Source organism: Heterocephalus glaber, unplaced genomic scaffold, assembly GCF_053883595.1.
Source record: "Heterocephalus glaber isolate CG9 unplaced genomic scaffold, H.glaber_assembly_v1.0 deba00000331, whole genome shotgun sequence".
Taxonomy (NCBI): domain Eukaryota; kingdom Metazoa; phylum Chordata; class Mammalia; order Rodentia; family Bathyergidae; genus Heterocephalus; species Heterocephalus glaber.
In genome coordinates, this window is record NW_028258142.1 from 37,043,363 (window position 1) to 37,115,451 (window position 72,089).

The window sequence follows — 72,089 nt, forward strand, 5'->3', positions numbered from 1 at the left end:
GTATAGATATGATAATTTCAGAAGAGAGGTGTTGAACCAAACCCAGCCCATGGAACTTCCATGTGAGGGGTTGAAGTCCAACAGCACCCTCACAATGGGACAGCAATTACAACTTTATTCACTTATCTTAGGTGATACAGTAGATAATCACCTCAGAGGAAGAGACAGTTATTAATGATCAAAGTTCATGGGTGATCTGTCTGCCTACCACTGTCAACCCAACTGAAGCTCTGACAATAAGCCAGGAAAGATTTTATTTTTCCTTTTTTTCAGAGGGAATTGGAATGTGATCCGAATCCTGTAGTAGACTTCACAGGAAGTCACAGCTCTACCTTTTTCTCTTAAGATACAAAACACCATAAAAAGCCATTTAAGAATATATTACCTAATACACAGATGCCCATGGGAAAAGATTTGATGGGGACTGGAAAGCTCTTTCAGCTTAAGTATCTCCTGCTCCTCAAAATCTGCTGTGTTTTACTTTGGAGCATAAAGGCCTTGGGGGTTGCAAGTCTCTGCTGCCTCTGAAAGTACCTCAGGGAAGGAAAGCATATTAAATTCTCATCAGCTGGGGGATTTGTTTCTTCTATTTGAGGGTGAGGCCCTGGAGGAACAAGACATAGAAGGGAGATGGTGCTGCTGAGATGAAGAAAGAGCTCTGAAGTTGGGGGCAGTTTATAGGGAGCATCCTGGAGATCCTATTGATGTCAGCATTTCTGCAAAGTCTGGTTCTGCCTATATCACTGCACTGGGAACCCCCTCTGAGGCCTTCGCTTATTTCCCTCCTCCTCTTCCCTAACATGCAGCAGACTGTCCCCCTTAGCCATTATCTGAAGCACTTACGCATAGTCATCCAGCAGGAAGTACCCCTTTCTCTCTTTTGCCCTGTATGTCCTTTTGGCTTGCCTTCTTTCTGTTCCATTTAGAAATGTTGACAAGGCACTGTTCGCTGCTGACTAGTTTGGTTTTTAAGTTTAGTTATTAAGTGGCTCTTTTGGTTATTATTGTTTTCCACAACACTGGATCTTAATAGCTGCCGAACTGCAAATAATGAAAAAAGAAAACAACTAGAAAAAGAGAATGGTGAGAAGTAATATTTCCCGAATAATGACACCTGAGCTGGGAGAGCAGGGGGGCATTTTACTAACTTAGATTGCAGAGGAGATAACTGTTTAAAATCTTTGAAGCTGGAATTCCATTAGTTGGAATGGAGAATTAGGAAGTTTATGCATCTGCTATTTTTAGTGGAGAAAGCTGAGAGGCACTAATAGCATTGGCTGGCTACGTGTTTCTGGCATTCATTGGGCTTAGTAGAAGGAATTGTTTAAGTCATGAGTGGTCTAAAAAGAGGACAAAGTTTGTGATGTGTGCAGTGTCAAGGCGTTTGGGCTCAAAGCAGAAAAATGATACAACAATTTATAATGATGATAATGATCATGGTAATATGTCACATTTTACAGATTTACCTATTCGACTATGGTTAAAGACAGAAAGGTGAATTGAAGAGTAAAATAAGTCAACCTATTTAAGAATTATTTTTTTTCAACCTTCTCCTCCAGAACATTTTTAGGTTCATGAACAATAAAAATTTTGGGGATTTCAAAAGACATATACTTCATAGGATCTGTATATTTCATGTATTTCAGAAGAGGATTCATAATTCAGATTTCTGATCAGGTTGAGTACTTAAGCTAGCAGGAAGAAGCTACCTTTGTACACACACATTACTTTGCTCATTGTTCTGCCTCAGGTGCAGAGAGAGACTGGCTTTCTTCTGCCTGGCATAGAACAGATGCTATTTTGCCTAGCTGTACTGTGCAGTCTTGTTGGGTTTAGAATTGTTCAGTGTGGAACTATGTAAACTCAGCCATGATCTCCAGGTTAAAGACAATAATGTGGCATCTCTAAAGGATTTATGATTTTTGTAAGACAAGTTCATGGTCACCATGGTAACACCAGCTAAAGACAGATGTTATTTCCTGATTTAACTTTGCAAAAAGGAATCCCTGGAAACCCTTGGATTGACAGTGCTGCCTTCATGATTCTTTAAGTTGTCCATGGCATCTGGATTAAGACACTTACAAAACTACATTCATTCTCACATTTACGAAATTCAAGACTGCCATCTGATTTGTTGTGCAGGAACCTACAGTATTCCAACCTTGCTAATTAAACCCAATGTTACCTAAGAATATTTGACTGAAATGAAAAGCCCTGGAACAGAGACTAATGTAGATTCCAGGAAACAGATTCTGATGGGGCTTGCCAGTGAAGGGCAGAAATGTCAGCTTGTTTATTTAGGACACAGTTTATAATAGTCACACCAGGACTCAAGTTCATGCCTGTCTGACCTCTAAGGCCATACAGTTAGCAACAAAATTTAGTCTTTTTTTGTGGGGATGGAGTTCAAGGTTATCACCAAGTTACAATCCCAAGCCATTTTTAATTTTAAGATAGCATCTTACCACATTGCTGGGCCCAACCTTATGATCCTCTTGCTTCAGTCTCCCAGAGTATAGGGATTACAGGCATGTGACACCATGCCCAGCTAAAGTTCAGTCTTTCAGCAGACAAAAGAATAACCTTAACATTGATTTAAGTTTTTACCTCAGATGAACCAATATGGGAAATATTTTATATTAAAAACTTGCATGCTAACTTGTGTGTCTTGAATATGTACTGTATATAATTTTAGCTAGTTATGTTTTGATTAATCTCTTGTACTCTTTCCTGGAAGAAAAAAGGAGGGGTGGTTGGTGAAGGAATCTTTTATTTAACATTAATTTGTATAAAAAATTCAATTTTAAATGTCAGAAAATTGAATTAAATTGAGAAAGGTTGTAGGAGTCTATCTGTTGAGGTCATCAAGATTGCAGTAAAGAAAGTAGTCAGGAGGCTGATTTTATATTAGCTGGCAAGCCAGCCAGGTCACTCTATTAAAATTCCAAGAAAGCCTGCTTTGCAGTGCTGCTGAATGTGACAATTAAATGTAATATGTAATTTCTTCCACTACCCATTACACTGATGGGCCAAGGTAGCCACTCAAAATAAAAGCTACAGGAATGATTGATGCAGCATAGTGAAGCACGCGTATGGTGGGGCCATGTGGTTTGTTTCATTACAACATATTAGTCCCTGCTATTTTCCTCTCCTCGGTGGCCAACTCTTAACTTTCAGCTGCAGACTCAGTCCTAATACATTTATCTGATGTTGTTTATCATTGATGCATAATTAGCAATTCAGCCAGATTCTCCTATTTCCTAACACTGATGTGCCATTGAATCTTTCAGCTCTCAGGAGTGTCATATGTAGAATTATTTGCTTGGCTGTTTGGAGTTATATATATGTTTATTTTTAATCTCAAGTAAGTACCTGGGCACGCTCACTGAAAATCATCTTTGCGAGTAGTCCACTGGTGTGACTTGGAGTCAAGAGACCATGTGGCTATTTTCAGCTTTGCTGCTTGTGAGCTGTAGCAGGTGGAAGCAGTCACATCTCCTGCACCCCTGGCTTTTGTTTGCTGTTACTAAGAAGGGAAGATTCCCTGATTAATCTCAAAAGGCTTTCCAAGTAAGCAACCAAGGGTCTTTGAGTCCAGCAGGTAAAAATATAATATAACAGCCCTTCATTTCCAAGAAATAATGATTGTATACTGAAAACAAAACATTTTTTTTCATGATGACACTGCAAAAGTTCAAACTTTTGTATTTTGTTTATTTCACAGTTGGTTTTGGTGCTAGGGATTGAACCCAAGGCGTTAGCAAGAATTTAAACTTCTAAATTGGACACTGCAATAGGAGATATGTGACTATTTCTGAAGAAAACATGATTGTATTGATGAACATACCTTTGTTGCTAACAATAAGCAACACATTTTATATATAATAGGTTATTATCCAAGGTACACAAAAAGCTATTACAATTGATAGGAAAAGCATTATTACCTCAACTCAGAAAGAGGCAGAAATATAGCTATTAGTTATTTTAAAAGGCAAAAATCAATAATACATATCTTACCAAATGTTTTGGGTTTAGCAACAATTTCAAATGCAAAATATATCATACTTTTCAAAGAGTATATACTATTATTAAACAGACACACTTATCTGGAGAGAGAAAGAAATGTATTTGAACTATAGGGCAAACTGCTCTTCTCCAAAATTATAGAAACAGAAAGCCTGCATAAAGATAATAATATCTTACCAGAGCAGAAACTCATGAGGAGAAACCTCCAGAGGAAACAGAGCAAGGAAAGGAAAACCTAGTCTATAACTGATGAATTGCCAGGGGCTCCATGTGGACAAGTCTGAGAGATAACTATGGGGCACCCAGCTATGGGGAGAGGTCCCCACACTTTTGAGATTTTTTCATTTCTAGAAGCTCTTGCAGATTTTCACTGTGAAGATTGGAGAAAAATCTTTTCAGGCAAGGGTATGAAAAGGAAACCATTTAAAAATATGCCAGAACATCCTGTTATTCATTTATATATATATATATATATATATATATATATATATATATATATATATATTTATTTATTTATTGGTACATTTTAGATATAAAATACATTTACATTTATCATTTGGTGTTTATACCAGAACATGATGTATCTTAGTTCTTATTTTTTTCTCCCATTACCTATGCACCCTTCACCCCCTCCACCTGTCCCTATTTATACAGAGTTTGATTCCATTTTTTTTCCTTTCTTATAATTTTTCCTTTCCCTTCTTCCCTTTCCCCTTCCCCTTCCACCATCCCCTAACCCTTGGACCTTTTCTCATTTCAAATTATCAATTATTCATTTTAATCATTTTCATCCTTATTTACACTTTCAATTTCTCACACTAGAGAAACTATTCAGTATTTACACATGTGTGTCCTATTTATCTCACTTAACAGAGCTAAGAGACAACCTACAATGTGGGAAGAAATATTTAGCAGCTGTACCTCAGACAAAGGTCTACTATTGAGAATGTACAAAGAACTGAAAAACATCAGACCCCCCAAATTCAAAGACTCAATTCAAAAATGGGCATCCGAAATGAACAGATATTTCTCAGACAAAGAAGTAAAAACAGCAATTAAATATATGAAAAAAATGTTCAACATCATTGGTCATTCGAGAGATGCAGATGAAAACAACAGAGATTCCACCTCACCCCGCAAAGGTTGGCTGTTATCAAGAAATCAACAAATAACAAATGCTGGCAGGGGTTGCGGAGAGAAAGGAACCCTTCTCCATTGTTGGTGGGAATGTACACTGGTGCAACCGCTGTGGAAATCAGTATGGAGATACATCCTGTTATTCTTAACAAGGGCTATCCTCAAGACAAAATATTTTACCAGATCCTAAAGTATGTTTTTTCCCTCCTGTATCTAGCCAAACATGGGAAAGTAAAGTGGTTAATTCCATCCAGGCTCAGCCAAGGGAAGAGGAAAAAACCTGAGAGACACTTGTGAAGTTCATAGTCCTACGGCTTATCTCATTGAAAAATTGAGATATAATCATAGCACTATAGAACATGTCTCTCCCTCTTCACCCTAATGACTATATTACTGTTGGCCTCAGTTCTTTTTATGCAGAATGTCATATCAGCTATCAAGAAAATAAATTAGAAATTAAAAGAAAAAAATACAGTTTGAAGAGACAGAATTTTGGAATCAAACTCAGATGTAGCAGGAATGTTGGAAATGTCAGAGCAACAATTTAAAACAACTATGGCTAATATGTTAATGATTCCATTGGATGAAGTAGATATGCAAGATTACATAGAACATGTAAACACAAATTCTAGGAATCAAAAAAATTACTAAAAAATACAAAGCAAGTATTATAACAAAAATTAAGAATATTTTGATGGACATTTTAGAATGAAAATAACTAAAGGAAAATAAAAGAATCTATGAGTTTGAGTATGTATTGATAGAAAGTTTCAAATTAGAAGAGCAAAGAACAAAAGATTGAAAAACAAAAACAAGACAGAATATCCAAGAATTGTGTGACAATTACAAAAGTATAAATGTATATAATGGTAATAACAGAAGGAGAATAAAAGAGAAAAAAAAGAAATAGTTGAAGCAATAATGGCTGAGAGTTTACCCAAAATAATGTCAGACTCTCTATAAACTGAATGTTTCTCTCTCCTTATTCATATGTTGAAATCTAATCTCCAATCCTATTTATGAGGGTGGAGCTCTCATTAATGGAATTAGTACCATGTTCATTGTTAATGTTCATTATTTAAGACATCTAGTGTATGGCATTCTGTTATAGCCACCCAAACTGAGTAATGCAGATACAAACCAGAAACTTAGAAAATGTCAAGTATGATGTAATGTCAACAAATCTACAAAGAAACATATCACATTCAAATTTTGGAACATCAAACATACAGACTAAACTTTGAAAGAAGTCAAGGAAGGTGGGCAAGTTACCTCTTGAGGAACAAAGATAAGAATTGTATCTGCCTTCACATCAGAAACGATGCCAGAAGGAAGAGCATGGAATGAAATATTTTCTGTATCATGTAAAATTATCTTTCAAAAGTAAAGGAGAAAGACATTCTCAGACAAACAAATATTGAGGGACTTTCCTACTAGTAGGACAGATTTGCAAGAGATATTAAAAGTATCTTAGAGGGAAAGAAAATTATATAGGTAAATGCTTAGATCTTCATAAAGAAAGGAGGATCATCAGAGAAGGAATAAGTGAAGGCAAAATAAAAATTTTTATATTTCTTATTCTTAATTGAACAAATAAATTCATTCAAAAGAAAAATATCAATGATGCATTTATATACACATATGTAAAATAAATAACAGAAATGATATAATGAATGGGGGGAAATCAGGGTTATTTTGTATAGGGTACTTGAACTATCTTTGAAGTAGTGTAGCATTATTTAAAAGTGGACTTAATTACTTTTACAGTAAATGTATATTGTGAATTCTAGGATATCCACTAACAAAGTACAAAGAGAAGTATAGTTGATATATTAAGAAAGAAGAGAAAATACAATCTTATGCTCAATTAATACCATACAAGGCAGAATAGACATGGAAGACAAAAACAAGAACAAAGGCAACAAATAGAAAATGGTAATAGATATGGTAGCTATTCAACTATAACAGTAATTATTTTAATGCCAATGGCTTAAATTTATTAATTAGAAAACACTTTCAAAGTGGATAAAAGAACTTCATTTAACTATGAGGCATCTACAAGAAACCTAAATTAAATATTAAGAGGCATATAGATTAAAAGCAAATGAGTAGAGAAACATACGCTGCACTAATACAGTCTCAACTTCACATGGAACCTTCAGTAAGATAAGCCTCATGCTTGGACATCAAACATATATCACAAATTTGAAAGAACAGAAATTATGGAGTGTCTTATTTCAGACCACAGTGAAATTAAACTTAAGATCAAAAGCAGAAAGATACCTGGAAAATCCCCAAGTAGTTGAAAATTATAAAACATGCTTCTAAATAACACATGGGCTGAAGAAGAAATCTTCAGAAAAATTAAAAATATAAACCAAATGAAAATGAAAACACAACCTATGAAATTGCAGTATGAACTAAAAGCAGTACCTCGAAGAAAATTTGTAGCACTGAATGCAAAAAAAAAAGGAAAACTCTAAATGAGTAATCTACACTTCTACTTTAGGAAAGTATGAAAAGAAGAGTAATTCTAAAGCAAGCAGAATAAAAGAAAAAATAAAAAAATTAGAGCAAAAATAAGTGAAAATGGAAACAGAGCAACCAACAGAAAAAAAAAATCAACAAAACTAAATCCTGCTCTTGTAATAAAATTAAATAAGAAGAAAAGAGAAACAATATGAATTATTATTATTATTATTATTTTTTGGTACTGGGGATCAAACTTGGAACCTTGAGCATGTGAGGCAGGTGGCAGAACCACTGAGCTAAATCCTTGGCCCAACAATATGAATTATTAATACCAGAAATGAAAGAGGGGTCATCACTATAGATTCTGTGGACATTAAGAAGTAATACATTAATATTATGGACAACTCTTAAATTTGCATATCTGATAATCTAGATGAAATAGATCCGTTCTTTGACAGACACTATTTGAGCCAGGGTGGTGCCATAATCCTGTAATCAAAGCACTCTGGGAGGCTGAGATAGGAGGGTCACAAATTCCAGACCAGCCCAACCAACTCAGCAACTAAACAAGACCTTGTCTCAAAATAAAAATTAAAAAGAATTGGGTACATCTCTCACTGTGGAAGTCCTGGGTTCAGTCCACAGAGTTGGAAAAAAAAGTCCATCTGCCAAACCTCTTACACAAAGTAATAATCTAAATAGACCAGTATCTATTAAAGAAATTGAATCAATACTTAGTAATCTACCCAACAGAAATTATCAGGCCTAGATGATTCCACTATTGAATTCTAGCAAACATTTAAGGAAGAAATTCTATCAACTATCTACAATCTCTCCCAGAAGATAGAAACAAAGAGAATGCTCCTTAATTTATGAAGACCCGTATTATCTGATATTAATATGAGACCATACATTACAAAAACAGGAAACTACACACTGGTATCTCTCATAAAGACAAATGCAAAACAATCCTCAATGAATTATTATTATTATTATCATTATTATTATTTTGTTTCTTGAGACAAGGTCTCACTATGTAGCCCAGGCTCATCTTGAACTCTTGACAATCCTCCTGCCTCAGCCTCCCGAGTGCTAGGATTGCAGGCATGTGCTACCAGGTCTGGTTCATGTGCCAATTAAAAATTTAAAATAAAAACCCCATTTGCATGTTTGATATGAGAAGCAAATAACTGAATGTTATTAAAATATAAATTCTTTTATTACATCTAAAAATAACTTACATCATTGACAAAATTAACTCAGAGACCTAAATGACAAATGAAAAGCTACTATAAAACTCCTAGAAAAAAAAAACAACAAGAGAAAACCAAGATGACCTTTGGTATAATGATGACTTATTAGACACACTAAAGGCACAATCTAAAAAATATATAATTTATAAGCTATATTTCATTAAAATTTAAAACTCTGCTCTATGAAAAGCACTATAAAGAGTGTAAGGCAATAAGTTTTTCAAAATATATGTTTGATAAAGAATTGTCATTGAAATCATACAATTCAACTAAAGCCACTTTGATTTTAAAATAGTCAAAAAGACTTGGGTGTATGCCTCACTAAAGATGCATAAAGATGACAGGGATATGAAAATATGATCAAATTCCATCATTAGGAAATAGTAAATTAAAACATTAATGAGGTAACATTATACACTTATTAGAGCAGCTAAAATCCAAAACACTGACATCAATAAAACTAGCAAGGATGTGGAACAACAGGGATTCTCATTTATGGCTAGTTGAAATAAAAAAGAGTACAGCCATTTTGGAAGATAGTTTGGCAGGTTTTTTTTTGTTTTGTTTTGTTTTTACAAAACTCATCATAATATTACACTATAATCCAGAAATAGTGCTCCTTAGCATCTACTCAAAGGAGTCCAAAATTAATGTTCACCAAAAAATGCATAGATGCTTATAGCACCTTTATTTATAATTGTCAAAATTAAAAACAACCAAAATATATTCAAATAGGTGACAGGATAAACTGTGGTAATCTAGATAATGGATTATTATTCATGTCTAAAAAGAAATGTGAGAAGATGGAAAAATGAATAGAAGGAGCACAAGAATTTATATAGGACAGTGAAACTACTCTGTATGAAAATATAATGGTGGATATTTGTCATTGCACGTTTTACCAAAACTCATATAATATATAATGCCACGAGTAAATTCTGATGCATACTATGGACTTTGAGTCAGTGCAGGCTCATCAACTGTGACAAACATACCACTCTGCTGAGGAATTTTTGGTCATAGAGGGGTTGTGCATGCCTTTGTCAGGGAGATATATATTTGGGGAATCTGAACTTTTGCTGAATTTTGCCATGGACCTAACATTTCCCCAGTAATGAAATTTGTTGGTAAAATATAGACACGGGCAAGAAACTTTTGAGGAAAAACTCAGAAATATTCTGTTATCATCTAGTATAACAGTATATATTTTCAATAATTAACCCTGGCATTAATGGAAAGATAAATAATATAGGAACAGAATACAAAGATGAGAAACAGCATAAATTGATTTACAAACATATCTCTTACAACACAGTAGTACTGGAAAGGAGGGTCATTCTTTCCAAGAATAGTGTTAGTTGAATGAGATGCTCATAAGAAATTGAAAAAAAAATACAGACACTTGAAATCTATCACATTCTAGCAAAGAATAATTCTCATCAGAGTATTGTAAATCCAAATGTGAAAAAACAAAGCAAAGAATCTTTTGTAATATATGGAAATAGCCTTGTTAACTTGGGGATTGGTAAATATTTCTCAAACAGGTCACAATAAACTAATTTTAAATGAAAGATTGCCAAAGTAAACTAAATTAGAATTGGCAAATTTTGATCTTTGAAAGATAACTTTAGAAATTGTAAAAGTTATAAGATCAGAAAGGTAATTTTTTACACATATATGCAAAAGACTTAAAGAAATTATTCCCTTTCAGTGGGGCAATCTGAACAACAAACGGGCAGGCACTACATGAGAGGGTAAATAAGTGGTCAATAAAAATATGACATAGTATTGCAACAAATTAATTGACAGAAAAATGCAAATTAAAACTACAATGAGATACAACTATACACATATCCAGAAGGATGGTGGAAGAGTAGACTGTTAAATTCACATTGAAAAAAATGTTGAAATTCTCTACTAAATCTGAACAACTTTTCTGTTGGATATATAACTGGGTAGACATTGAACAATACATTTTACACATGTATAGCAATTAAAACTTACAAGGCTATTCACAGTTGCACAATAGTTAACCTTCCCAAACTGAAAATCTTACCAATGTTTATCAAGAATGTAAAGGATAAATAAATCTGGTATATTTACAATTGACTTCCAAACAGGACTGAAAGTGAACAGACATTGCTACATGGGAAATAAAGATAAATATCAACTTATTAAAAATTTAATAAAGAGGAAAAGCTGATGTATGTTGTCATTAATCAAGAGCGTTTAACTCCATAAATCTGAAAAAGGGTGTGAATGAGACCCAGAAAGCGATCCCCGAATGTTATAATGTTTAATTTGTGGATCTGGGTGGTATTTTCACTTTGGATAATTTATTGAGTCACTCAAATATAAATTGTAAACTTGACTCTTTGTGTGTTGTACTGCCACTAAAAATTAAACAAATAGAGAAAATCAATTTTTAAAAGTTTGTTTTTCTGGCTCAGTTAGTATTGGCTAACAAATTAGTTGCCAAATACCCCACAATATTATCATCATTATCATCAGCATTATGAAAATATTGGTAATGTGGGAAGTATTTCATTGGAAAAATGGAGAACTACAAATCAGATTTTCTGTCCTTCAGTAAAACTCCTAACATGATTTTAAAAATTTCTACTCAGTTCTTACCACTTTCAATTTCCTATTGTTACACAAAAACCTACATGTTACAGCACAGGGCTACCTCTCTCATATGTTCTTATCTCTCTTTGCTTTGTTCGTTTGTCTCGAAGCACAGGCCTCCCTCTGTTCCTCAAATGTTTCTTGTTTTTTCATCTGTCTGGAATTCATTTCATTCAGGTATGGGAATGTCTGGGTCTTTCCTTTCATTTAGATTTCTGGTCCAATATCATCTTGGAGCATCCTGTTAGACTACCCTATCCAGAGTAGCTCTCTTTTTGTTTCTATGCTTTTAGCTCACTATATTTTTTCATTACAACACGACTATATGTTATTGCCTATTTATGTGCTATGGCCTAGAATCCCCCGCTAAGATGAACTCCCTGGGGTGAGGGACTTCATTCTTTGTTCTATGTATTGCTGTTATCTTTAGACTCAGAGTACTTTTTGGTACATAGTCAGTGGTTGATAATTATAGAAGTATGAATGAATGAATGAATGAATGATTCATGTTGCTTTTCAGTGAAACAACACAAAGACAAATAATTTTTTGATTGTTAATAATTTATTTGATTTAACACCCCCAACCTCTGGACAATTTGGTGATTAATTTACCTTTGGTTTAGTTGAGCTATATTACACTCCCAAACCTGGAGATGACTATTTTCATCTTTTATCCTACTATGCGTATGATACCAAATTGCACAGTCCATGGCAGGAATGCATTAAGCAAACAGAACCTAGGGTTGCTATGCTGTTAAAGTCAGAAATACATCATTCATTATGTGAATAAAATACATACTGAATAAAATAGCCACAGAGTAATGGGAGTTTTATTCTCTCTCTATTCCATTTCACTCCCTCTCTATTTTACTTATGCTGTGAACTGATGCTCCCGCTGCTGGCTGATAAATGTTGATTAATCTGTTGGAGAGTTGGATTTGTTAGCGGGAAAAAGCAATGTAAATAAATCGAGCAGGTGAACTAGAGTTCACAGTGTCATTGCTGAGATTAAAGAGCCTGTCTAGCCCTCCAAGCTCACTTATTATGATCAGGATGCATGCTCTCTCTTCTGGTAAACCAACCCAGTGAGCCCCTTCAAGTGGTTCGGCAGACCTCCTTTTGTGCTGTCTACTGACTGTCCCTTTAGCAAGTTGGAACTCCTGGAATTACCTATACTGTCAATTTTGTTTCTCCTCTAGGAGTTGGAAGTTGGAAGGAGGTCCTGAAGAGTACATCCAGTTTCTCTCTTTTAAAACCATGCAACCAACCAGTCTATAATTGCACAGAAATTAAAATGTGCTAGGTTCTGAAGAAACCACTTCCAGATTAAAGGAAATAAAGAGAACAATGAAAGCAGCAATAGTAATTAACACCATATAAAAATGTACTGTTTATAAAGCATTTGAAGTATCATTATATTGCTTGATGCTCAAGGTAATTCTAGTCATAAGCATTAGTGTTATGTCTAGGTCACCCAGATGTCATTTGCGTCACTAGTCCTGGAAAATGCATCTATGCACTTTTGTAATGGATTGATCCCCTTGTCGTAAGATCTGCAGGAGTGTCAATACCTTCCTCAAAATTTGTTGACTCTCAGAACAGCTTATGATCTTTTTACCATTTCTGGCTCTGGGTATTGACTCTGCTGAAAAAATAACTCCTCCTCCTATTTTTGTTCCTATGATTGATCTTTTGGCCCTTCTGTTTCACATTAGCTGAGATACAGAACTCTCACCTGTTACTGTGATTGTCCTCCAGGTAGGAAACTGTGGTCTTTGCTCTCTTTGAAGGCTTGGCTCCCTCTTACCTTGAAGACACCTACCGTAGCCTTTAAATCCAGTCCTGCTAACTCTGATGCAAGAGAGGCTAGCACCATATTGGCAAGAAGACAACTCTGACTGCAATACTGTCAGCGTACAAAGGCATTGTTGTTGTTTTACAGTCTTAAGGTGGTTTCCATTCCAAGTTTTGTTTGGGCCCAGAGTTCCAGAATTTGCCGCAGGTGACTGTGCATTAAAATTTTGGCCACATTGCAAGTGCTATATACTGACGACTTGGTTAGGGTGCAGCAGAAGTGTTAAAGCAATTTTTCCTGTTCCTAGGACCAGGTAACATTGCCTGAAGAGGCACCCCAATCCTTTTCACGTACACAGTCTTGGAATAGCAACTGAAACATTCCTGTTCGGGGAGGAATTCTGGTGTCCACATTTTCATGCATATTGTGGTTCCACTGAACATTAACTGCTTAACCTAGGCTGTCATGTATAGTTGCTCAGGTTGTATTCTACACAAAAGTTCCCAAGCCAGGAAGGCCAATGAGGACAGAAGTATAGTCTTACCCTACTTCATATCATCCTTGATATAAAATTGGCTCAGCCAAAGGGGGAGGCTTACTCCTTCCTAATTAAGCCAGGGACACTTTATTGAATAAGAACAAAAGCCCTTGGGCCAGCGATTTAGCTCAGTGGTTTTGGCACCTGCCTCGAAAGCACAAGGTCCCGAGTTCGATCCCTGGTACCAAAAAAAAAAAAAAAGCACTGACACTACTGACAATTTTACTGATGGTAGCTTTTGACAAGTATCTTGATTTGCCTGTGCCTCAGTTTCCTCATTTGCAAAAAGACGTTATTGTAAGAATTAAATTAATTAGTGTATGTAAAATTCCTAGCCTTATCAAGGAGTGAGGCAGTCGTTGTTGGCTGGCTCACTGAACAGCTTTCTCAGCGCCCCCAATCCCCAGCCATGTTATATCCAGGAGCCTGGGGACATAGTTTTGCCCAGGAAGTAAGAGGGAGATTACTGGATTTGGGTGTGTATTCTTTGAAATAAACAAGCTTGGCCCCTGTGTTCTCTTTTCCTCTCCTTTTTTTTTCTCCTGCTCAGTATGACAATATGATATCTAGAGCTACAGCATTCATCTTCTAGCTTAATGGATAAAAGTCACATACTAGGGATGGCAGCTGGCAAGACAGAAGGAGCCTATGTCTTTAATGACATAAATAACACTCAGAACCACTCCTGGATGTCTTATTCAGTGAAGCAGATATGCATATAACTCACGTGTTTTGGCCACCTTATTGGAGTTTTCTTTTATTTGCAGCTGAAAGTAATGATAGGCACAGCTTTGACTACAGCTGCTATTATTATGTTCTGCAACAAAAGAAGCTACATCTGTGTAAGCAAACTCCAAAAACTGAAAGAGGTGATTATTTTCTTCTGTTTACACCTACTTTACAGGTAAAGAAGCTGAGTAATCATACTGCCCAGATTTCACAGTTTATAACCGATAAAGACAAAATCCATAGCCATGTCCCTGCCAACAAATTGTGGCTTTCCCTACTGTTGCATGCTGCTGCCAAATTTCCAGTCTATGATTACACTTTAAAAATATTGTTCTATTCTCTTAAATTTAAATTTTTTTTAGGTAGTCCAGTCTTTTAAGAACCAGTTGAACCTGATCATGTAGTATACTACATGTGTACTCTAGTTGTTTGTGTCTCTAAATGTAATTGATAATTATTTTAATGCTTTATTTAATAATTTAAAATTATTGAACACCACAGGTCCTAACCTTAATCCTTGAAACATGTGATTGGATGATAACACAGTCCTTTGTAATCATCACTCAGAGATGTTGCACTCACTAGACACTGAATGATAATTCATCACTTCTTAACCATTGCTCTTGGGATAACAATAGCAAAGGCTTTGTTTGTGTACATTCCACAGGCCATATATTCTTTTTAAGTCCTTTAAAGATATATATTACCTAATTAAATCTTGAGAAAAAGCCATAAAATAGGCTCTATTATAATATTCATTTTTTATTTGAGGAAACAGAGGCTATGAGGTAAGGTATATTTCACTAGGTAAGCATTTTTCCCCTTAAATTCTTTTATTTACATTTATCATTGGGTACTTCTACATTTAAAAGATGTATCTTGGGTCTTGTTTTTTCCCCATTTCCTGTCCTCCCTTTACCCCCTCCACCCTTCCCTATTTACAAAGATGTTCTTTCCATTTTTTCTTCTTCTCATAATTTTTTCTTTCCCTTCTTTCCTTTCCCCTTCCTCTCCCAACACCCCTACACCTTTGGAACTTTTCTTCCTATTTCACATTATCAATTATTCATTTTAATCTTTTTAATCCTTATTTAAACTTTCAGTTTCTCACACTAGAGAAACTATTCGGTATTTACATGTGTGTCCTATTTATTTCACTTAAGAGTATGGCCTCAACATGCATCCATTTAGTTATAAATGTCTCTAGTTACTTGTTCTTTATGGCTTAGTAGTACTCAATTTTATGAAAAAAAAATCTTCTTTATCCAGTTTCCAGTTGATGGGCACTTGGGCTATTTCCAAGTTTTCACTATTACAAACTGTGCTGCTATAAACATGCGTGCATATATATTGCTGTGGTATGATTCTTTTAATTCTTTTGGGAAAATACCCAACGGGGGAATAGCTGGGTCAAGTGGAACTCTAGTCTTAGTTCTTTGAGGTATATCCATACTGATTTCCACAGTGGTTGCACCAGTCTGCAATCTCACTAGTAATGTAGAAGGGTTCCTTTCTACCCACAACCAAGCCAACATTTGTTATTGGTTGATTTCTTGATGGCAGCCACTCTCTCTGGGGTGAGGTGGAATCTCAGTGTTGTTTTCACCTGGATCTCTCAAATGACCAGTGATGTTGAGCATTTTTTTACATGTTTATTTGCTGCTTTTATTTCTTTGTCTGATAAATGTCTGTTCATTTCAGATGACCAGTTTTGAATTGGGTCTTTAAATTTGGAAGAGCCGATTTTTTTAAGTTCTTTATGTATTCTAAATAGTAGTCCTTTGTCTGAGGTACAGCTGCTAAATTTTTTTCCCCATATTGTAGGTTGTTGTCTCTTAGCTCAGTTGGTGGTTTCTCTTATAGTACAGAAGCATTTTAATAAGATGAGATCCCAGTTGCTGATTGTACTAGTTCTCATGCAACCGAGGTTTTGTTCATAAAATAATTTCCTATGCTAATGCCTTCAAGAGTTCTACCTAATCTCTCTTCCAGCCGGTTTAGTGTTTCTTTTTTTAATATTTAGATTTTTAATCCACTTTGATCTTAGTTTGGTGCATGGTGATAGATATGGTTCTAGTTTTAATATTTTGCAGGTTGAAATACAGTTTTTCCAAGACCACTTATTAAATAGGCTATCTTTCCTCCAATGAGGGTGGTTAGCTCCTTTGTCAAAGATGAGGTTCCTGAGTATATCTGGAGTTGTTTCTGCATCTTCTAATCTATTCACTGATCCTCAGGTCTGTTTCTTAGCCAGTGCCATGCTGTTTTTATCACAGTAGGTTTGTAGTATAGTTTCAGGCTGGTTATTATGATACCCCCTGCCATGTCTCTGTTGCCTAGAATTGCTTTTGCTATTCTAGGTCTCTTCTAGTTCTAAATGAATTTTTGGATTGTTTTCTCTAGTTCTGCAAAATATATTTTTGGAATTTCAATTGGCATTGTATTACATCTATATAGCACTTTTGGAAGTATGGCCATTTTCACTATATCAGTTCTTCCTACCCAGGAACAAGGGATGTTCCATTTTCTTATATGCTCTTCAATCTCTTTTTTCAGAGTGCTGTGGTTTTCAGTGTAGAGGTCTTTTGCTTCCTTTGTTACATTGATTCTACATATGTCTTTTTTTTTGGATGCTATTGTGAAAGGAATTGTTTCCCTAATTTCTCTCTCACTGAGTCTGTTATTTGTATACAAGAAGGCTGCAGTTTTTTGAGTGTTGACCTTGTATCCAGCTACTCTACTGAATCTGTCAATTAAGACTAGAAGTCTTTTGGTGGAGTTTTTAGGGTCATCTCTGTAGAGTATCACATCATCACCAAATAATGACAGTTAACTTCTTCCTTTCCTATCTTTACTCCTTTTATTTCTATGTCTTTTCTAATTGCTGTGGCTAATGATTCCTGAACTATATTGAATAGGAGTCGTGATAGTTCACATCCTTGTGTTGTTCCTGATTTTATCATGAAGGTTTTCAGTTTTTGATCATTTAGTGTGATGTTGGCTGTTGGTTTTTCATAGATAGCCTTATCAGGTTGAGATAAAGACCCTCTATTCCAATTTTATCATGAATGGGTGTTGGATTTTGTCAAATGCGTTTTCTGCATCTATTGAGATGATCATAATGTATTACATTTATTGATTTATGAATGTTGAACCATCCTTGCATCCCTGGGATAAATCTGACTTGGTCAGGGTGTATGATGTTCTTGATGACACTCTGTATTCTGTTTGCCAGTGTCTTGTTAAGGATTTTTGTATCTATGTTCATCAGGGAGATTGGCCTGTAGTTCTCTTTTATGGTTGGGTCTTTCTCTGATTTTGGAATCAAAGTAACAGAAATGAATTTGGAAGTATTGCTTTCCTTTCAATTTCCCTGAAGAGTTTAAAGAGTAATGGCGATAGTTCTTCTCTAAATGTCTCGTAGAATTCAGCAGTTAGGCCATCAGGACCTGGGCTTTTCTTTGTTGGTACACTTTTAATTACATTTTCAATTTCACTCATTGTAATTGGGGTATTTAGAATTTTTACATCTTCTTCATTTAAGTTTGGCAATTTGTATGTATCTAGGAATCTGTTCATGTCTTCTGTGTTTTACATTTTATTAGAGTACGGGCTCTGGAAGTAGGTATTGATGATCCTCCGGATTTCTGTTGGATCTGTTGTGATTTCATCTTTTTTATTCTTAATTGCATGGATTTGAGCATTTTCTTTCCCTTTTTGGATAAGATTGGTTAAAGGTTTATCTATATTGTTTATTCTTCAAAAAATCAACTCTGATTCATTCATTTTTTGTACTGTTCTCTTAGTCTCCATTGCATTGATTTCTGCTGTGATCTTCATAATTTCCTCTCTTGTACAAGCTTTGGGTTTGTCATGCTCTTCTTTTTCTAGGAGGTTGAGGTTCAGCATTAGGTTGTTTATTTGAGCTCTCTCTGTTTTCCTAATATGGGCATTCACTGCTACAAATTTACCTCATGGAACTGCTTTCATTGTGTTCCTTAGATTCCTGTATGTTTTACTGGCATTATCATTTACCTGTAGAAACTGTCTAATTTCTTATTTAATTTTCTCTGTGACTTATTGGTTGTTCAGAAGGGTGTTATTCAATTTCCATGTGTTTGTGGGGGTTTTATTTACAAAGATTTTGTTTCCATTTTTTTCAAATTCTCATAATTTTTTATCCCTTCTTTCCTTTCCCCTGCCCCTCCCACTTCCCCTATCCCTTTAGACCTTTCCTTCCTATTTGGCATTATCAATTATTCATTTTAATCATTGGTACATTTTAGGTATACAATATAATAACATTCATCATTGAAAATTTGCACCTTTACATAATTTCTCTTGGTTCATATTTTTCCAACTTCCCCTGCCGTCCCTTAAACCCCTCCATTCCTCCCTATTTACAAAGGCTTTGTTTCCATTTTTCCATTTTCTCATATTAATTCCATTCCCTTCTTTCCTCCCCCCCCATTCCCCTTCCCCTTGACCCCTTTTCTTCCTATTTCACATTATCTATCATACCTTTTAGTCATTATTTACACTTTCAGTTTCTCACACTAGAGAAACTATTCAGTATTTATACATGTGTGTCCTATTTATTTCACTTAAGAGTATTGCCTCAATGTGCATCCACTTAGCTATAAAAGTCTGTAATTTTTCATTTTGGATGGCTGAGTAGTACTCCATTTTATTAAAAAAAAAACACATTTTCTTTATCCAGTCTCCAGTTGATGAACATTTGGGCTGTTTCCAAATTTTAGCTATTACAAATTGTGCTGCTATGAACATGAGTGCACGTACATCACTGTGGTATGATTTTTTAAAATTCTTTGGGGAAGATCCCCAGCAGTGGAATAGCGGGGTCAAATGGGACTTCCAGTCCTAGTTCTTTGAGGTATCTCTATACTGATTTCCACAGTGGTTGCACCAGTCTACACTCCCACCAGCAGTGGAGCAGGGTTCCTCTTTCCCCACAGCCCCGCCAGCATTTGTTATTGGTTGATTTCATGATAGCAGCCATTCTTTCTGGACTGAGGTGGAATCTCAGCGTTGTTTTCATTTGCATCTCTCAAATGACCAGTGATGTTGAACATTTTTTCATGTATTTATTTGCTATTTCTACTTCTTTGTCTGAGAAATGTCTGTTCATTTCAGATGCCCATTTTCACATTGGGTCTTTAAATTTAGGAGGTCTGTTTTTGTAAGTTCTTTATAGATTTCAGATAGTAGACCTTTGTCTGAGAAATAGCAGGTGAAGATATTTTCCCACATTGTGGGTTGTCTCTTCACACTGCTGGTGGTTTCTCTTGCTGTGCAGAAGCTTTTTAAGAAGAACAGATCCCACTTGTTGATTATTTGTGCTAGTTCCTGGGCAACTGAGGTTTTGTTCATAAAATCTTTTCCTACACCAGTGTCTTCAAGAGTTCTACCTAACCTCTGTTCCAGCTGGTTCAGGGTTTCTATTTTAATATTTAGATCTTTAATCCATTTTGATTTTAGTTTAGTGCATGGTGAGAGATACAGGTCTAGTTTTAATCTTTGGCAAGTTGAAGCCCAATTTTTCCAGCACCATTTATTAAAGAGGCTATCTTTCCTCCAGTGAGGGTGTTTGGCTCCTTTATCGAAGATGAGTTGGCTGAGTGTGTCTGGAGTTGTTTTGGAATCTTCTAATCTTTTGCACTGGTCCTCAGATCTGTTTCTTTGCCAGTACCATGTTGTTTTTATCACACTAGCTTTGTAGTATAGTTTCAATTTGGGGATTTTGATACCCCCTGCCACGTCTCTGTTACCTGGAATTGCTTTTGCCATTTTGGGTCTCTTTTTGTTCCAAATGAATTTTTGGACTATTTTCTCAAGTTCTGTGAAGTATGCTTCTGGGATCTCAATTGGAATTGCATTGAATCTATATAGCAGTTTTGGAAGTATGGCCATTTTCACTATATTGATCCTTCCTACCCAGGTGCAAGGGATGTCTGTCCATTTTCTGATACCACCTTCAATCTCTCTTTTCAGAATGTTATAGTTTTCAGAGAAGTGGTCTTTGATTTCTTTCGTTAGGTTGATTCCTAGGTATTTCAGTTTTTTGGATGCTATTGTGAAAGGAATTATTTGCCCTATTTCTCTCTCAGTGAGTCTGTCGTTGGTGTAGAGGAAAGCTATTGACTTTCGTGTGTTGACCTTGTAACCAGCTACTTGACTGAATTTGGTTATTAAGTCTAGAAGACTTTTGGTGGAGTTCTTGGGGTCTTCTATATAGAGTATCATGTCATCTGCAAATAATGACAATTTGACTGAAGAAGAGGGACCCACTATCTTGGTCATATTTGCTGAGAACTTTACTTCAGCAATAGGTAGGTGGAGAAAAACGGAAATGCTGACATCTTGTTTCTTCCTGGAAGGTTGTCTCCCAAGTGGAAGCTGTTAGGAGGGGCCCTGTGTTTTTGACTGCACTTGTCTGGAAGGGAGTTTCCTTCTACCTCACTGACCTGGCATTAGAAGATAGTCTTAATTCAAATACAAAGCACTCACATTCTCTTACTGAATTTTAGTAGATGTTCTTGAACAGATATTTCTTCATTTTCTGTATTCCCATAGGACCATTTTTTGGAGACTTTAAATTTTGTTTTATATAATTTTTGCCAGGTTCTCAGTGGAGCTCCTAATGCTGCTATGCTGCTGAGTCAGAAACCATTCTCCACTCCACTCTCTTGTGTCATAAATATTTTCATCTGAATCATTTTTATTGCAGACACATTATTATTCCTCATCTTGAAAAAGTAAAACATTTGTGCATAGTTTTCCTTCTAGCTATTGCCACATTTTTCTTCATTACAGCACAATTGCACAAAGCTAATCTTGTAGCTTATAGATTAAGTAAGTAGTATAATCCCCCTTTGGGGAGCTAACCAATTATAATGATAATGATGGTGATAATAACAGTAAATAACAATAATAGTAATGATGATAATAATAATAATAATCATAATAAAACGCACCACAAAAACCAAGTGGAGATGTTGCAGAGGCAGTTGGATATATGATTCTGGAATTCAGATGACAGGTCCAAGCTACTTTCTGACCTTGGTTTCCAGTATAACATATCATATTCTCCATTTTAGTCTTCTTTGCTGTTCTTTATTTTCTTCATTCTAACTATTGACTATCCAAATAATCAGATGGATCTTTTGACTTCTTCCCATTTCTCCTTATGGTCATTCTCTGTTGATGTCATTCAGGGTCATGGCTTTAAATACTAACTAAATCTGGTGACCCAATATTATATTTCTAGCTTGGACCTGTCCACTGACTATCAGATGCTTATCAGCTGTCTACTCAATATCTCCATATAAATATTGCATTGAACTTTATTATTGTTGTTACTACTGTTAAACCATCATTGTCATCATTATCATTATAATTGACTATCTCGCTAAGAGAGGATTATTTTCCTTCATCAACTTTTATGATAGTTCTGACCTATAACTTTCTTTTGGTCAACCAAATGCACCATCTGCATTTTTAAGCAGGTTTTAAGATCTAGTGTATGAACTGTCATATTTTTTTTTCCTTCTCACACAATGATCAGGAACATTTTAGTGAGAAGCTGTCTGTGAGATTTGGTCTTAAAAGAATGAAAATTGGGGTAGGGTTATAGCAAATCCATTATGTATAGTTGAGTGCGACATAAACCTATATTGTTTTAAGCCATTACATTTTTAGTTGATTGCTATTCAATGTACAGGTATTACCTACATGGTCTGAAATAGAAGCTTCACTCTTTTGCCCCCAAACTTGACACTTGATTTTCCCATCTCTCTATAGGATGACTCCATTCTTCCAGTTTTATGTGATTTTAGAAGTCATTTTGGACTCCTTCTTTTCCTGGAAAATTGGAGGAGATTTTGCTATTTGAAATACATATATTAAGAAACAATCCTGGTAACTCATATTTCTCTATGTTAATTCACCATTCTCTCTTGTCCCATTGGCTTCATTCAGTAACCCCCTCTCTGACCCATTCCCTTCCTCTTTCCTTACTTGTTAATCTTTCTTAATCTAGTTTCCAGCATGATCACTTTTGAGAGGCAGGAAAGATTGTATCAGTCTTCAAAATAATTCTCTCTGATGTTTTTCCTCCACACCAGAGAAAAATCAAATTCCATTCAATTATTAGTATAAACACAATATGATTTGTCCAGCTCTTCCATCCATGCCTCTGTACTCTATGACCTCATCTTCTAATCCTCTCCTGTTCCTCACTAGTTGAAAGTTGTACTGGCCTCCTCATGATTCCTTGAACACACTACTTATGTGTCTTAGTCACTTTCTCATCAGTGAGACATCATGTCTGACACCTACAACTTAAATGAAGATCAGTTTATTTTGGCCGATATTTCAGTCCATGGTCCTCTGGCTCCCCAAAAGAAACAAAATGTTAGAAGGGCATGGCAGGGCAAAGCTGCTCAGTCATGTCTGCCTGAAACCATAGCACAAAGGGAAGAAAGGGGAAGGAGATATGCCCTAACAGCTCCTGCTCTAAGAGACCTGTCTTTTCTGACCAGGCTCCACTTCCTAACAGCACATTTAGCTGTATCATTCCCATGATTCGATCACCTTTCAAAAGCCCCACCTGTAATCACATGAGGCTTGGGGGAGGCATCTAGTTATAAATCATAACCACACTATGCTTTGGTCCCAGGCCTTTGCATTTCACTCTTGGCTTCCATCTAGAAGGCTCTTTCTCTAAATATTTATGATTTATTTTCTCACTACCTTCTTGATGTAAATTTTCCTGGACTTCTTATCCAACGTCTAAAATTGTTATTCTCTTCAATTTTTTCTGTTCTCTGTCATTGTTTTTTTTTCTGTAGTACTTTCAACACGGTAACATAATAAAAATTTACTTTGTGTCTTAGTTATTGTTTGTCTCCTCTACAACATGAAGCCAATTTTATGTATTTTTTTTATTGCCATTGATTCTTCCTAAATGATTGCTTGGCTGAATTGCTTTTAAATACTATAGCAACTGTACCATATAAATTCTTGAAAATGGATCTAGTTCTCATAACTAGGTAAAACATTAGAGGAGCCCATTTTATGAGCCCATTTTATGTGGGTCATAACTTATACTGAGAATCTTCTGCTTATTTTTCTTACATTTAATTTATTTATTCTAACCTTATTTTTCTGTTTTTATGCTGTGCATGCTATTTTAGAATTTTATCTAAAAAATTTCTTTTCTTGAATTATAAATTCAATAATTCAGGAAAACTTTTCATTATTTCTCCTTGAATCTCTTAAAGATTTCCATCCTTTTCCAGGAACTCTAAAAATTGTAACTTTTAATATTGTCTTTTTATCTCCTTTTATGTTTTATCTCTTTCTCTGCCTATACTTATAGAAATAAATGAAAATCATTGTGGTGAGCATATATATCTTTAAGTATTCTTAACTAGAGCCTCAAGGTATTGGGACTGTGGTTTCTTCTGATGTATGCTATGATTTTCAAGAGATATCAGAAATTGATAGGTTAGGTGGATTAAATGAAACTTACAGGCTCTTTGGTTTCATTTTGGTTTTATTTTCTAGAAAGAAATTTCATCAAATTGCAAAGTCAGTAGGAAGTTATCACCCATCCTAATGCTTGATCTAGTCTGATTTCTTCTAATCAGATTACTTTTCCTCTAAAAACCAGCGCAATAGGGGAAGGAAAGAATATAAGGCTTTGATTGGTGCAAGAAAAATGTATATTCTGAACATATTGCTTTGTATGGGGAAGATGGCTGGACGGAATCCTTGAGTTAGAGCTCTGTGGTGGATTCATGGTCCCATGTGAGAATGGGCCCTTGGGGCACACAGGACATCAATTTTGAGAAGAATGTTGAAATGGAAGGGGTGAAAACCAGAAAAGAAACTCTGCTAACTACTCATTTTCTGAAAGAGCTAACACAGTTCTGCGCTTTCTCATAGAAATGGATTTTCCACAAAACCCAAAGGGAATGTTGCATAGGCAGGGATAAATCACTTTATTATACTGTTTACTTGTCATGCAGTTTACACATTCATGCAGGGATTGGGTGACTTTGCCTATGGCATCTTCACAAATGGTGAAATAATAGGCATTAAAATAATAAACTATAAGCTCTCTCTTTGTCACATTTGTTTCATTGTTTATCACATCTGTTGTTTTTTTCCTGAACAGTGTGATGATCAATTATTCATGACAGAGTGATAGCAGTTTCATAATAATCCCATTCGTGGATGAAATCACCCTGTTCATTGAGGTGCATATAGAATCTACATCACTAGAGTAATAAGTCACTGTTAAGCACCCACCTGCTCTGGGCATTTCTCTTCATCTTATTTGTATAGACTCTTAAAAATTACTCCAGAAGAATTCTGCAATAGTCGCCAAGGCAGATTACAACACTAGTCACTGCTGTGCTTAATGAATGAGCCCTTTGCTATGTTCCAGCAAATAAATATGAAGAACAGTGAAGGATTATTGAGAGAGACTGAAACTGGAAACACTTGGAATTATTTTTATTCTTTTAAAAGGGGTGCAAATGACATTTAATTGCCTGTTTTCAAATGATCAGCCAGGGATGAGATGTGGGTGGGGAAGAGGTTAGAACTCCCTCTCTGAAGCAGCAGTCACTAGTTCAAGTTCACACTTGATAGATGTTCAATGTGTCAGTGGAAATAAAGTTGATTTAAGGGAATGCAGTGAGGTCTGGAGGAGTTCAGGGTAGTTCTTCAGGGAATAGAAGAATCATCCTCACTGTTAAACTGAGTTAGAAGCAAGCTTGGCTATGTAGAGTGAGGGAACAACATTGGATTCTTAGAAAATATGCTTAATATGCTTGAGACATTTTTAAATTTCTGCTTTTGTTTTTATTTTTGTCTGTTAATTTGGCATCAAATCTGCCAGCTCCAAAATTGACTATAGTAATTATTTACCCTATTTCCATATTTTTACTCATCTTGGGCTTGAATTTATAACAGTTTCTAAGCAAATCTTTGAAATCAACATCAGAGTTTGTGTGCCAAATTTCTTAGCTTTTCTAAAAATAAACTATGGACTTATTTCTGGAATTCTTGATATTTGAGCTATTCAGCACATTAGGGAAGGGCTGGACCCAAGTAAAATGTAGAAGTTGACAGTGGTGTTTTGGATATGAGTCCTTTATTTTTATGTTCTTTCTTCATCTTGATTATACAGTGTAGTTGGGGAACCCAGAGCCCTCCTATTTCATTTTGAATTCAACATTTATTCTCAGGGTTTTTTTGTACTAATTTATACTACAATAATCATATAAATTTTAAGATTTCATAGGATCATCATTCTATCATGGCCACAGTTAACAACATAATGAATTCTTTTTCTCCCTAGAAACTTTTATATTTAAATACTTAAGTAATAAAAGTGTTACAAAGGAATATTAAATTAATGAAAACTTGAGATGTGTTACTTTTTACATGGTGCACCTTGAAGCCTTTTCAATGGTTTATATAAAGTTACCTGCTGTCAAGGAGAACTGATGAGGTTTTAGAGTTACAAAACCTCTTGACTTCAATTATTTTTTTTAAAAGAGGCTATCAGCCTGGCGAGGTGGCACACACCTTAATCCCAGCATTTGGGAGCCTGAGGCAGGAGGGTTGCCATGAGTTTGGGGCCAGCCTGGGCTGCATAATGAGTTAAAGGCCAGCCTGAACTACATAATGAGACTCTGTTTTAAAAAAAATTTTAAATAATTTTAAAAGACTGTCAGATCCACTCTTCCAATATTTTGTTTTTTTCACTAACAGCAGTTATCTCTCCAAGAATGCTTTCTGTGAGCTTTAGGAAAATTTTTCATATCATTTTTTTTCCTACAAAATCTCAAAATATTGGTGATATACGCTAAAAAGTGTTTGTTTCCAGGAGTGCAAAGAAATGTTAGTTGAGGTTTAAATTTCAGTCCATTGGCACTGATTGCTTCAAGTGATATCCTCGAATAGAATGTCAAGGAGTACAGGGGAGAGGAAAGGTTGGGTAGAGATTAACAAGGTAAATCAGCATACCTTGACACCTTGAATATAGTATGGTTTTGATATGAAAGAGTGAAAATGTGAACACTAACCTAAAATTCAGTATTTTATAGCATATTAGAAGAATCTCAATAGATTCTTCATTCCCTACAGAAATCTGTCATCTTTTTATATTATAAAGAAGTTAGAAAACTAAAATGGAACATAAAGAATTTTTGGAGAACATAGATTTGACCTTATAGTGGATTCACATCTTCTGCATCTAGTCCAAGGTCCATAGTTTGATAATAACAATAATATTACTGAAATAAATACCAGGACTAATATGTTCTAAAGTCATGGTTTGGTACTGCACCTCCAGGATTGTAAAAATATTGAACTAATTTGGAATTCTATTTTATTTCTTCCCTGTTACATGACAATATTTTAATTAAAAGCTCACAGTGACAAATGATTGGAAAATGATGAAAATATATCAGTGGGGTGTATTAGCATGTGGAAGTATTAAATTAAAAAAATAGCTTAAAAACTTTTATACCTCATATTGAAAACTCCTGGACTGTTTAGAGTCTGGGGACAAAATCCAAACTTAGATTAAATAGTGATCATAAATATTTCAAAATTAAATTAAAAAGGGTCTCAATTACATTAGTCATATTTTAAAATCTGAAGGTATGTCTGTTTCTTTGTACAAATATCATGCCTACCATATTTAGGTATTTTAACAAAGTAGTATTCAAATACAATCAAAGAGGGAGATAAACTCTTTTTTTTATATTGCCTGTTTAAACCACGTGTCTAAAACAAGTGCTTGTTCATAGGGTGTGATATACCTGCAGCATACAACAGTTTTGTAAACACACAAAACTATAATGTCCAACTAGAATTCATTGCAAACCTTAGTGAAATTTACTAAAAACTTGATCAATTAAAATATACAATTAATTTAACCCTTTAAATATGCAGCACAATTATCCAGCCTTACTATTGAAGTAAATTAAATACTCTATGACAGTAGGGATGAAGAGAGCAGAATTGCAGGGAGGATGGGTTCTATTAGCTATAAGGAGAAATACATAAAACAAAGCATCAGGTGATTATCAAAGATTATGGCATCTATATCTGAAGAAAGCTTTAAGAAGAAATATTTGTAGATATCAATCTAGAGACAGATATACATTTTTCAATGTTTTTCCAGCCTAGAAATTCTATAATCACAGAATTTTTAAAAAGAATATTCTGAAAAATATATTTTAGTGTAACATTATGGCCATACATAGACACTGAACTTTTAATATGCAATCTGTTTTTTGCTTCACAATCGATTTTCATAATCTTATTTGATTTAATAAATTGGGGTTCATTTGCATATTTTTGCAAATCAATAAATATTCAAAGTAAGATGAATTTAACTATGTGAGTGGCAAAACCAAGGTAGGACCCTCATGGCAGCTATGACCTCTACCAGGAATGATTTCTAATGTTCTACAATGGTGCACCCATATACTCATGATTATAACACCAACCTTGATGAAAGCAATGGTAACAATTTTATCACTGACAGTCCTGGTTTCATCTGGATTTCCTGGAGTTTGGCTACACTGCTAACCACTGTAGAGAATGGATCAGACTATTTCCAACATGTCTTGCATTCCTCCTATTAGGATATTGATGCTGAAAGCAAAACAATATTTAAGGATCCTCTGTAATGTTTGTCTGAAAACAATAGAAACATGACATTGCTATGACTTCTTTTGTATCATTCTCTTGGGTTGGAAAACAGCTACTCTTTTCCCTAGACTCTCCCTCCATGCCTGCTGACCAGGCAGTGGGAACTAACAGTGTGAAAAAGCTGCAAACTGCAGAGGGAGGTTGCTCCTGCACACCTCATTAGGCCTTTAGCACATTTGACTTTGTCTTTCCCCAGCACAGTGCATATTATAATTGGAAGCAGTTGGGTACTTCCTGTTTTTCTTTCAAAGGTGTAATTGGGTAGCCAAGAAGCTGTCACTTTCTTGAGATTGCCAGCTCGGCCATCTGCTATGGAGCCTGAATTCACTGGTTATTACTTTAAAAGGTTTGACTCATGGAACATTCCATTTTAAAAGAGCTCACCAGTCATTTTATTTAGTTTCTGTTATTTTACAGATGAGGAAATTAATGCCAGGAACATTAAATTTCTTACACATAGACATACTATCACTGGATTATACTTCAAGTTTGCCTGGTGTCAAGATTAGCTATCTTTACACAATGCCAGACTTTAACATACCCACGATACTTTTGTTTTGTCCCAGTCTGACAATTTCATGAATGTAGCAGGTTAAAAGGATCCATTTAGCATTTAGATATAATGTATGCTGCCCAGATATAAAATACAAGACTATTGAGGAGAACCAGGCTGTTGTTGTAACTTCAGGACAATATTCTTCATTTTTCACTTCCCCATAATTAAACACAGTGTTGTTTTGTAACTGTCATGGGTGGAAGGAAATGGGGCAAGGGAATAGGAGAATACAGGCAAATTTCAGTCAAATTCTCATTACTTTGTATGCTTTGCTTCTTGGAGACTAAGTCAGAGTAATGGAAAGAAATCAGGACTGAGCCAGAGTTTGAGGTGCCCATCATCTACACGGCTGACCAGCACAAGTCTCAGAACATACCATTCTGTTTCACTGACTTGTGATTATCATTATATAATATTTCATCAAATTTCAGAGTTTTTCATAGCTTGAGTTCTACGCAATAAATAGGTAAGTTCTTGTGAGCTCCATGTGAATTTTCTACTGGAATTTTCATCTAAAAACTCATAATATGTAGACCAGCCTATTAGAGTTAAGCTTTAGTAATACCGAGTTGTAGGATTGTCTTTTGAATCATGCCTTCTGACCTCATTCTTTCTATACACTTATTGTTCTTGTAAATCTATCTTACTCCTCCATCTAAGCCTGACTTTTTGCAAGTCTTTTTTTTCCTTCCTCAGGGCACTCAGTAGAAACATTGGGAGGTCATTTATTGCAAAATTCTAAACATGATTTTGTGTTGACCTTCATTATGATGGGAAAGGTTGGAATCAAAAGTCAAAGTAAAGGTTCAAAAGTTGTTCATTTATTTGTCTTTTCCCACAATCTGGTACCATACTAAAAAGAATGAACGTGGGTATGAGGTATAGGTGGACTTTTCCCTCTTTACACCTGAGAAGATAGGTCAGCCACTGATAGAATGACCTGACCTCAAGCTTGTCATTCTCACCCATCTCTTTCTGGGCCAGGTATCTCCAGCATATTCAGAATTCTAGAAATTCAGTTTCTGCACTTGCAGGAGCCTTGCCTACAAAATAAAATTATTTTGAGGTCAATTTTCTGCTTTGAGAGGATTCAAGACTAACTGGAAAATATTACCATTACTTTGAGACCTTTTTTCAATAACCCCTAAGCTCCTCATAGCTCTTTCCCTACACTCTAAATCATTCTACATTGTCCTGTCATATCAAACTTCTTAAAGTAGAGCTTTATGTTATCATTTCATTTCACTGATATCTTCAATGACTCTGTGCTGCCAATTATATTAAACCTGGATTGCAAGGCTGTCTATAACCTTTCTGTCCAGATTCATCTCCCACTACTCTCCTCTGTTTAATTTGAGCACCATTCAGGCCAGTCCACTCTAATTTTGTTAAATAAACATTCCAGTTCTTATTATTTGCTTTTGTTCATGTTCTCCCTCTTCATCTGTAATTCCCTCTCAGCATTTGCATGTACCAAGAAGATATCTTTACGAGCTGTAGCTTTTACTAGTTTAGAAATAGGGGTGATGATACTATCCAACAATAGTTTGTATACATAATATTAAGTATAGTTGTAATCAGCTTAAAGTGGTTTATTAGTGTTACCGTCACCACCATTATCATTACCAGCAGCATTAGCATCAAAGTATTGCCCACATTTAAATGACATTATTTCTTGAAGGAAACTTTTCCCCATTTAGGAAACTAACTCTCCTTTCCTCATACAATGTGTATCTTCTAAATTTAGTTTGACCAACAATGAGCTTTGATTTTATTTCTCTTGTAATTCTTTGAATTCTATAAGTTAACTCCTCAGAGCCAGGTTGTTGTTGTGTCCATGTATTTTCTTCAGTCAAAATCCTCACCGGTGTGGTAACCAGTTCACCTCTAGGAAGTTATCAAGCCATTCTCTGCAGCCTTAGCCATACCTGCTGCCAAGGTGTCCAGTCAGATTTTCCTGTTTTTGCATCAGACAAGTTGCTGCTTTAATCAGCCTGAAGAGACCTCTTCAGCTCAGTGGATTTATTTATTGCTTTCTGGACTGTCAGTTCATCAGGATGCACTCCCTGCCTTAACATATTCTTTCCCAGTGGTTCACACTGGCCTATTGTGCTGATCCACAGAGCTTTTCCCAGTTTCAAATCAAGCCCAACCTACACTTTTTTCAAACTTCTTTAGTTTTATCCCAACTCCCACTGCATTCCTATTTCTCAGAGGTACACCTATTGGCTAAGCCCCAAATATATTGTAGACATGAAACAGCTATGGTGTTGAAGCAAAAATAATTATAATTTAATTTAGCACCTAGTGTTTATTGAAAGCATGTATCTGTCATGCCTTGTGTGACATCTAAGTTAAGATTTACAACAGTTTAACAACAACAGTTGTGTGTTATAAGAGCCCCCAATCATGAAAGTGGACCCTAAAGATCAGAGAAAGTAAATAAGTTCTCAGAGGCATCTACCTGGTGACCGAGCTGAACTCTCACTGTTTAACTGCCTCTTTTAAAACCTGTTCTTTTCATGGTTCTGAGCTTCTGTGTCTCAGTAAATGTAAATGGGATAAATGTTAAAATTAATTTCAAATATGTGAGTTCTAAATGCATGCCTGCAGGAAAACATGTTTTTATTGATGTTAAAAGAAACCCACGCTTACATTTGTGATGAATTCTAGAACTGTTAGCTTTTTGGTGAAGTCTATATTTGGGGTCTGAAAGACTTGCTAGTGTCTTTTTAATAATATCACTGTATTTTTCTCTAGACTGAATCTCATTGTCTCTAATCACTGGTTTTACTTGTATGTGTAGCTCCCAGTCTTCAATTTTCCTAAATGTCATGTAGATATAAATGTAAGACTCAATTGCTCTGCTCGAGTTTTTGTGTCTTGATGGACAGTTAGGCGGGGGAGGCAGAGAATGCTTGGTGTTGAATTTCGCCCTAATTTTGTGGGTATTTTGTACAAATAAGAACCCAAGTATATTTTTGCTCTTGTTTTCCCTTATGTATAAATACCTTCAGGGAAACTGGAAATGAAAAGAAAAACACTGAGCAGCAAGTTTCAAGGTAGAGACAAATTATCTCAAGGTAAAAAGCTTGGCCAGGTTGTATATAATGACTGAATTGCAGCTTTTTTTGTCGATTAATATCAATGTTGACTAGAGGAACCTTGTGCTTTCAATACCAAATAGCTCAAATTAGAAAAGTACGTTAGCATTTTCTAAAAACTCTCCACAAAGGGATGGCCTTCTGCCCAGATGGTGTAGGTGCATGTATGCCATGCAGTCAAAGTCACTGAGGAGACAGCTACCTACCGACTTTGTCATATCAGGAACATCCAGATTTAGATACCAACCCCTTTGGTTCAAAGAATTAGCACCCTTTCCCTCTGTTCTTCAAAGTTATGAAATAAGGCAAGAGCTCAGCAGCACAAACTTACATTTCCAAAACAAAACATTCTGTGGGAAAAAAAAAAGGAGGCAAGGGAAGGTGTATAATTGTATAGCACCTCTCTATCAATTGTCTTTGGGGGAAATGATTATGATAGGTATCTCCCTGTCCGCTTCATAGGCTTTAATATGCCTCAACATGTTTCAAAAACAGAACATTACATTATTCTAATGTCAGTGAAGTTGTAGCATCACTCTGAGACCAGTAAGAATTCAAAGAAAAAGGAATTGGATATGTTGAGTGTAGACATCATGAGATCTCTCAAAACAAAAGGTATTACAGATTCTCAGACCAGAAAGGAAAAGGATTTTGGAGCATCCTATGGATTTTAATTTCTAAAAACTTATGTGTCAATTTCCATAACCCACACAAGCAAGAAATTTTGTAACCTTTTTATTACAAAGGGTCCTTGTGGGCAAGAGCAAGGTGGCCCTGGGGGGTGTGGCCAGATCTCCCTGAACCTATTGGTACTGCAACCTCACAGAAGCCAGGGTGAGGTCACAGTTGTTAGATATATGAGGCTGTGGCTCAGGTGGATCTCTTGTGGGTGACGTAGGAGTTGGACAGAGAGTGTCATTGGTGATTTGGTGATCGATTTGGTGGTGTGGAGAGTGGAGCTTCTGGTTACATCATGATGTGCAGTGTGGGCATGAGGGTAGTGAGGGAACATCTTGGCTGGGCCTCAGGACTGGCTCCCACAGACACAGCCTCCAGGAAAACTATGGTGTGCTGGCCCCCATTGCCCAAGGCGGCTTTGGTAAGATCTTCCGGGCCAAACACTGCGGCACAGGGATGGTGGTTGCTGTGAAGGAGTCAGAGAAAGCACAGGTTCCAGCAGCCTACATTACATTGGAGGTGGGGATCCTGAAGGACCTGCAGCACCCTGACATCATACACTTACTGAAGGTCATCAAGACTAAGGACAAAGTACACCTGGTCCTAGAGTATGTGTTGGGGGGAAACCTGCGGCAACACCTCTGCAGGACTGAAAACCACAAGCTGCTGGAGGAGGAGGCCCAAGGGATATTTCAAGATATCATTAGAGCTGTGCATTATTGTCCTGACCATGGAATTGTACATGGGGACCTCAAACCTCATAATGTTTTGATCAACACCCAAGGTCACGCCAAGATCTGTGACTTTGGGCTGGGGTTCCATTTCCTCCCTGGACAGGAGGTGACTGTGGCTCATGCACACTGAAATATTATGCCCTAGAGATAATCTTGTATGGGAGGTATGAAGGCCCTGCCCTGAATGTTTGGGCCCTTGGGGCCATTTGGCATGAACTGGTCACAGAGAAGCTCCCCTTTTATGGGGATTAGCCACAGAAAATCCAAAAGATCTTTTCTGGGAAGTTCTCTTGCCCCTACTCCATCTCCCTGGATGCCCAAGACCTCATCAGGAACCTCCTTGACTCCAGCCCCTCGATGCGGCCAACAGTACAGGAACAGTACAGGAAGTGCTGGAGCACTCGTAGCTCCGAGATATCCCAACCCCCAGTCTTCCTAAGCTGCTTCTTATGCCCAAAAAATCTGCAATCATGAACCTTATGGCCTGGATGGGATTCAACCCACTAAAGGTCATAGACTCAGTGAGGACAAAGGAATATAACCAGGAGATGGTCATCTTCCTGCTGTCGCAGAGCCAGGCACTCCAGGGGCGGGGCTTCAGGATCCAGGTGAAGCCTGTCCATGCAGATGAGGATGAGGATGTGGCTGCAGAGGAAATATCATCACAGGTCCTGTACCCTCATTTCACATCCCCTATAGGAGTGCCAGTGCACCTGTCACCTGCACTGGCCTCTTATCCTTTGGAGTGAAGCCCCCAGGAAAGCAGGGTAGCAGAGGCTCCCAGCCACTCATTTCCATCCATAGGACCCCAACTGCAAGCATGTCCTGCCAGCCTATCCCTGCCACTCCCAGTGTGTCCCGCCAGCCTGGCCCTGCCACTCCTAGTGTATCCTGCCAGCCTAACCCTGCTGCTCCCACTGTGTCCTGCCATCCTGGCCTTGCTTCCCCCAGTGTGTCCTGCCAGCCTGGCCCTGGGGCTTCCTGCTCCAGCTCCCACACCACCTCTGCCCCTGCCAGCAATGGGAGGTGATGCTGGAAGGCTCTGAAGAAGAGCATCACAGGCTGCCCACAGCCCCTGTGCTGCTGCTGCCTGGCACCCTTGGGGCACCACCAACACAAGGTGACCCCAATTACAGATCCATGAGAAGTAACTCTGGAGGTGAACATCCTATTCATGGGGGATCAGCCAAGTAGGAGGAAACCATGTCCTCCATGGAGGGGAGCTTCTCTCTGCTCACCTCCTGGCATGTCCATGTGTGAGGGCTTCCATCAAGAAGCTGCCTAGTTGTCACTAGAAGGATGGTGAGCCCAGGTGAAGAGAAGCAGTACTGCCTGTTCTGTGGATAGGGACACTGTGCTGCTCCCATGGCCACCATGTACAGCCTAGACTCGGCCATGCTGTGAGCACCCAGGAATATGCAGAGGCCACACTGATCCTCTGTCCACTGAGTTCATGATGGGAGCCACCCCAGCCCAGTCACCAAATAGGTGTGTGACAGTGTCTGCACATCATCCCAGTCCCAGACATGGCACATCATCCCAGTCCCAGACATGGCACATCCTGGCCCAGAAGTCAGTGCAGCTGAGTACTGAAGACCAGGGCCATGAGTCAGCCCAAGTGGACCTGGTCCTAGGCCCTGAGCCCCATAGTTAACATTTCTGTGGCCTCCCCACCTCCTCCTCTATTCAGAACACAGTTGGTCCCAGCCTAAGGCAGCCTACTTCTAGGACTTCTCTCGCTTGGTTTGTCCTTTCCCCATGTACCATCAGCTCTGTAGAGCAGATTTATTCATGGCACAGATGTTGGGGACACTCAGAGCCAGAACAGTGGTGTGGGCACTGCAGACCCCAGTGGTGTAGGGCCAATGCTGAGGGCTTCTGCATGTGAGACCAGGACGGGGCTACAGGATTGAAGAACATGGAGACAGGCAAGGAATCAAATGAGCCAGCCTCTGCCCCAGAGCAGCTGGCAGAGGATTGATTCAGTGACAACACCTGGGGACAGCACTGCTGTGTGGCCAGCACAATCAGCAAAGCTTCAGCATAGTGATGCACATGATCCTCTGAGAGTGCTCAGTGCCAGTGCTGCTCTTACTCTTCCTGCTATCAGGGTCACCAGGATTTTATGTCGGAGAAGCATGAATCACAGAGGGGAGGGATAAAGTGAAGCCCCAGATTTCCACAGCCAGAGCAGGATAGAGTTGCGATTCCAGTTTGGCATTCCCAAGCTCTCAGTCATGCTGTCATCTAGTGAAGAAGACAGACTAGGGGCACCACAACAGGAGAGACAGTGTTGGCACCAAGATGGCTGTGTTAGTAGCTTTCTAGGCTGTGGGAGAACACCTGAGATTCTTCAGCACAGGTTTCCATCCAAGGTCACTGTCAGCTTGGGGCAGCGCAGCACATCATGGCAGGAGTGTTGGAGGAGGAAACCCCTCACCTCATAGCACCTGGGAAGCAGAGAGTCAGAAAGAAGCCAGGTACCAATATCCCTGTCAAGGCCATGCCCCCAGCCTCTCAGGCTGCCAGGCCGGAGTCATCTCAGAAAGGTGTCTCTGGGCCCTTGGCATCTTAGGAGTGGCCTTGATTGGAGGTGGAAAATGTTCCATTCTGTCCATAGGTGCTGGCTGGTTTCCTAGGATTTCTTTTGGGGGGGCTTGGCCCCTTTGGGGGTGAGGGAGCCAGAATCCCCCTGGAATCAGATGGTGTGGCCATTCCGGTCCAGCAGGGAGCTCATGCCCGGCATGCTATAGCACTGCAGCCAGGCTCTGAAGGCAGAGAAGCCTTCCTCTCTGTGCTCCAGCACATAGCCTTTGCTCCCCCGCTGGACCACTTCCTTGGGCACTGAGTGACACAGTTCCAGGTCCAGGTTCTGCAGCTTAACCCTGATCTTCTGGCTCAGAGTGAGCTCCAGGCTCAGCTGGCCCCATTGCAGGGCTTCCAGGACTGTGTACCCCTTCTCAAAGGGAGGGATCCTCAGCTGGAACAGGATCTCTACTCACAGGTAGTTGCCAATGCCATTGAAGAACCACTGGTCCAGGATGGCCTTGCAGATGGGCCCGTTAAAGGCCTTGTCTGCCAGGTTTCAGAGCACATATTCTCTGAACTTTTCATACTCCAGGAGGACACAGGGCCTGAGGTCTGGCTCTTACTTGCCCCCTGGGTCCCAGTGGCCAAAGTGACGGATGACTGGTAGTCATCTTTTTCCTTTTGGCACCAATGCCATGTTGTTGGTACATGTATCTCTTGTGAGATGACACCTGAGCCAGTCAGGCTCCCCCTTGGGAGGATGGTGTGTCTCCGCAGTCCTGTCTCCAGCTCAGCAGACACCACACTGATGCCCTGGTTCTCAGGCCTGACACACCCAGGCCTCCCCTGCCCCACTCTGTGGCCACTCCAGCAAGCACAGGAGTGAGAGATGCTTGACCCACTCAGCAGACACCTACCAGGAGCAAGAGGGCTCCCAAGCCCCAGGGTCCTGCCCCATAGGATGGGCTGGGTGAGAGCAGGACAGAGGGTACAGGGAGGTGAGAAGAGCTGAGGCAGCCAGGTGGGAGGTGAAAAGCAGAGGAGCTTCCTGAGAGGACGGGGCAGGCCCCTAAGTCTGCACATAGAAGAAGGCCTCAAGATACTGCCTTATGTTACTGGACTCCTCACTACACCCCATGAAGCTGGCCAGGCAGTTAGGCTGCGGGGAATCAAATCTCAGAATTTAAGTGACCTGGAGTAAATTGGTTCATTTTTTTTTTCCAAATAAAGAGAATGCAGAGAAACCTAGTCAATCTTAATACTATCCCTGAAAGAATTTTTTTTTTTAATTCAGCAAGGCAAAGCTCTGTTAGCCAAAATGATTCAAGGAAGAATTTGTGATTTTACATTAAAAAGCTTTCTCAAAATTATCACTGAAAAAAATTATCAAATAAATCCTGTGGGAGGTGTAAAACTTGAAAGTTTCTGTATTCATTATTATCTAGTGGAAATTAACTTTACTAAACTTCTATGGTAAACCTAATCAATTGGAGATTCAAAGCAGTGAGGTATCTTGGAGGCACTGCTATTTGTGTTTCAATATAGCGGGTCAAGGAGTAGGTAAATCTGATTTGAGTACTCTTCCTAGGCTTTTAAAAAAGATAAGAACCCTCCGATATGGCAAGATTGGGGCTAGAGAAATGCTGAGAAGAGAAAAGCATACACCTCTTCAGTCCTGACTTCTGAAAATTAGCCTTTTATATTGTAATCATCACTTAATCCTAGAACTGAAAGTTGGGTTGACTAACCTTTCATCCTCCTTGAGGAAAAAAATCCAACCATGATGGCTTAGAAAGGCCCAGAGTTTGTGGGACCCGATGCAATAGTTTATGTCCATCCCAGCTACTCTGGCCAGTTAAGAACTAACTAATTGTTTGGAGGCCATAGAGAGGCTCAGCAGGACAATTGAGTCCTTACAATGAATGCCATCACTTACTTCTATCTTACATAATTATTGCCTGAATGGTAATTAAAATGAAATGTAGTTTCAAGGCATACTTTAAAATTTTCTTTCCATTTACTTTTCAGTTGAGAAAGTACTTGTACTCTGATATTAGGAGCTCAGTTTCATTATTTATGAAATTATTAGACTAAATCATCTCTGCATTATTCCCTGTAGCAGCATCAGTATGTTATATTCTAAATGTATGCATTGCTAGGTCTGATTACTGTGGTCCTGAGAAAGCTGAAAAAAACAACAAGAGTAATATGTACTCAAGGGAAGTAAGTTTTCATGAAACTTCCTTTGTTGATTTTTGGAAAAGTGTTAAAACACAATAAACAGAAAAGTTATAACATACTTACACTTTTCTAATTGTTGGTGTTAATAGAAGAACTTCTGTGAAATCAGTACCAATATATGACTGAGACTCAGAGAATAACAGCATTAAAATTAGAAAGCAGGGCCAGGGATTTAGCTCAGTGATTCTGCCACCTGCCTCACAAGTGCAAGGTCCTGAGTTTGATCTCCGGTACCAAAAAAAAAAAAGCAATAAAAGTTTTTACTGATAGTGGCTGAGAGCATTATTTAGCAGCCTTAAAGTGTGGCTTAGAAGCCATTAATAGGCAGTGTCTATATTCATAGTAAGTATTTCAAACCTAGAATATATTATAGAGAGCTTCTAGCCCAAGAAATCACTTTGCAAAATAGGAAGCAAACCCCAAGTATAGGAAGTTTAGGGTCCATGGTCATGTCACAGAATCCAGATAATACAACTTCCTATGTTGAAGTGAAGCTAGGAATTCAGTGGTTGTTCAATGAAAACTTTTGGTCTGGCATACAATTGCAACCAGTTAAAGACTGACTAAGATTATCCTGAACTAAACAGCAGAAATAGGAGGATCATCAGAATGTGAATTTTGGGAATAAGCAGCTGGAGCTGTGGAAATCCCACAGTCACCAAGAATTTGAGCTATTTGCACTCAACTGGACTAAAGCCCTTAGCTGGGATAGGATGCTTAAGTGAAGCATTTGATTAGATTACTAGTAAGGAGGGAGCAAAGAATCCTGTGGGCTTATAGAACTTGTAAGTCAGGAAGTCCTAGATGTTGTTGCAACCCTGAAACATACCGAGTGAGCACAGGACAAAACACCTGTCCCTTCTGACCTTCACTTTCCTCATTTCTGATGTTCCCTTTTGTGTTCACTACATAGGGTTGTAGCAAAATCAAACATAAGTGTCACACTGTTACACAATGTACTAAATGTTCTTAAACAGACAAATAAGAATGCTTTTTATACCCATACCTTCACTCCCTGTCAGGTCTTAATCTAATCTGAACCAGATTGCTCACTCTTTCTCCAATATTTATAAAGTACACTAAAGGGGTACATTTGTTTCCTTCTTTTATTTGTATTCATATTTCCTTTTTTTTTTTTGGTACTGGGGATCGAACTTGAGACCTTGCTCTTGTGAGGCAGGCGCCAGAACCACTGAGCTAAATCCCCGGCCCCTATGTTTCCTGATTAGTCCTAGACATGTCTGTGTTTTTCAGTGAGCTCTTGGTTATTGAAGTTCTTGATTTTTCCAGGAAGAGGTATATGTCCTGGGAAGCCCGTATCAAGTTTTAGACCATTCGAGTATTGCTTAAGCCACAGAAAGCCAACTGGTCCAAGGTTTATGTTCCTTCTGAGAGTAACCAATATCCAATGACAGATCAGTGTAGGGGCCTGAAAGGTTTTATCACCTCAGTCAAACAGGGGATGACTCTGGTGGTTAACATCACAGCTCCCCATGGGGTTGATCAAGACTGTCAGTGGTGTGGCACTGAGGTTAAGATTTCCTTCTGTCCAATCCATTTCCTTTCTCCAACTGTTGTTATCAAGAGAATTTCCTAATGAAAATCCTATGTACTAAAGTCTATCAGTATTCACTTCTCAGACCACCCAAACTAAAACATCTCTGATTCATCACATGTCTTCATCGTCATCTCCTGAGGGGTAAGGTCTGTCTGGGATATTGAAGACCTAATTGATTCTATACTTCTGATAAGAATGATAGCCAAGCGCAGTGCCTCTCTCTACCTCTGACTAATTCCTGTCTACAAGCTGTTGATTCTCCCTTGATACCGCCACCTCAGCGTCCAAACTTTGGTTTATGTGATTGAATCTGCTGATAAAAAGTAAGTATATTGTACCAGCTAAAGCTCAAAATATTATCTTTGGTCTGTGGTTTTATTGTTCAAGCAGGCATTGAGATATGATTAACTTTTTATATTCCTGCCAGTGAATGCTACTTAGAATTACCAAATGAGCCAGAAAAAAAAAGATGAAATGTCTGATGATCCTTATTATATTATGTCCAAGGATATGGGGAAAAATGATATTTGGATGATGAAAATTACTGACTCCTTTCCCATTTATTCAACTAATATCCTTCTTTCTAGAGATTTTTACTTCTTTCTAATTTTGTACATTATGATTAAAAAGTCTTTGAGTTTTGCCTTAGTCCCTGTATGTGAATTTGGTCTATGAGACTATAGTCCTGTAGCTTTCTGGTAACTGTTCAGATACTAAACCTCTTTGCTGTGTATGACAGAGATAAGATTGTTTTCCTTAATCACATTCTTCTTCTTCTTCTTCTTCTTCCTCCTCTTCCTCTTCTTCTTCTTCTTCTTCTTCTTCTTCTTCTTCTTCTTCTTCTTCCTCTTCTTTTTCTCCTCCTCCTCCTTCTTCTTCTCCTCCTTCTTCTTCCTCTTCCTCCCCTTCCTCTTCTTCTTCCTCTTCTTCTTCCTCTTCTTCCTCTCCTCCTCCTCCTCCTTCTTCTTCTTCTTGTTCTTCTTCCTCTTCTTCTTTTATAATTTTAAATTTGTTCATTAAGGATAGGAATCATGGGCTGGAGGTTTAGCTCAGTTGCACCGCAACTGTCTCACAAGCCCAAGGTCCTGAGTTTGATCTCTGGTAATAGAAAAAAAAAGGATAGGAATCATGTTTATGCTGGTGAGTGGCAAGTGTCCATGATCAAAATGATCCCCTGGTTTTTCTGAAATTAGATTTTAATGGAAAAGTCAGACGAATAAATAGCAGTTAGAACCCAGTGGATTAGGATCTAGTAGTGGAAAGGGTAGCATGATCTTGGGATTGCAGAAAGAATACAAAACAGGGCTTTGTAGGTTTCAAAAATTTCATTGATCCAACCACGCTGTATGTGGGTGCTTACTGAAATGGTCACCTTGTTTTTCTCCAGATATAGTCAGCCTCTAGTTCACAGACTGATGGAAATCATACACACTGGACAGGTCAACTCCCAAAGCAATTGAGGGAAAGCCAGGGATAGTTTAGTTCTCATTGCCAATGTGGATGAACTATGTCTAATGCTATGAGATGATGAAGGCTCTGCAGAGAAGGTACTTGGAACCACGTATTTGCCTCCTGGGATACTGAGTTTATCTAATTTCCTGATTCAAAAAGGACAATGAGATAAATAATATGGCTGTTTAATGGAACTCAGCTTTTTTTTTTTTTACTGAAACTAGTTACTTAAACTTTAACATTCTTTATTATGTCGGCTTTGAGAAATTATGATTTTCATTGCATCCTTCAAATATTTAATCCTTTGCTTTGTGCTCTGAAGCATTCAAGAGAAAGAAAAGGTAAGGGCTCTACCCAGGAAAAGCTTCTTACTTTGTTCAGGGATTAATGTGATAGAATGAAAGTAAGACTTGCCATTCACATAGTATATTTTAGGAGAAAGATTTACAATAGAGGCAGTATTAGAAAAGTAATGCTGCTTACCTAAGAATACTGACAACATGGTAGCTTGATGTAATGGAAAGAACCTGCACAGTGCCTTCTACTGTCACTCTACATGAGGTTTTCTCCCTCTGTCTTCCACTCCTTCTATTCATGTTAAGTTCACGTGTCGGTTGTCTGCTGTAAGCAGGCTTTCCTGGCTTCAACAGCCTCTTCACTCAACTCCCCCATCTCTCTATGGGAACCCAGGCCCCTCCCTGCTGAGCTTTATAACAACACACAAACTTTTTTTTTCTTAAATTCCTTTATTGCTACATTTTAGGTACACAATATAATGACATTTATCACTGGAAATTTGTACCTTTACATAGGCTCTCTTGGTTCTTATTTTTCACCCTTGCCCAGCCCTCCCTTCAACCCCTCCATTCCTCCCTATTTACACAGATTTTATTCCTAGTTTTCCATTTTCTCATATTAATCCCATTCCCACCTATCCTTTCCCCTAGCCCTCCCACTTCCTTCCCCTTTGCCCGTTTTCTTCCTATTTCACATTACCTATTATACATTTTAGTCCTTATTTATACTCAGTTTCTCACACCAGAGAAACTATTCAGTATTTATACATGTGTGTTCTATTTATTTCACTTAAGAGTATCACCTCAATGTGCATCCACTTAGCTATAAATGTCTCTAATTTCTCATTTTTTATGGCTGAGTAGTACTCCATTTTATAAAAACCCCACATTTTTTTTATCCAGTCTCCAGTTGATGGGCATTTGGGCTGTTTCCAAGTCTTAGCTATCACAAACTGTGCTGGTATGAACATGGGTACACATACATCACTGTGGTATGATTCTTTTAATTCTTTGGAGAAGGTCCCCAGCAGTGGAATAGCGGGGTCAAATGGAACTTCCAGTCCTAGATCTTTGAGGTATCTCCATACTGATTTCCACAGTGGTTGCACCAGTCTACACTCCCACCAGCAGTGGAGCAGGGTTCCTCTTTCCCCACAGCCCCGCCAGCATTTGTTATTGGTTGATTTCATGATAGCAGCCATTCTTTCTGGAGTGAAGTGGAATCTCAGCATTGTTTTCATTTGCATCTCTCAAATGACCAGTGACGTTGAACATTTTTTCATGCATGTATTTGCTATTTCTACTTCTTTGTCTGAGAAATGTCTGTTCATTTCAGATGCCCATTTTCAGATTGGGTCTTTCCATTTGGGAGGTCTGATCTTTTCAAGTTCTTTATAGATTCGAGATAGTAGACCTTTGTCTGAGGAAAAGTAGGTGAAGATATTTTCCCACATTGTGGGTTGTCTCTTCACACTGTTGGTGGTTTCTCTTGCTGTGCAGAAGCTTTTTAAGAAGAAGAGATCCCACTTATTGATTGTTTGTTCTAGTTCACGGGCAACTGAGGTTTTGTTCATAAAATCCTTCCCTACACTGATGTTTTCAAGAGATCTACCTAACCTCTGTTCCAACTGGTTTAGCATTTCTATTTTAATATTTAGATCTTTAATCCATTTTGATTTTAGTTTAGTGCATGGTGAGAGATATAGGTCTAGTTTTAATCTTTGGCAAGTTGGAACCCAATTTTTCCATCACCATTTATTAAAGAGGTTATCTTTCCTCCAGTGAGGGTATTTGGCTCCTTTATCAAAGATGAGATGGGTGAATGTGTCTGGCATTGTTTCTGCATCTTCTAATCTGTTCCACTAGTCCTCAGGTCTGTTTCTTTGCCACTACCATGCTGATTTTATCACAATAACTTTGTAGTATAGTTGCAAGTTGGGGATTGTTATACCCCCGCCATGTCTCTGTTACCTAGAATTGCTTTTGCCATTCTGGGTCTCTTCTTGTTCCAAATGAATTTTTGAATTGTTTTCTCAAGGTCTGTGAAGTATACTGCTGGTATCTCAGTTGGAATTGCATTGAATCTATATAGCAGTTTTGGAAGTATGGCCATTTTTCACTATAGTAATCCTTCTTACCTAGGAGCAGGGTATGTCTGTCAATTTTCTGATATCATCTTCAATCTCTCTTTTCAGTGTGTTACAGTTTTCAGAGAAGAGGGCTTTGATTTCTTTCATTAGGTTGATTCCAAGGTATTTCAGTTTTTTGGATGCTATTGTGAAAGGAATTATTTGCCCTATTTCTCTCTCAGTGAGTCTGTCATTCGTGTAGAGGAAAGCTACTGATTTTTGTGTGTTGACCTTGTAACCAGCTACTTGACTGAATTTGGTTATTAAGTCTAGAAGACTTTTGGTGGAGTTCTTGGGGTCTTCTATATACAGTATCGTGTCATCCACAAGTAATGGCAATTTGACTTCTTCATTTCCTATCTTTATTCCTTTTATTTCTTTCTCTTGTCTAATTGCTGTGGCTAATGTTTCCAGAACTATATTGAACTGGAGGGGTGATAATGGACATCCTTGTCTTGTTCCTAATTTTAGTGTGAAGGATTTCAGTTTTTGACCATTTAGTATGATATTGGCTGTTGGTTTTTCATAGATGGCTTCTATCAGTTTGAGGTAGAGACCATCTATTCCAATTTTTTATAATAAATCTATGTTGGATTTTGTCAAATGCTTTTTCTGCATCTATGGAGATAATCATATGGTTTTTGTCCTTGGCTCTATTGATATAGTGTATTACATTGATTGATTTGTGTATATTGAATCATCCCTGCATCCCTGGGATGAATCCCACTTGATCAGGGTGTATGATCTTCTTGATGATCTTCTGCATTGCATTTGCCAGTATTTTGTTAAGGATTTTTGAATCTATGTTCATTAGTGAGATTGGCCTATAGTTCTCTTTTTCAGTTGGGTCTTTCTCTGCTTTGGGGCTCAAGGTGATGCTTGCTTCCAGGAATGAATTTGGGAGTATTGCTTTCCTTTCAATTTCATTGAAGAGTTTAAACAGTAGTGGCAGTAGTTCCTCTCCAAATGTCTTGTAGAATTCAGCAGTGAAGCCATCAGGGCCTGGGCTTTTCTTAGTTGATAAATTTTTTATTATGTCTCAATTTCATTGGTTGATATTGGGTTGTTTAGAATTTTTAGGTCTTCTTCGTTCAACTTTGGCAATTCCTATGTATCTAGGAATCTGTGCATTTCTTCTGTGTTGTCCATCTTATTGGCGTATAGGTTCTGGAAGTAGGTAATGATGATCCTCTGGATTTCTGCTGGGTCTGTTGTCATTTCACCCTTTTCATTCCTAATTGCATGGATTTGGGCCTTTTCTTTCCTTTTTCTGACAAGGTTGACTAAGGGTTTGTGGATTTTGTTGATTCTTTCGAAGAATGAACTCTTGGTTTCATTGATTTTTTGTATTGTTCTTGTAGTCTCCATTGCATTGATTTCTCCTCTGATCTTTATAATTTCCTCCCTTGTATGAGCTTTGGGGTTGTCCTGCTCTTCTTTTTCTAGAAGCTTGAGGCTAAGCATCAGGTTGTTTAATTGGGCTCATTCTATTTTCCTAATATGTGTATTCACTGCTATGAATTTCCCTCATAAGACTGCTTTCATTGTGTCCCATAGATTCCGATATGTTGTATTGTCATTGTCATTTAATTGAAGGAACTGTCTGATTTCTTCTTTAATTTCCTCTGTGACCCATTGGTTATTCAGAAGTGTGTTGTTCCCTTTCCATGTGTTTATGAAATTTTTGCAGTTTCTATTGGTATGGATCTCCAATTTCATCACACTATGGTCTGATAATATACAGGGAATATTTCAATTCCTTTGCACTTACTTAAACATGTTCTATGTGTGAGTATGTGGTCTATTTTGGAGAATGCCCCATGCGCAGCTTTGAAGAATGTGTATTCTGATTTTGTGGGGTGGAAGACTCTGGAAACATCTGTTAAGTTCTTTTGTTCAAGAGTTTGATTGAGTTCTAGTATTTCATTACTTATTTTTAGTCTAGTCGATCTATCTATTTGTGACAGTGGGGTGTTGAGGTCCTCCACTACAATTGTATTAGTGTATGTATGACTTTTCATGTCCATTAGTATTTGTTTTATATAGTTGGGTGCACTAGTGTTTGGTGCATAGATATTTATGATTGTCACCTCTTCCTCTTGGATTCTTTCCTTTAAAAGGATATATTGTCCTTCTTTGTCTCTCTTAATCAGTGTTGGTTTGAAATCTACTTGATCTGCAAAGAGGATAGCTACTCCTGCTTTTTTTCAGGTTCCTGTGGCATGGAGTATTGTTTTCCACCCTTTAACTTTCAGTCTATGAGTTTCCTTTTGAATGAAGTGTGTTTCTTGTATGCAGCATATTGTTGGATTTTGCTTCTTGACCCACTCTACCAGTCTATTTCTTTTGATTGGTGAATTGAGACCATTAACATTGATGTTTGTAACTGACACATATTGACTGATCATTGCCATGACTTTTTCTTTTTGTTGGGTTCTCCCCCTTTCCATTTAATTTCTTGTCATGCCAGATGGGTTCATTCTGCTTTGCTTCCTGGGGTTGTGATCCTCAATGTCTGTTCCCAGGATATTGTGTAAAAGTTTTTGGAGTGCTGGTTTGGTATTCACAAAGTTACTAAGGTGCTCTTTGTCATGAAAGTATCTCATTTCTCCATCAGTTTTGAAAGATAGTTTTGCAGGATACATCAGTCTGGGTTGGAGGCTGTTTTCTTTTAGGGCTTGGAATATGTCACTCCAAGCTCTTCTTGCCTTGATGGTTTGTGTTGAGAAGCCTGCTGTGATTCTAATGGGCTTTCCTTTGTATGTGATTTGTTTTTTTCCCCAACTGCTTGTAGAACTTTTCTCTTCTGTTGAGTTTCTGGAATCTTAATTATATTCCCATGTGCAGATTTTTTCTGATCAAGGCTATTTGGAGTCCTATATGCCTCACTTATCTGTATTTCAACTTCTTTTCCCCTGCTTGGGAAGTTTTCTGCCATTACTTCTGTGAAGAGTTTTTTTATGTCATCTGCAGTCTCTCCTGTTTCTTCTTTGACTCCAATCAGTCTTATGTTATTCTTTTTTGCATCATCTGGCATCTGCTGGATTGATTTCTCATGTTCCCTTATGATTTTGAAACAATTTTTCTTTTCCTGGTCATTAATTGCAATCGTGTCTTCTGTATCTGAAATTCTGTCCTCACATTGGCTCATTCTGCTGTGTAGACTTTCAACGGAGTTTTTCATGTCCTGGAAATCTATTTGCATCTGTTTTGTGGATTCCATTTGTTTCCTATGTTGGGATTCCATCATGTTTCTCAGCTCCTCTCTAGATTTATTAATCATGTCTTGCAGTAGTAGCAAAATCTCTGCTGTTATCTGAGAAATTATTTCTGATTTCATTTTTTCCAGATCCCCTTTTGTTGCCAGTTCAGTGGGTCCAGGCAGTTGAGTATCAGTGTTCCATCTCATTTCCCTTTGGGGTTGCTGTAGGTGATATGGCCATCTGATTTTGAGACTTATTTACGTGTCTTCTCATTTCGACTGGGGGGGGCGGCAGGGGTGCTGTTGGTGCCCGCATGACTTACCTTCTCTGAGCTGGGAGAGGTGGGACAGGGGCTGGGAGCAGCAGGAGAGATGGTGGCCTGGAAGCCCCTTCCTCTGGGCCAGGAGTAGTGGGAGAGAAGGTGGCCCAAAAGTCCTTTCCTCTGGGCCTGGGAGTGGTGGGAAGGATTGCGGCCCAAAAGCCCTTTCTTCTGGGCTGGGAGTGCAGGATGGAAGGTGGCCAAAAAGCCCTTTCCTCTGGGGCAGGAGTGGTGGGATGGATGGCGGCCCAAAAGCCCTTTCCTCTGGGCTGGGAGTAACAAACTTGTTATAGTAATAAAGTACAAATATTTTAATCTTTTTTATTAATCTTTGAATTATAGGTTGTTTTTTTTCTTTCTGTATGTTGACAAGATTTATTGAATTCCTTTGTTTCCAGAATCTTGATGAGATTGTAGCCTCTTGGTCTGTTTTAACAAATGTGTGCCATGCTTTCTGTCACCTTCTGTTTTTTATTTTATTTTAGGAAAAAATAAAGCAAAGTTTCTTAATAGAGTAATATGAGAATAACAATACTTAATGTGTTGTTTCATTATCTTTCAAATAGTCACCTTCTCTTAAAGATGAAGAAATTCTCTTGGGACCACCAAAGCTAGTAGTGTGCTTAACAGATAAGAGGTGGCAATAAAAGGAGCACTAGGAACAGATTCTAGAATATTCTTAGCAGGTACTGCCTCATGGAAAGTTAAAAAAGCTAGGAACATAGGAAATATTTCTATGAGTAAATGTAAATGTAGAGTTGCATATTACAAACTGTACTTCCAATCTCACATGAAGTTCCCTCAAAAAGTATTTCCCCCTCCACAATTCCCTCTCAGAATGTCATTATTTATTTTTGCTATTAAATGTTCTGCCAAGCTCTATAGTAAAATAACCTGTTAAACTTCTCTTAATCTTACTTTTTCTATACTAATTTGATCCTAGAGTACTTTTTGTGTATATTAGAAATTATAATTCCATGGAACTAGAATTCTATGGAAACAGTTTGAAAAAGTGACCTGGACTTCTTTGTTCTTTGATTCTAGTACAATGGTACACAATCTGGAGGTCAGTATTTTCTTCTCTCTTACCAAGTTCTTGAATACTTTCATACAGAACAATGCAGTGACTGGCATGGTGTCAATTCAACTTTGGATTTTGGCTTCCAAGAAAATTTACTGAGTTCTTCTTCATGGAATAACAATTACAGAACATCAATCTCTAGGTCAAATTCTGTGAGTGATAAAAAGATGTGGAAGCAATAACTTTTGCCTTCTAGTTGTGTAGGTAACAAAGGGAAAATAAAAGTGAGTGATAACATCAACAGTCATATAAAGTGAGTGATAAGAGATGGTACTTTTGTTAGAATGTAGAAGACCAAGGAACCAATAAGGATAAGGGTTAAATTTTCGAAGAGATGAAGTTGGTGCTGACAACTGAAACACTTATATGGATGAATAAGATGACACCAAAGAAGTTACTTCAGATTCAATTCATAAATTTATCTAAGCTTAAATCATAAATGATGACTCCATGTGAGCTTAGGTTTACTTTTACATTAAGTTACTATTTAGCCAGAAATTAAGATATTATGAAGGAGATACATGAGACAAGATTATATATCAGTGTTTTCCAGAGACGTGTACCTCAACTGACATTCAGTAGTCTCAGCATTCATCCTGTAGGAGTCAAAATTCTCCAGGCTGGAGGAGCTCAGAGCTCCAGGCTCTCTGTCTTCTGTTTTATTAGACTCCAGAGAAGCCACATCACTGCCGAAGAGTGTCAGTCTTTCCATGTAGGGATTCTCTGGTAAACCACAGTTATGCAATTTCATATTCTGTTTCTGACAACAACACTTGGTGAAAAGCATCTTGGGTCATGTCTTCAGACTTGGTGGAGTGTTGGAAAAACAATGAAAACAGAGTTGATAAAATTAAGAAATGATGAAGGCAGCATTAATAAGGCCAAATTTTCCTTATTTTTAAGTTACTCTATTTGAATAGCATGGGCATCTACATATGTTTAAGTCTTTTATCTTAAATGAGAGACAAAATTTTCTCCCACTGGTTTTGAAGCAAGAAAAGGGAGAGGGTATCTTGGGTTGTCCCAATGCCTTAGATGCAGTGATCACATCCCTGTTTCAATTTCCCAGGTTCTCTTGACAGCAGAAGCCTGCTAGAGAAAATAAACCATTCCTATTAAATCTTTATAATTTAAGAAGGGATTTGGTATATTACTGAAGCCTTCATCAGTGGCTTTTTAAATGGTAGATGAGGTTATCCTTTTGTATGTTTTATAAAGTAAAGTTATCTAGTTTGCATTAAATATGTATTGTGTATGTTTTGTTATTTCACACCAACAACTTGATGGTGCCAGTAATTTTGCCTTCCCTCCCTCAGGTCCCATCCTCCATCCCTCCCCAACAGTACACAGCTCCCTCTGGGTTCCCAGGAAAATTGGGCAGCTCTGCAACCGAAATGATGTGCTTCCCCAAGTCTCATTTTTAAGGAGGCTTTATCAGGTTTAATTAGACAGCTGCCATCTCTTGTGGCTTGCAGTATATATTTAAGGAGAGAAACATGAGTTGTCCTCTGTGAAATGAAAAACAATGTCATCAAAGCTGTCTCTCCAGTGCTTGGCTGGCTCTTTACCCACAGTCTAGAAATGCATTCATGCTCCTTTCAGGGCCCTGAGGAGAGGAGAGGAGAGGAGAGGAGAGGAGAAGAGAGGAGAGTTTCTTTGTAAAGATGTGCATGCAGATTGTCTTAGCTTTGATAGTGGTGTTTTCTCAAGGAAAGGCTTGAAATTGATTGAAAATTTCAGGAAGGAAATATCTGTGCATAAATAGATCAGACTGCTTTTCTCTGGAGTATGGCAGAAGCTTGATCTGAGAGGCAATGTTAAATATATTTCCATTTTCTATTTAATTCTGATCTGGAGCTTCCCCTAGTGTAATTGGGTCCTTAAGGAAAGTAGGTGAATGCACAAGTAGGGGAAGAAATGACAGGAGGGAAGGATGGAATGAAAGCAGCACTAAGTAGACTAAAAATCCCACACAGCAAGCTACTGTGAAGTGAAGCCTCTCCAGTCTCCCTTCCTCAGTTTTGATGACTCATTAGCTTCTTTATTTCTTTCCCTTCCGTGTCGGTCCTTGATATGGGTTAACTGTTTCTAGATTTCCCTGGATCCACTATGGTGGTGTGAGGCATCCCTCAGAGGACTTGCCCATCCTAGCACTGGCACCTGACAGTGATGACCCCATTGGCACATTTGTTCCTTTTAAATTTCATATTGTTATAATTTTATTCCATTTCCTTTTGTGAAACAGATTTTAGTGAGAAAATTGTCATTGGGTGTTTCAGTTAGTTTTTACTTTTCCAGCAATATAAGGAAAAAAAAAGAAGAAGGAGAAGAAAAAGAAGAAGGAGCAGCTGCTTCCAGGACTCTCTAATCTTCCCTAAAGAATGGCTTGGTGATGTCTGTATCCCTGTAGTGTCTCCATGAAGCTGAACAAATCTCTAGCCAATATTTTAGAAATTAGCTGCAAATTAGCTTTCTTCCCCTAGGTCTTTCATCATTTCCCTCAACCTTGGCTTCTCTCCTCACCAATTTTCCTGATATACTGTATATCCATGGAGCCAGGAAGTGCCAATTAGAAGGTTTGTGACTATATTTCAGACTTCGATGCTACACATGATCCAGGGATTTTGGTGGTAAAATGTGTGCAGCCAAAAATGGGAGCCCAGGATATAATAAACAGGTTAAAAAAGAGAGAGAATCATTCAGAAGTATGTGGGTAGTTATTTTGGTTGCTTCCAATGTGTCCCACACTATGGTAAATTCTCTATGTAAATGTCATTTCAAGGATCATCCTATGAAGATGTATGGTACATATAAAGACATGTGAGTATAGGTCCAGTACCTAATTATAGTGCACATATTTTATTATTTCTGTTTGCTGTTTGCTCTACATGAAAGCAGATATATAAGTTGACTGCTTACTTTGTCAAAGTGTTTTGATCTTACATATCTGAAGTAAGAAATCAATTGTTTCTTTAAAAGATAGGGATAATATATATACATTTGATTGTTATGAGAATAAAATGAGATGTTTGAAAACAAAAGACAACCAGCACAGCATATGGAAGATATAATTTTCTTTCTGTTATGTCAGTAATTACCATGTGCAATATTAGCAGGTGGTTCACAATTTAAGGCTAAAGGCTGTTGACAATTTTTTTTGGGGGGGGGGGTACCAGGGATCGAACTCAGGACCTTATGTTTGTGAGGCAGGCGGCAGCACCGCTGACCTAAATCCCCATCCCTGTTGACAATATTTGATGTTTGCAAAGTTTTACTGAGCACCTTTAATTATTCCAACTTTTACAAATAATATTGAAATAAATGAATTCTCTGTCTAAAAGGAGTTTATGATATACTAGATTAAGATACAAGGAAACATTAGATATTTATGGTATAAAATTAACACAAAAGAAAGAGGGAACCAAGAGTCTTATTTTTTAAAACATCCAATTTTTCTATAAAATAACTTTCCCCAACACATTCTATTTTTCTGAATTTCTTATGTATGTATGTATGTGTATAAATGTGCATACAAACTAGTGTATAATGCAAAACAAAGTGTAGTATATCAAGGTATTCAAGGAAATCATATATGAAGGCTTCATTGCTTTGGAAGGCAGGGAGCTTTCTAGTCATTTCGTGGGCATAGGTTGGAATCCACAAGAGTTCCTTGTGTCCTCACAACCTAGTGATTTGTTAATATGTGCTACTGATAAATGTAGTTGGTTAAATTCAGTGCTCTAAGCTAAAGCATCTTTCTTCTGTCCTTCCATCTTGCAGGCACTCTTGGATCATGGGGTAATTTTCACCTCTGTTGAAGGGGAACCTTGAACCTTTCTTCCTTGAGCAGACCTAGTGGCATGTACTTTGTCATTCGGCATCAGTGCTACATGGAATACAGGGTGGGGGGTGACTTGTAAACACAAATTTATCTCTCTTTCTACATCTGTCAATGCTGGGTCATTCTCTTGGAGCCTTCAAGGGCTGCTCTATATTGGTGTAGAGCTGCCTGCTTGCAAAGTACTGCAGTTTGGATCTTAAATGTTCCTGAAAGGCCCAAGTGTTAAAGGTTTAGTCCTCAGAGTGGCACTATTTGAGGTGGTGGAGTCTTTAAGAAGTGAAGCCTAGTGGGAGCTCTTTAGGTTGCTGGGGGATGTGCTTTTGAAGTAGATAGTGAGACCCAAGTCCTTTCTTCTTCTTTCCTTTCCCAGTGGGGAGGTGCACGGTTTTGCTCTGCTGCACACTCTTGCCATGATATGCCACCGCAGACCCAAAACAACAGAAGCAACTGAGTAGGGACTGAAACCTCTGAACCAATAAACCTTTTCTCTTTACAAAGTGATTATCTCTAGTGTTTATTATAGCAAAGGAAGTATGACTAACAGGTGGTTTCCTCCCAGAGTTCCAGGTAAGGAGCCAGATAAGAACTTTCTTGGAATCTCTACTGTCTTTTCCTGACTTTCAGTCTCTTCTGTGGGGAGATTAGAATGTATATCTAAGCAACTGCTTTCTAAATTCTCTCCACTAAACTGCAGATTGACAGAGTGGGTGTCTTTTGGTGTGTGACCTTTCCTACTCTAGTACCACAAGTGGTCTGACCTAGCCACCATGTTGGAAGGAATATTTTCTCTACATTGTCCTGTCAACTTGAAGATGTAAGGCTTCTAGAAATAGTTCCTTAGCATCCATGGACAATAAAAATATCACCAGAAGTACCATGTGGATTACAGAGGCAACAACAATAAAAATAATAATATCATAAGTTCCACATAAATGACACCAAGAAATACTAGATTTCAGATGAGGTGAAGACTACATCTGGCATGAGGATCCGGGGAGGTTTTTTTTTTTTTTTTTTTTTTTTTTTAAAGCTTGATCTTACTTTGACCCATAATAAAGTATTAACAAGTGAAGATGGAAGAATGTATGATTCATTGAATGAAAATGGCTTGATTCCCAGTTTAGAGAGGCCTTATGTAACTGAATAGTCTTAAAAATATTTCTTCATGCATAAGGTAGAATGGGGAGACATAACAACACATTTTTTTCCAAAGGCAAGAAAGAAAATGTACAAGAAAACAAAAAATAAACAATGAGAGATAAATATATCCTTGAAAAAGAATTGAATCCAAAGTACAAAATGTTACTGAAGGAGAGGCACAAGCCTGGTTCTAGTTCATTGAAACAGTCTAGTTCATTGGAAGCAGGCAGGAAAAAACCAGCAGTTCCATCCTGGGAGAAAGGTTCCTAGTGAAGCCAGACTCAGACTGGAGCATCCAGCACAAGACTTGGGACCAGGATATGTTTATTGCTGGAAGGCAGCAGTTCTGTCAACAGTGTTTGCTTAAAAAGGGGGTTAAATAAACTGCTAATGGGCTACTGCTGAGGTCACTATGGGATGAATGGTTCCTAGGGAAGCAAGAGCCTTCCTCTGGAGATGATCTTGATCTTGACCACAGAACTGGCCTAAGGTCAGCCTCCTGCCTGCCTCCCTTGGCTCTGCATCATCTCCAACAGGATCTGAAATCAGGGTGTTGATCTTACTCACTACAGCCATTTTAACATCCACACTTGTTAATTCCATCAGCAGTGCCATTTCTGTGCTTCTGTTAACTAACTTTCTTCCCGGTAATCTCAAAGCTTCCTGCTATTTCACATGCCTACTAATTTTAATTTCAGATGTGACCGTTAGATTGTTGGATGTAGGTAATGAAGATTCTTGGAGCTTTGCTGTTTGTGGCCCCCTTTACTCAACGTCTCATTCCCACCTTTCTATACTCATTAGCAATTGGCATGATCAAATTTTGCTTTTACTGTAGCAATTCTAAGAGTCAGGGATGAGGCTCAGTGGTAGCACGTTTGCCTGGCATTTACATGGTCCTGGATTCAATCTTCAGCACCAGAAAATAACAAAGAAGTATATTTATTTTAGCAATTCTGGTAGGGGTATAGCAATAGCTCATTTGTTTTATTTTTATTTATTATTGCCTTCATTACTATATTAAACATCATTTAATGTAATTCTTTGCCATTTACATAATTTTGTTGATCTATCCAGTTAAATCTTTTACCCATTTTTAGGTGGATTGTGTTCTTGAATTTTTAAAAGTCTATCTCCTTGCAAAAGGTTTGTTATTTTAAATCTTGTGTATTTCCACATAAATTTTAGAATAACACTGTTTAATGAAAAACAAAAGCCTGCTGGGGCACTGATTGTGATTATAATTATATAAGATCTATAGGACAAGTAGGAGGAAACTGAGATCTTAACAATATTGTGTGCCCTAAACATTTCACATGGGAAAATGATTTGAGCCAACCTTTAATAAAAGAATAAATAAAGATCCAATAAATAAATGGAAATATGTGCATAAGCATTATTCATCAAGAAAATGAAAATTAAAAACACAATAAATTTCTACCACACATCATTAGAATGACTAAAATCAAAAGAATAAAAATATAAAATATAGATGAAGTTATGTATGGAATGACATTATGGAACTTAGATTGGCAATAAACATAAAACTGAATACCCACTTTGGAAACTATCTAGGCAGTTCCTTATGAAGTTAAACATACACCGACTAAGTAACTGAGAAATTCAAGTCTTACATACTTAACATGTATAAGAATTTTCATAGCATTCTTTATATCCAAAAATTGGAAACAGCCCTGAGGCCTATCAACAGAGGAATGAATTTTAAAAGTATGGGATAGTCATAAAGTAGAATACTGTACTACTTAATAAAAATAAATACATTATAATTATATGAAAGAATACAGATGAATCTCAAAAACATTATTCAGAATAGGAGAAGCTAGGTCAAAAAGTGAAAATATTGAATGATTCCATTTAGTAAAATTCTGGAAGAGATAAAACAAATCAGTAAAACAAAACATGTAATAAGTAGCAGCCTGGGGCAGAGTTTGGAGGACTGACTGCAAATAGACGCAAAGAAATGGCCTTTGTTAATTTTTCTGAAAGCTTCTCGGGGGTTCAATTTATCAAAACTTACCGAGCTGTATTTAAAGTAGGGAAATTTTATTAAATGCAAAATATAATTCACTAGAGTAGGTTCAATCCTGCAATAATGGATTTAACAGATAATTAGATATGGCTAAAGAGTGACCTGGGAAAAAATCAGAAGGCATTATTTTAGTCTGGCAGAAAGAGGTGCAAAATGGAAACTATGCAAAAGGAATTAAGACACATGAACTGGGTGAAGAGGCAAAATGTTATGGGTACAAGTTCTAAAAAGTAAAAGAGGAGAGAGAATGAAGTAAGGGTAATACATTAAGAAATAATGGTGGTGAATTTTCTACTGCTGATAAGACATCAATCCATATATTAGAGAAGCTCAGCAAACTTTAGTTAGGATGAGAGAAGAAAAACAGATGATTATAATAAATCTCAAGAACCTCAAATATAAAGAGGATATCTTAAATGCAGACAGAAAGGGAAAGAGGGAGGGAGAGATATCTTAATAGCACTATCACCTTCAGCTTAACTCAAATTCTCAGTGGAATGCAGAAGAGGCTAGAATAGTTCTCGCTTGCTGAAAGTACCTGAGAATCTGAAATTCTATATTCACTAAGTATATATTTGCAGAATAAAAGTAAAATGAATATATTTTAAGGGAAAAACTGACTTATGGCAGGTCTAAGGAGGTCTGTAAAAAGAAAAGCACAGCAAAGGTAAATTGCCAGGTTTACATAAGCAAAATTAACTGTATATAACAATGATAATTTTGTCTTTGAGTAAAACTGGTATAGAATTAAAAGTCAGATAAGCAGTAGTGTAAGGCAGTAAAGTTGTAAAAGGATTTAAAATGACCTAAGGGTCATATATATTTTGGAAGGTGGTAAAGATACTCCATTATCTTTTCCCCTTTTTTCAAGTTTTTTAAGAGTATATATATTGTAACTTCCAAACTAATTGAAAGAAAAATGGAAGTTGGAGGAAAATAACCAGACCAAAAGAAAGTAATAAACAAGAGAAAAAGAAATAAAACAGAACAAATTTAAAACTTCTAAACAAAAAACAAATTAAATAAATATATTTTAACATAAATAAACATATTAACTCAAAATATATTAGGGGTTATATTATTACAGATATACTAGATGTTTCACTGGAAAATAAAAGTGTTCAGTCACTTGTCGCTTGTCAGGCATCTCCTTTAAAATAAACAGAGACTCCACCCCACCTGACTCAGAAAGGCTTTCGTTAAGATTACAAAAAAAATAAGTTCTAGCAAGGATGAAAATAGAACCTCTCTATACTGCTGGTGAGGATGTAAATTAGTACAGCCACTATGGAAATTAATGTAGAGGTTCCTCAAAAGATAAAAAATAGAAGTACCATCTGATCAAGTTATACCACTCCTTGTTAAATACCTGAAGGAACTAAAGTAAGCATACTGTAGAAATACCTGAATAATATCCACAATTATTGGACGAATATGATAAAAATACACTATACACATGGAACCCTCCTAAAACATGTGGCATAGGGAGTTGGGGGGGAGGAGGGAGATGAGGGATGATTAAAGCATGTTATGTGCATGTACAACTCTGCCAAAAGGAAACCCATTAGTCTGTATGACCAACATGCAGTAACAAAAAGAAAAGCAGAAAATAAAATTCAAATGTTGGAAATGGGAAATGAGGTATTATATAAATTATAAAATCAAAGGAACTAAGGCTGTATTAATGTTAAATGAAATGATCAACATGTTCATGTTTAAATACAATTCATAAATTTTAGTGGCATCTATGTTTAAAAGTTTTCTGTATTTCTCCTTCTACAAATTTAACGCAAAAGGGATTACTAAAGAAATAGGATTGCAATTTGTAGCTTCTAAGGCAGCAGAAAAAAAATGGAACAACTTTAATTACCTCAAAATAAAGCAAGGAAAGAAAAATAAAAGATCTAATAAGAATAAAATAAAAAATACAAAGCAAGAGCAGAAATTTATTCAGTATAAGGCATGAAATAAATGTAAATATATTCAATTAATTCAAAGAATATCATAGATTACTAGTTGGTTTAAAAATAATAAAACAGCTCATTACTTATAAATATTCACCTAAGTGAAGAAACGATATATTGAAAAAAAATAAAAGAATTGAAACATAAACAGTAGGTAAATGTTAACCAAAAGAGTAAAACGCTGAAACTCTGAAATAATAATTTTTATGAAAATTTCACAAAAAAGCACAAATGGAAAAATTTTAAAATGGCATTCTGCACTGTTAGACACTGAATAACCAGGCACCATCAAATATGGAGGATCTTTGATGACCCTTTTAAACAAGACAATCGCTGTCTGTGGATGGGACAATTCCCTAGATCTCAATTTTGCAAAACATCCAGATGTCCTGATCCTGTCTTAAGGGGGTCCCCAGCTTTCTGAGAGTTTACTCCTGAGCACTACCCTGGGGCCATGTGAGAAATAATGGCTTGTTTCATCTCTTGCTACTGGTTTAATAAGCATTTTTGGATCTGGTCAAAGATTTTTATCATTATTTCAAACACAGTTTTCATGAGAACATATGATGTATTTTCTAAACCAGTATCTAAAAACAAATCTTGGATTTATTCTTTGTCCTGTCACAGAAGTTTTTAAAGCATTGTTGGAAAGAAGCTAAAGTGAAGGTTCTGAAATATATGTATAAGTGCTTCAGATTTGGATCAGATTATTCACTGCCTGAGCCCACGCCGGCAATACCACTTTCATTAGTTAAACTTTGTTTATTTGTATTTAAAATGAAAATATAATACCACATTTATTACAATATATTGTGGACAATCCTTTTGTAAATAATTTATTAAGAATAAAATCTAAATACATCTTTATACCTTTTGGTCTGGTTTCCATATCACAGCATACCTTCTAAGACAATAACTCAAAAAAGTACTAAAGCTCTAGGCACAAATGTGGATATTAGGTTATTTATAATAATCAGGTTTGGGGAACATCATTGATCATTGACAAAAGAGGAATGCTCCATACATTTTGATATCGTGATCCTCTACCTAAATACTTTGTTGTACATTTCTATTATATAGAGCACTAAAACACACAACTTCAATATCTTTTCATGACCAATAAAATAAGGATGATTAAAATATCTTAAAAATCACCAGATGATGTCTGTTTTATATGTTCCCCCAGGCTCACAGAAATGACTCTAAATAATGCTCCAAACAAGTTTTAGATATTTTTTGTTTGCCATTCTCTGAAACCTCTTGCATAGTGAGAATCAGTATCTTTTGTCCTGTACTGTCTCCTACATTGTATTTCATTATTTCTATCCTTTTCTAGTGTCTATGTTTCCTAGAAACTGACAGTTGGATCCGAAGGCTTAGTCACATTATAGGTTATTTCTTTTTTCAGCAATGAATAAATGTAAGAGCATACTGTGTGTGCTTTATTTTGTATTGTGTCAAGAGGAAGAAAATGTTTAATTCTCCCACTTTTGGTAATGTTAAGATTGATCAGTGGGTTCCTATAATGTAAGTGTCATCTATTTTTTATAATGTTCTCTAATTTTAATCTGAAGCATTAAGCAGCCATTCGGGACTACCTAGCTACATTGAGGGGAAAATGATTGATCAACACATTTTCATTTATACATTGCATTTTACCTCAAAAACTCTTTTATCACAATATTACATTATAACATTACACTGAAATGCAGTTCATTATAGTTTCCTTTATTTTTCAGAACAATGAATTGGTGCCAAGATAAAATCCAACATTGACCAACAAGATTTTTAAAAAATTATGAACATACATATTTTTGATTTTTAAATTTTTAGTATTTCATACATTTAAAAAATATTGGAGTTATTTTATTATTATTATTATTGCTATCCTGCCTTTGGGCAATGAATGTCCCCCTGTAAGTCTCTGTCTGTGTCCTTTTGAGAGGACTCCAAACTTTCCTGTTTGCTTTCAGAAACAAGATATTTCAGTGTCATTTTGCAGTTTTTTTCTGCCCTACATGAGATTTTCTGCCTCTTTACCCCAACTTTTTTGTAGGAGAGCAGCAGAATGTTGGATACCAGGACTGTCTGACAAATAGGAGGAGAGAAAGAGAAGGATGGAGATGCAAGGTAATACTGCAGTTCAGCTGTGGGCTTTAATGAGGTTTGGTGCTATATGTTCCCTTTTGACCCCTTGCCTTCCATTCCCCCCTCCCTTCCTTCTCTTCTCTTCCCTTCCCTCCCTTGGCTTCTTTTCCCTTCCCCTCCTCTCCCGTCTCTTCCCTTTCCTTTCCCTCCCATATATTCTCTTCCCTTATCTTAAGATGTTCTTTTCCCTCTTTCAGATTGGCTTGGTGGAAGAAAGGCATTTTGCAAGCTTAAGGGCCTTCCTCATTGACTACATGAATGATTATGACACATTTATTTCAGTATTTTCTAGTTGTTTTTATTGAATCAATAAAATAAGTTGGGGTCCAAACATGCTCTGCCAGAAAACAAAACCCCTGGATTTTCAGCACCAGCTCTCTATGTGACCACAGACAAAACCTAGAAATCCTTTGGTTCTCATTTTTTTCACCTACAGAACTAGGATAAAACAACTGCCAATTTAATTTTCAGAAAAAAGATTATGCAAATATTGTGCAAATATTATGAAATCACACGTGATGTCTCAGAAAAACACAAATCAGCATATCTATAAGGTGGTTAGGTCCCACTTTGTGCTCTTCTTCAATGTCTTTACTGGATTTGAACCTCTGTATTCCATGGCTATTGACAATTTGCTTGACTTGTTATCTTGTTATCTCCTTGTTGTACTAAATCTTCAATTCTTTTTACCTATCTACCAAAGCTTGCTAGATCTGGAAAGTTCCTCAATTCTTTAATGTTGACTTAATTTGTAGTTCTAAACTACTGGTCTTCTGTTGCTAGTCATACAAAATAGCCAGGAAATCAAGTGATAGTCTGTAGTATCTTGAAAATCTACCTAGGGTCTGATGACATTAGTATGTGCCTTTAAACACAACATGCAGCATGGATATGCACATACCTATTACACTAATTTTTTAAATGGATAAATGATGGGCATAGTAATAGGATGAGTTAGTAGAAAAGCTTTGCCCAGGAAAGCAGAAAGCTTGGACTTCAGCCCCACTGGTACACAACTGACTTTGGGTAAGTGACTACAATTCTGTGGATCATTGTTGAAAATCCCATTAAGTATATTGGTACATGTTAGGTATAAATTATAATCACTTTCATCATTGGGAATTTGTACCTGTACATGATATATCTTGGTTCTTGCTTTTTCCTCCCATTTCCCTTCCTTTACTTCCACCCCTCCATTCCTCCCCATTTACAAAAATTTGTTTCCTTTTTCCGTCTTTTCTCATACTTTTTCCTTCCCTTCTTTCCTTTCTCCCACACCCCTCCCTACTTTCCCTTCCCTTTTAGACCTGTTCTTACTATTTTACATTATCTATTATACATTTTGGTCCACATTTACTCTTGCTATATCTCACACCAAACTATTCTATATTTACACGTTTGTCTTATTTATTTCCCTTAAGACTATGACTTCAATGTGCATCCATTTAGCTATAAATAACTCTTCTAGTTTATCATTCTTTATGGATGAGCATCACTCCATTTTATTAAAAAAACCACATCTTCTTTATCCAGTCACCAGTTGATAGGCATTTGGGATGTTTCCAGGATTGAGCTATTACAAACTGTGCTGCTATAAACATGGGTGAACATATATTGCTGTGAGATGATGCTTTTAAATCTTTTGGGAAGTTAGCCAGCAAGAGAACAGCTGGGTCAAATGGGATCTCTAATCCTAGTTCTTTGAGTAATCTCCACACTGATTTACATAGTGGTTGTACCAGTCTACATTCCAACAACAATGGAGAAGGGTTCATTTGCTGTTGATTTCTTGATAGTAGCCATTCTTTCTGGGATGACATGGAATCTCAGAGTCGTTTTCATTCGCATCTCTTGAATAATCAGTGATGTCGAACATTTTTTCATATGTTTATTTGAAGTTTCTATGTCTTCATCTGAGAAATGTCTATTCATCTCAGAAGCCCATTTTTGATTGGGTCTTTTAAATATAGGGGATCTGATTTTTTAAATTCTTTATATATTCTACATAATAGTCCTTTGTCTGAGGAACAGCTGGTAAAATACTTTTCCACACTTTAGGTTGTCTCTAAACTCTGTTGAGTTTCTTTTTCTATGAAGAAGCTTTTAAATATGATCAGATCCCAGTTGTTGATTATTTGTGCTAGTTCCCACGTGATGGATGTTTTCTTCATAAAGTCTTATCCTATGCCAGTATCTTCAAGAGTTCTACCTAACCTACCTTCAAGCAGGTTTAGAAGAATTTAGCAGGTTTAGTGTTTCTGATTTAATATTTAGATCTTTGATTCATTTTGATTTTAGTTTAGTGCATAGTGAAAGATATGTGACTAATTTTAATCTTGGGAGAGTTGAGACCTAGTTTTTCCAGCATTATTTATTAATAAAAGGCTGTCTCTCCTCCAGTGAGGGTGTTTGGCTCCTTTGTCAAAGATGAGGTGGCTGAATGTGTCTGGAGTTGTTTCTACATCTTCTAATCTGTGCTACTAGTCCTCAGGTCTGTTTCTTTGCCAGTACCATGCTGTTTTTATCACAGTGGCTTTGTACTATCGTTTCAAGTTGGGGATTGTGATACCCCCTGCCATGTCTCTGTTGCCTAGTATTCCTTTGGGTATTCTAGGTCTCTTCTTGTTCCAAATGAATTTTTGGATTGTTTTCTCTGGTTCTGTGAAGTGTATTGTTGGAATTACAATTGGCATTGCATTAAATCTATACAGCAGTTTTGGAAATATGGCCATTTTCACTATGTTTTCTTCCTACCCAGGAGCAAGTGATGCCTTTCCATTTTCTGATATCATCTTCAATCTCTCTTTTCAGAGTGCTATAATTTTCAGAGAAAAGGTCTTTGCTTTCTTTTATTAGGTTGATTCCTAGGTATTTCAGGTTTTTTGTATTGTGAAGGGAATTGTTTCCCCAATTTCTTTCTCAGTAAGTCCATTGTTTGTGTACCAGAAGGCTATTGATTTTTTGTTTGTTGACCTTGTATCCAGCTACTCTACTGAATCAAGTTATTAAGTCTAGATGTCTTTTGGTGGAGTTTTGGGGGTCTTCTATCTAGAGTGTCATGTTATCTGCAAATAATGATAGTTTAACTTCTTCCTTTCCTATCTTTATTCCTTTTATTTATTTTTCTTGTCTAATTGTGGTGGCTAATGTTTCCAAAACTATATTGAACAGTAGTTTTGATAGTGGACATCCTTGTTTGTTCCTGATTTTAGTGTGAAGGATTTCAGTTTTTGACCATTTAGTATGACGTTGGCTGTTGGATTTTCATAGATGGCTTTTGTCAGGTTGAGGTAGAGACTGTCTATTCCAATTTTCTGTAGGGTTTTTATCATTAACGCAAGTTGTATTTTGTTAAATGCTTTTTCTCTGTCTATTGAGATGATCATATGGTTTTTGTCCTTGGCTCTATGAATATAGTGTATTACATGGATTGATTTGCATATGTCAAACCATCCCTACATCCCTGGGGTGAATCCCACCTGGTCAGGGTGTATGATCTTCTTGATGATCTTCTACATTCTGTTTGTCAGTATCTTACTGAAGATTTTTGCATCTATGTTCATCAGTGAGATTGACCTATAGTTGTCTGTTTTGGTTGGATCTTTCTCTGCTTTGAGGATCAAGGTGATGCTTGCTTCCAGGAATGAATTTTAGAGTATTGCTTCCCTTTAAATTTCACTAAAGAGTTTGAGAAATAGTGGCATTAGGTCTTCCCTAAATTTCTTGTAGAATTTAGCAGTAAAGCTATCAGGACCTTTTCTTTGTTGGTAAGTTTTTAATTATATTTTTAATTTCATTGATATCCAGTGATTTAGAATTTTTATATCTTCTTGGTTCAACTTTGGTTATTCATATGGATCTAGGAATCTGTCCATTTCTTCTGTGTTTTCCATCTTAGTACAGGTTCTCAAAGTAGGTGTTGATGGTCCTTTGGATTTCTACTGAATCTGTTGTAATTTCACCTTTTTCATTCCTAATTACATGGATTTGAGCCTTTTCTTTCCTTTTTTTGATAAGGTTGGCTAAAGGTGTGTCAATTTTACTTATTCTTTTGAAGAACCAATTTTTTGATTTGTTAATTTTTTTGTATCATTCTCTTAGTCTCCATTGAAATGATTTCTGCTCTGATTTTTATCATTTCCTCCTTTGTATGAGCTTTAGGTTTGTCTTGCTCTTCTTTTTTCAGGAGCTTGAAGTTCTGTATTGGGTTGAGCTTGCTCTGTTTTCCTAATATGGCCATTCACTGCTATGAATTTCCCTCATAGGACTGTTTTTTCATTGTGTCCCATAAATTCTGGTGTGTTGTATTGGCATTACCATTTAATTGTAAAAACTGTCTGATTTTTTCTTTAATTTCTTCTGTGACTGATTGGTCATTCAGGAGGGTGTTAGTCAACCTCTGTGTGTTTGTGAAGTTCTTGTTCTTTTGCTATTAATCTCCAATTTCCTTTTCCAAAAATTATGAGAAAGAAAAAAAAAAGGAAACAAAATCTATGTAAATGGGGATGGCTGGTGGGGGTGAAGGATGCATAGGTAATGGGGAAAAATAAGAACTAAGATACATCATGTTCAGGTACAAATACCCAATGATAAATGTAAATGTATTGTCTACCTAAAATGTACCAATTAATATATAAATAAAAAATCTCCAATTTCCTTGCACTATGATTTGATAATATGCAAGGGATAACTTCAATTCTTTTTCATTTACTTAAGCATGAGCTAGCATGTGGTCTATTCTGGAGAATGACATATGTGCAGCTGAGAAGAATGTGAGTTCTGGTTTTGTGGGGGTGAAACATTCTGTAGACATCTATTATGTCCATTTGTTTAAAAGTTTGGTTCAGTTCTAGTATTTTATTGTTGATTTTTTTGTCTAGTTGATCTATTTGTGACAGTGGGCTATTGAGGTCCCCCATTAGTATTGTATTAGTGCTTATTTGATTTTTCATGTCCATTAATATTTGTTTTATATAGTTGGGTGGACTAGTTTGGGTGAATATATATTTATCATTATCATTTCTTCCTCTTGGGTTGTTACTTTTAGAAGGATGTAGTGGCCTTCTCTGTCTTTCTTAACTAGTTTTGGTTTGAAGTCAACTTTGTCTGCAAATAGGATGGCTACCCCTGATTTTTTTTTGGTTTCCATCACATGGAGTATTGTTTTCCATCCTTTGACTTTCATTCTATGAATTTCTTTTTTAGTTAAATGTGCTTCTTGTACATAGGATATTATTCTTGATCCATTCTGGTGGTCTATTTCTTTTGATTGATGAATTGAGGCCATTGACATTGATGGTTATAACTGATATGCATTGACTTATTCTTGTCATTCTATTTTCCTATTGTTGGCTCTTTTAGTTTTCTCCCCTTTCCATTTAATTTATTGCCTTGTCTGATGGTTTCATTCTGTTGGGCTTCAAGGAGTTGTGACCCTCATTGTCTTTTTCCTGGATATCATTTATAATTCTTTGAAGTGCTGGTTTGGCATTCATAAAATTCTTCAGGTGTTATTTCTCCATTAATTTTGAAAGATTGTTTTGCAGGTTAAATCAATGTGGGTTGGAGGTTATCATTTAGGGCTTGTAATACTTCATGCTCTTCTTGACTTGAGAGTATGTGTTGAGAAGTCTGCTGTGATTCTGATGGGATTTCCTTTGTATGTGATTTGTTTCTTTTCTCTAACTGCTTATAATATTTGGTTCTTCTGTTGGGTTTCTGGAATCTTGACTAATATATGTCTAGGTGTGGATTTTTTTTTTGCACTGGGGATCAAACTCAGGACCTTGCACTTGTGAGGCAGGCATGGGGCCACTGAGCTAAATTCTTGGCCCAGGTGTGGATTTTTATTGATCATGGCTAGTTGAAGTCCTATATGCCTCACTTATCTGTACATCAAGTTCTTTTACCCTGCTTGGGAAGTTTTCTTCCATTACTTTTGTGAACAGTTTTTCTTTTTATGTCATTTGCACTATCTCCTGCTTTTTCATCAACTCTGATCAGTCTTTTGTTCTTCTTTGCATCATCTAGTAGCTGCTGGATTGTTTTCTTTGATCCCTTACTATTTTTAAGAAATCTTTCTTTTCCTGGTCACTACAATCTTGCCTTCTCTATCTGATATTCTGTCCTTACATTAGCTCATTCTCCTGTGCATACTTTCAATGGCGTTTTTAATCTCCTGAATATCTGTTTGAATTTATTTGTGGATTCCATTTCTTTCCTATGCTGAGCCATCATAGATTCCATCATGTTCCTGAGCTCTTTTTTTTTTTTAATCTGTGTCTGCTGTCGAATTATTAATCATGTCTTCCACTATGGTCACCATCTCTGTTTTTAACTGAGAAATTATTTCTGATTTCATTTTTTCCAGATTCTCTTTTGTTGCCAGTTCAGACAGTACAGGTGGTTGAGTTATGGGTTGTTCCATCTCATTGCCCCCTAGCTTTCCCTTTGTTTATTTGGAAATCTGGGTTTGTGTCTTGTTTACATGTCTTCTCATTTCTTTTTTTCTGTTGTTAATGTTTTTGGCTTAATTCTTGGTTTGCTGCCTGTAAAATTCTTCTTGCTAGTATCTTTCTTGCTAGTATTTAGAACTCTTAGGGAATGGCTACTTTCTAGATTGCCCTCCTGGTATAGTTAGTCTTTTGGCCTTGAGTCTGTAATGGCCCTTAAGCAATCTCCATCCTGGAACACCAGCAAAGACACTTGATCAGAGCAATCCCAGCACCTTGGCCAAAGTAATATAATCAGCATCAACAACAGCATCAAACACAGCCCAGAAAATGACCAACTGTGCCAGCCACTATTCTTATACCATTAACCACTTGAACTAGACCTATGAACACATATAAAAATTAAGAACCAACCTGAAATATGTTTACAATAAACCAGCCCTTCAATATAGTGGCCTTACCCTCTAGGTAGAAGACTTAGAAGGAATTGGGGGGGGGTCAGGTAGAGAGATAATAGAAGAGGGAGAGGTTAGAAATAGGGCTAGAAGACACAGGAAGATCATGGGAACCTTGGGAAACTGGTAAAGACAGGAGGAAAAGAGGGACAGAAGGAATAAATACAAAACAGAACAAACTAATAGTGACAGGGAGAGTAGAAACTGTACTTATGCTCCTATAAGAATAAAACAATCAAAAGAGAAAAAGAAGAAAATAAAAAAAGAAGAGAAATATAGGACAATAAGCATAAGAAAGGAAAGAAATGAAGAAGAAAAAGAGAGGAGAAAGCAAAAAGCAAAAGAAAGGAAGAAAGAAAGAAGAAAAAAGGGGGTGTCCCTTCAAAGGGTGTCTGTATTGTCACTGGTAGACAATATGGGCAGCAGCCTGCAGAACCATGTCAGATAATTTCAGTGAGCCTGCCATAGTCCACTGAGATTTAAGCTGGTTTCTGGCTGCAATGCCAGAATTGAACTCATTGCTCTCCTGCAGGTTTGAACTCTGCACAGTTTTACTGCAGGTTCAAGTTGCCCTTCCTCTGCAGCAAGTCCAGTTCCCAGCAGGAGGTGATGATCCCACCAACTCACAAACTGCTGTAGTCCACTGAGTCTTCACTACAGTGTCTCTCTTAGCTCTCCCCATGGGCTTCAACTTTCTGACTTCTGGGGTTGAGATCTGGGGACTTTCCTCAATCAGCAATCTTCCCTATGTTGCTTGCCCAAGCCTCCCTCTGTGATTCTGTCTGCACAACTCTCTCTCTCAGCTCCTGTGGCACCTTCTGTGTGTGTCTGCTGTCCCAGTGTGACGAAGAGGATTAAGTGTTCCTTCCTGTCGCTAGCCAAGGCCCCTTGTCCACACCTACATTTTTTCTCAGCTCAGAATGGGTGCCTCTAGTCTTTTGTGGTCAAGGTCCTGGATGGACTTGGGAGCAGAGTTTGGCTGGATCTGTTCTCTACTTTACAACATAAATTCCCTTGATTTGTTGACCAGCTACCAGTAGTCCACTGTGGCTGTTTGTCTCTTCCTTTATTTCTCACAGGGCAGCAAAGTGGCCTTGGGAGAAAGGACAAAAAAACCCCCCAAACAATAGGAGGTGGAGGGTGGGACAGCATCTCTGTCCAAATGGCGGGCATGACCCGGCTACTGTTCAGTTTGGATGAACCAGGTTTTCAACTTAAATTCCCTCTATCTGCTGACCAGCTGCCAACAGTCCCAATCTGCCATATTTGGGCTGCTTTCCCCTTCTATCTCTGTGGGCTGCAGCATGGCCCTGGAAGTATGCAGTGTCTTTGGGCTAAGGAAGTTCAAGTTTGCACCTCTGCCCAAATGGCAACCACGTCCCAGTTGCTGATGGCAGGAACTTCACTTACCAATTTCATTTTCCTCCAGGGTGGACCTTCAGGGGAATATTGTCTGGTGTTTTCACTGCTGCCTACAGTTGAACAGGCCTCTCCTGCTTCAGGTCCTGGACTCTGTTTCTCAGTGAGCCACTGAGTTGTTTTCTCAGATCCTATCCCCACTGGGACAGCAGGTATACTGCTGATTCACTGGGTCAAGTGTCTTTGTTTTGCTTGTTTAATCTAATTCTCCTTTGGTAATGGATTGTATTTTCTCCTTTTCCTCTGTTTATTCCCTTGATATTCTTGCATCTCTTCTTGTTTGGAGGGCTTCAGGTTGATGATTTCCAGATATCAGGCACTTTATCCTGGGAAAATTATGCAGGTGGCACTCACTGTTGCACCATTTTCCCCAGTTTCTTGGATCTTAAATTTGTGTTTTGTAACAATTTGAATTAGGCACTTGTTAAGATCTCTTACATTCCTGAAATCTAAGTATTTCAGAAAAGAGGTAGAACCCGCCCCCCCATTTCTACCAATGTTGGTTAAGACTCAACTTAGATCATATCATATAGGCTCCATAGGAAATTTAATTGTATTTCTTGGATTTTTATTCTACATTTGTTTTTTAGTTGAAGTTTTCAAAGAGATTGTATGACACTCATACCAACATATTAAAACTATTATGTAAGATCTATTACAATTTAATCATTTAGTACACAAGAAGACTAAGAAAATGTTTTCTAACTCTTGAAGGAATGAACCTGAGATGACTGATACTGTCTAAGGTTTTCACCTCAATAGGTCTTTTAATAACCTGGAATCATTAGCAGTTAGGTAGCTTTCACTTTCTACAGCTAATGTAAGTTTTTCTTTGTTTCCCTTGCCCCTGCCCCCCTCAGAGTTGAGCCTATTAACACTTCTCCAACCTGTAGCCATCAGTGATTTTTGAAAGACAACATAGCAGGGTGGCTTCCTGTACAGTGCTGGTGAAAGGGGGCTTTGCATCCTACAGGAGTATGCCAGATCTTTTCTTCAGGTAGATGATGAGTTTTCTAGCTTTAGAGCTTCATTGTAACAAGCATGTCTTTCTGAATCATTTTATTAGGTATTGATTTTATTTGACTGTGGACAGATACACTCACACCCAGTCAACTTATAAAGTATTTTATTTCTGTTAAAGATATCTACTTAGCTATGTATTATTTTGCTTTCCTTTGGGAAGTGGTCATTACAGTACACCTTTTTGAGTGTATTAATTTTAAGGCTTAAATTAAACATACTAACATCAAGAAATCTCAGAAATATTTATTACCCTTTGCACACTTTGAGTCAAACTTGTGATTGATTTTTAATGTTATACATTTTCTGATACGGCTATTGTGATAATATCTGGGGTGAAGAACAAATCTGAGGGCTGTTATAAGCTTTTGTTTTCACAAATAAATAATTGAAAGTGATAAAGAAAAAGTTATGATTGTTATAAAATGGCAAATAACATGATAATAAATAAGTCATTCAGTTATTGTGTTTCGTATAGATAGTGTTGTATGCATTGTATTGATACAAGCATCTACATGATTGTGTAAAGTTATCATCTTTCTAAAATGTTTGATGCAGGTTCAAGTCAGACCTCATTTTTGTAGAAGGAGGAAATTATTAGACAATGTAAAAGACTAAAACATTTCTGAACAGACCCCAAGTGTTCATATGGCATAAAGTATAAGACCTAGGCACTTTCAAATTTGAGATAATGTGTTTTTCTGAGATCCTACAAAAGAAAGGACTTGGCTTGACATCTCTGTGAGCCCTTTCTAAACAAAGAAGTCAAGAAAATGCCTGGCAGTGTATCCTTTAATTAATTCTAATCAGTGTGTAGAGATATTTGAAGATGTGTCTTTTATTAAATTGGTTCATTGATAATCTATCATAACATGACAGGCTTAAAGATAAAATTCATAAAGTGGTAAAAATCTTGAGTAGCTTTATAGGACAAAGCACTGAGAAAAAATACATTTATGTTGTATGTAAATTTATAAGATATTGAAAGTAGAATACATCAGAGGGACAAAATGTTACAACTGATTTTAAGTAAAGGTTATTTTGAAAGGAGTTTTGGTTTGGTATATTAAGAAATACAGGTGCCCCGGCAACAATCCACTGCACAGTCTCCACACCCCACCCCGCCTGCTCCTCTGTACAGCCACCTGGTTCCACACTACAAAGACACAGAGGACATCAGAACACCAGAACACAGTACTGAGTCCCGCTGCTCTCGACCCAGAGGTAGGGGCTTCTGAGCAGCCGTCCCATGGCTCCTGGTCCAGAGGAAGGGGTTTCTCAGCCACCATCACTCCCGCTGCTCCAAGCCCAGAGAAAAGGGCTTTGGGCCACCTTCTGTCCCACTGCTCCTTGCCCAGAGGAAGGGGCTTACTGGCCACCATCCCTCCCACTGATCCCAGCCCACAGAAAAGGGCTTTTGGGTCACCATTCCTACAGCTGCTCCTGATCCCTGTCCCAACTCTCCCAGCTCAGAGGAGGTAATCCCTGCAGGTACCAACAGGCCCCCACCCCCAGTCAAAATGAGGAAACATGTAAATAAGTCTCAAAACCAGACTTCCAGATCACCTAGAGCAACCCCAAAGGGAAATGAAATGGAACAGTCTGATATTCAACCACCTGGACCCACTGAACTGGCAAAAAAAGGGATCTGGAAAAAATGAAATCAGAAATAATTTCTCAGATAACAGGAGAAATTGTGCTCCTAGTGAAAGACATGATTAATAAATCTAGAGAGGAGCTAAGGAACATGATGGAATCCCAACATAGGAAACAAATGGAATCCACAAAACAGATGCAAATAGGTTTCCAGGACATGAAAAACTCCACTGAAAGTCTACACAGCAGAATGAGCCAATGTGAGGACAGAATTTCAGATATAGAAGATAAGATTGCAATTAATGACCAGGAAAAGAAAAATTGCTTCAAAATTGTAAGGGACCACAAGAAATCAATCCAGCAGCTGCTAGATGATGCAAAGAAGAATAATATAAAACTGACTGGAGTCAATGAAGAAACAGGAGAGAGTGGAGATGACATAAAAAATCTCTTCATAGAAATAATGGCAGAAAACATCCCAAGCAGGGGAAAAGAGCTTGACATACACATAAGTGAGACATATAGGACTCCAAATAGCCTTGATCAAAAAAAATGTACACATAAGCATATAATTTTTAAGATTCCAGAAACTCAACAGAAGAACAAAGTTCTACAAGCAGTGAGAGAAAAGAAACAAATCACATACAAAGGAAAGCTCATCAGAATCGCAGCAGACTTCTCAACACAAACCATCAAGGCAAGAAGAGCTTGGAGTGATGTATTCGAAGCCCTAAAGGAAAACGGGTTCCAACCCAGATTGATATACCCTGCAAAACTATCTTTCAAAATTGATGGAGAAATAAGATACTTTCATGACAAAGAGCACATTAGGAACTTTATAAATACAAAACCAGCACTCCAAAAAATTGTAGAAAATATCCTAGGAACAGACAATGAGGATCACAACCCCAGGAAGCACAGCAGAATGAAACCATCAGGTGTGACAAGAAATTAAATGTAAAGGGGGAGAATCCAATAAAAAGAAAAAGTCATGACAATGATAAGTCAATATGTATCATTTATAGCCATCAATGTTAATGGTCTCAATACACCAATCAAAAGAAATAGACTGGCAGAATGGTTCAAGAAGCAAAATCCAACAATATGCTGCATACAAGAAACACACTTAATTCAAAAGGAAACTCACAGACTGAAAGTTAAAGGTTGGAAAACAATACTCTATGTGACAGGAACCCGAAAAAAAGCAGGAGTAGCTATCTTCTTTGCAGATCAAGTAGATTTCAAACCAACACTGAATAAGAGAGATGAAGAAGGACACTACATCCTTGTAAAGGGAAGAATCCAAGAGGAAGAGATGACAATCATAAATATCTATACACCAAACATTAGTGTACCCAACTACATAAAGCAAATACTAATGGACATGAAAAGTCATATATGCACTAACACAATTGTAGTGGGGGACCTCAACACCCTACTGTCACAAACAGATAGATCAACTAGATGAATAATAAGTAATGAAATACTAGAACTCAATCAAATTCTTGAACAAATGAACTTGACAGATGTTTACAGAGTCTTCCACCCCACAAAATCAGAATAAACATTCTTCTCAGCTGCACATGGGTCATTCTCCAAAATGGACCACATACTCACACATAGAACATGTTTAAGTAAGTGCAAAGGAAACGAAGTTATCCCCTGTATATTATCAGACCATAGTGCAATGAAATTGGAGATCCATAACAAAAGAAACTGCAAAAATTTCATAAACACGTGGAAATTGAACAACACACTTCTGAATAACCAATAGGTCACAGAGGA

General features: G+C 37.3%; 2 pseudogenes; one reads left to right on the forward strand and one right to left on the reverse strand.

Annotated features, from left to right (window-relative positions):
* The first annotated feature begins 32,949 nt into the window (after positions 1-32,949).
* LOC147830107 (sperm motility kinase 3A-like) lies at positions 32,950-33,885 on the forward strand (annotated as a pseudogene).
* Positions 33,886-35,906: 2,021 nt separating this feature from the next.
* Positions 35,907-49,006, reverse strand: LOC147830108 (endonuclease 8-like 1 pseudogene; annotated as a pseudogene).
* Positions 49,007-72,089: the final 23,083 nt, after the last annotated feature.